This window comes from Zalophus californianus, chromosome 9 (assembly GCF_009762305.2).
Source record: "Zalophus californianus isolate mZalCal1 chromosome 9, mZalCal1.pri.v2, whole genome shotgun sequence".
Lineage (NCBI taxonomy): Eukaryota > Metazoa > Chordata > Mammalia > Carnivora > Otariidae > Zalophus > Zalophus californianus.
Window position 1 is genome coordinate 2,630,532 of NC_045603.1, and position 72,089 is coordinate 2,702,620.

A 72,089-nucleotide genomic window follows, 5' to 3' on the forward strand; every position below is an offset into this window, starting at 1 on the left:
TGGCTCTCCATGGCCTGCTGAATACAGGTACCACTCCACTGCCCAGCGTTTCGAGCTCTCTGCAGATTTCACCTGCCTCTTCATTTATTCATGCATTTACACAGCCATCCAAGAGATCTCTGAACGCTGATCTTACAGGAGACCCTGGACAGGGTATGGGGTGGGGGGAAGGGGCAGCAGGGTGGAAGGCAGCTCTCAGGATGCTGACAGAACCAGACAGAGCATAACACAGACTGCACACTCAGCACCATGGGCTGTGCCCAGCAGAGGACCAGAACGCCCAGAAACTGGATAGTAGAGACAGGAATGGACAAATTCTACTCACATTTGCATAGGATGTTCACAGAGGACCTGAAGTTTGAGATGGACCCTCACAAAGGAGCAGGCGTTGACCCTGACCGCAAGGGTGACGACATTCCTGGCCGAGGGAGCAGCTTGCACAAAGGTTTGGAGACGAGGGAGGGTGTCCATCTGGCCTGATGCCATCTCCTGACTCCATATGCTCACCTCAGGGTCTGGCTCTGTGCAGGGCTCACAACCCTTCCTGCGCTTCACGTGCTTCTGGAGGATATTCGTGCTCTCGGCGGCAACTCTGGACTTAGATTCACCCCCAGCTGCATGACTCTGGCCAAGTCTCCACCCGTCAAGGAGGCTCTGTGCCCTCCCTTGTTAAATGAGCAGATTGTAGAGTAAAACTAATGCATATAAAGGACCTAGCAGGGGATATGGTGTGTAGCACACTGGATTAACCAGGGGTGTTTGAGAAACACTCCTTCCACACACCCAGGATAAGAAGAAAACAACTAAGGTGTAGAAAATCTTCAGAAAGCTTAGAGAGAGGGCGCCTGGGTGGCTCAGTCGTTAAGCGTCTGCCTTCGGCTCAGGTCATGATCCCAGGGTCCTGGGGTGGAGCCCCGCATCGGGCTCCCTGCTCCGCGGGGAAGCCTGCTTCTCCCTCTGCCACTCCCCCTGCTTCTGTTTCCTCTCTCACTGTTTCTCTCTCTCTGTTGAAAAATAAATAAAATCTAAAAAAAAAAAAAGCTTAGCGAGGCACATAAATACAAATCCATAGTGCTAGTATTATTACTACCATCATCATCATCCTCACCACCCAATATCAGCTCATACATAACAATAACATTACCGTTAGTACATTATCTTTAGTAGAACCAGAAGGGAATTATAGCAGAATTCCTACGGACAGATTAAGTTTTCTTTCCAGAACACTGTGTTTAACTCAGAAGTCCTTATGCATCTACTGGTGGAAGCATTCTTTAACTATAAGCCAGTAAATATATGTGATGTTCTCCATGACTATTAATAGCCAAACTCTGTTTATTAAAGAAAAAAAATGAGGCAGAAAAGAAAGAAAGGAGGAATCAAAACTAGCAGAGGGACGGTGCGCTCAGGCGAAAGCTTGTTTGAATTCGGCGAGTCCCCCAGACTCAGTCTCCCAGAGGGCAGAGGCAGGTCCGCTCGCCCCTGTCCCCAGGCGGGACGGGCAGTGGCAGCCCCTCAGTGACTCTTAGTTGAGCAGACGAGTGAAAACCTCAGCGGAAGATGATGCCCTGCTCTTCGTCTCCTCCTGCAGTGCCCAGCACAGGGACTGGCTGCAAGACAGCTTTTAATGAGTGTGTTGGGGAAGTGTCACCCAGCCCCACCCTGCCTCTGGCTGAAACAGACTCCTAAGCCAACTGCACAGACTCACAGGGATAACCTGGGGACTCCTGGTGGGGGAAGGGCCAGGGAGGGGCTGTCTCAAGGGGTGAGTTTTCTTTCCCAAACAACAGATCGATGGTGTTCCAGATGCACTGCGCCTAGGATCTGTTTCTTAGAACGCCAGGATACTTCTGACAACACATGTGTGGGGCTTCCCCACACCAACACACTCTCCAGCTCTCCGATGCTCCCTGGGCATCCTACATTCCAATTCAGTTCTGGCACTAACTCTCAGAGTCATTGCGGACCCCACAGGGTACAGGCTCGGTCCCACAAGAACGTCCTCATCAATGACACCAGCCACAAGACACAGGTTGTCACCCGTACTTTTGACCAACTGGCTATAAAATTGGAGTTTCCCACGACCCCCTCCTCAGGTTTGATCATTTGCTAGGGTGCCTTACAGAACCCAGGAAACCAGCTAGCTTACTATTCCTGGTTTATTATAAAGGGTACAACTCAGGAGCAGCCTAAAGGCAGAGATGCAGAGCTTCTGCGTCCCCCCCAGGCTCACCACCCTCCCAGCACACCTGATGTGTCCACCAACCCCCCAGTTCTCCAAACCCCATTGTTCCGGTGTTTATGGAGGTTTCATTACGTGGGCACAGTTGACTAAATCATTGGCCATCCGTGATCGACTCCATCTCCATCTCCTCTCCCCTCTGCGGGGGTCAGAGGCTGTGGCTGAGAGTTCTCCCCCTCCAACCCCCTGGTTGCTCCAACCTGCGTCCTGAGGCTACCTGAGGGCCCACCTGGAGTCGCCTCATTAGCATAAACTCAGGTATGGCTGAAGGGAGCTCATCACGAATACCAGGGACACCCCTTCTCACCCCATCACTTGGGAAATTCCACAGTTGTTAGAAGCCCTTATCACAGACACCTTCCCCTCAGAGTTAATGGGAAAGAAGGTGAGCCTTCCAGGCATCTCCACACCGCCTTCCTCTTGGACTGGTGCCTGCCTTCCCCCCGTCCTGCTGTAACCAAGCACAAGTAGGACCTCCACACCAGGCACTCTTACCCACATTTCTGGAACATTCCAGTATTCGGACTTGGGGGCACCAAGGCAAAGTAGAGGGAGCCTGGGCTGAGGGACAACTGAGCTCTAGTTCTAGGACATGCAACCCAGCTGAACCCCAATGCCTGTTTCTCAGCGTGCTCTATGCACCAAAGGTGACATTGCAGGACACAAGCATAAGGGTCCCCCACCAATGCTGTGCTTTCTTTGTTCCCAACACCCCTCTGAGTCTCCCAAACCACAGAAGCAGGGAGCAGAACTGGATGACTCGGGCAGCAAGAGCAACCCTCCCTGCTCGGTCAGACAGAATTCTCATCCTGCCAAGGCGGCCATCAGCAATTGAGTGGTGCTGGGGGAGCACTGGAAATGTGTCTTTATTGATCCGCCAGCCCTGAGACGTGCCCAGTGGCTGGGCAATGGGATGCACCTACAGGCAGGACGGCAGGTCTCGCCTGGGGCCACAGCAATTACATTAGTGGCTGCAGGCTCCTGGCTCTTTCTGCTCGTGGCCAGTGATGATGAGCCATGGACCTCTCCACAGCAGCCCGGGTGAGACCCTTCACCAGATGCTTCATGGAAACAGCCCCAGGGAGGGATGGGCAAGAGGCATATGGTGCTTTGTGTCTCCCAACCTCTCCATACTCCTGGGAGTGGGAAGGCGGGAGAGTCCTATTGCTGTTATGTGGATGAGAACATAGCCAACACAGTCAGGGTCACCCAGCTGCTGGGGTTTGGACCCCAGTCTGTAGATGTCCCCCATGAATGACATGCACCATGTGCAGGGTCCGGTGAGGCCAAGCAGAGGCTTCAGGAGCAAAGGGAGCTCAGAGCTCACTGAATCACCCAGGCTGTTCCAAAGGCTCTTCCTTGCCAGTGCCACCGGTCAGGCTCACCGATGGCCTGGCTTAGGCTCAGTTTCTAGGCAATTAGAAGTTAACTCTCAGCTTTGTCTAATCTGCCCAAGCAATCGTGAAAGAGTGTCCTGTCTCAGCTCATCAATTCAGCGAGAAAAAAAAATCAGAGAAACTCTTTGTTTGGCGTTGAGGAGATTAAAGCTGTAAACAATTCACAGACTCAGCCTCCGATCAGCCTGTCCCCCAACTCCAGGACGATTAATCACAGCCAGCCAATCAGTCACGCCCTGCTTCCAATCTGGTGAGTAGCAAGACACACCGTGCTTCCAGAGCCCCTGGCCTTTAGTCAGTGCAGCCACCTCTCCTCCCTGCTCACACATGAGGCCTGGTTTACCCCAAGCTCCAGAGATGTCACAAGTCCACATTTTGCTGAGGTTCCTGACACAGGCAGCCTGTGCTTACACACTCAGGTTGTGTTAGTACATCTGTTCATCACTTTGAATAGCCTTGTTTCTGTTAGACGGATAAAGATGATGATGGTGCTGATGGTGGTGCAAGAGGTGATGGAGATGGTGGAAGTGGTGGAGGTGGTGGAGGTGATGGAGGTGATGGTGATGGTGGAGGTGATGGTGATGGTGGAGGTGGTGGAGGTGATGGAGATGGTGGTGGTGGTAGTGGAGGTGATAGAGGTGATGGTGGTGATGGAGGTGGTGACGATGATGGTGGAGGTGATGGAGGTGATGGTGGTGGTGGACGTGATGAGAACCACCATTTGTTGTTTTCACTGTGTACCAGGGAATCTGCTCAGAACTTTACTTACAGTATCTTATTTAAGTATACTAATCTGAGTTTCATTTCCAAGGGTTTAAAGGATTTTCATTTAAGGTTTTCTGCAAAAACATTATACTGAGAAAATAAATACACTTTATGACAATTTAAAATAATCTTTGAAAAGCAGAAATCACCCAAGACTCATCACAGATTTGCCCCAATTACCTGTATATTTTGAACAAATGAGTCAGAATATTACAGGTAGAATTTTCATTTCACTAGGGGTGTGTTTGTGTGTGTGTGTGTGTGTGTGTGCACGCATGCACAAGCACATGTGTGGTGTATGCATGCACACAGTTTCTCTGGTTTGTGTGTCCAGCTGCACTCTGTCTAGGTATGTGTGTGTGCGTGTGTGTGTGTGTGTGTGTGTGTATGCACATGCACATGTGTGGTATATGCACGCACACAGGTTCTCTGGTTTGTGTGTCCAGCTGCACTCTGTCTAGGTATGTGTGTGTGTATGCACATGCACATGTGTGGTGTATGCACGCACACAGGTTCTCTGGTTTGAGCACCCAGCTGCACACCTGCACTCAGATCCATGCAGGTGTGTGGCTCAGAGTCAAGGTTTACCTGAATGCCTCTCCTTCATCCCTTTTCTCTGCCTCTGCCTACTTGGGAAGAAGGAATGGCAGGCACTGTTTGTTCCAGGAGAGACAATTTGAAGTAACACTGGCAGAACAAAGCCCCAGCCTAATACCTTTCCAAAGAGCATATTGCTTTTTGTAGCTGCAGCAGCTGAGAGTCCAACAGCTATTCCCCAGACAGCCCAGCACAGAGCATGGCTATTTTTAGACTGTATCACACCTAAGAGTCTGTGCAGAAAAGACACTGTGCGCCAAGCAGACGTGCTATTCCTTCCTCCAACAACCACTTAGCTCGATGCAAGAGCAGCAGTCTGCCTGCATTTGTTCTTAATGTATCAGATTCCAGCAACAATATGCCATTCTCTTTGAATTCTTTTCAAGTGTCTGCTACACATTCATACCTCTTGATAGCTATTATTACAGTGCCCAAGTCAGTCCCATGCCAAATGACAAAATGAAAACTGGAAAAAATAACCATCACATATACTTGTACTTTGTGGGCAGGATATCACTGCATCTGGATGTCTGAGTACGTTCCGATGTTTGACTGCATTTTCAGTTTTCGCTGAGATGTTTGGCATCAAGTGGAATATTCACACCCAAAATAACATTAACATGGGTAAGTGCAAAACACTCTTTATATTATAAAGTAAGAAGTACTGGCACTTTTAAATGTTAGGACTGATGTACAATTTTCCTGGGGACAGGATGTACTTGCTGACTAATGTTCATTCTCATTAACTTCATCACCTTTATCACCATCATCACCATCTTTATTATCACCATCACCACCACCATCATCATCACTATCACCAGTACTACCATCATTACCATCAATACCATCACCACCATCACCACCATCACCATCATTGCCATCACTACCATCACCATTACCACCATCACTATCACATCACCATCATCACCACCATCACCATCACCATCATCACCGTCACTGCCATCACTACCATCACCACCATCACCATCATTACCGTCACTACCATCACCATTACCACCATCACTATCACATCACCATCATCACCATCACCATCATCACCACCATCATCTCTATCACCACCATCACCACCATCACCATCACCATTACCACCATCATCACCATCACTATCATCACCATCACCACCATCATCACCATCACTATCACCATCACCACCATCATCACTATCACCACCATCACTACCGTCATCATCATCACCATCACTATCACCATCACCACCATCACTGCCATCATCATCATCACCACCATCACCACCACTATCATCACCATCACCACCATCACCACCACTATCATCATCACTATCACCATTACCACCATCACCATCACTATCATCACCATCACCACCATCACTATCACATCACCACGACCAACAACATCACCACCATCACCATCACCACCATCATCATCACCACCATCATCACCACCACCATCATCATCACTATCACTATCACCACCATCATCATCACCATCACTACCATCACCATTACCATCACCACCATCATCATCACCACCATCACTACCACATCACTACCATCACCACCATCAGCACCCTCACCACCACCAGCACCATCACCAGCACCAGCACCATCACCATCTTCATCATCACCACCATCATCATCACCATCATCACCACCACCATCAGCAGCACTACCATCATCACCAACAGCACCATCATCACCACTACCATCATCATCATCATCACCATCACCACCACCATCATCATCACTATCACCATCATCACTGTCATTATAATGCCATCATTGTTATCCATAATCATTTGTTAATCACTTACTGAATGCCCAGTTCTATGGTCAGTATGTTTCACACATTATCTTTAATCCTCACAGCAACCTTATATCACAAGCACTAGATTTTTTTCATATAAAGCTTAGCAAAGTTAAAGTGACTTTTTCAAGACCAAATAGCTATAAATTGTAGAATTTAACACAGATCCGTGAAACTCCCTAACCTTTTCCATTACACCAGCTCATTCCTTAATGTGCTAAATAGACTCAAAATCATGGATCACTACAATGACAGGGGACCTCAACAGCCAGCTTGCTGCCCTCTTGGGTGGCTGAAGAAATTGCTTTTACACTGAGTTCTTCAGCCTTGTCTGTGTTTCTCTCCACAATGTAGCCTCTAGTGAATAAACTTGCAAGGCCACACCTTCTTTGGGACTTCTCTTCTTAGCTGGTCACTCTGTGGGCAGCCTTGGGCTGAGGTTTCCCACCTCACTTGGTGGCACCTGGATCCTTGTAGGCACTGGGGAAATGTTTATTGGCATGAGCACCGTGTTGGCCTACTCTCAGTGAGAAAGGTGCTTTGTATGAGGGAACTGCGCACCTGCTTCTGAGTTAGGAAGAGCCACATCTCGGATCATACTCCTCCACTAACTGGCAGGGCAGCCTCAGACAGGCCTGAGAGCCCTGATGTTCTGGGAATCTGTCTTGACCCCTCATTTACCTTCATGCCTCCTGCTCAATACCTTACCATACCTACTGGTTTTACTTTCAAAGTATTCCTCCAACCCTTCCTCATCTCTCTCCAAATCTCCTCAACATCCCTTTCCCAGATGTTGTGCCTCACTTAGTCTTCCCCATCTATGGAAATGGTACTGCTCCGTACCCAATTCCATGGGAAACCAACAAACATGTAAAACGTTGGAACTATCCTTGGCTTTTCCTCTTTTTCCTCAAGCCCTGGACCCAAAAGTCAGCAGATCTCATCAGCTGCAGCTTCACTGTACAACCTAACTGACCACTCTCATGCCTCCATGCCATCTCTGCAGTCCAGGTGCCTTCCTGCCATTTGGGCCACTGCAGTAGACTCCTCGCTGCCCTCCTGTCCTACATCCTCATGTCTCTGCCCTCTGTCACGCCCCTGGCATGTAACTATCATAGTGAAAGCCTGCAGTGGATTCCCAGATCCAAAACGGCACCTACAGCCTCCAAGTTCCTCTGTGGTCTAGCTCATTCCGTCTTCTTCATTAAGGCCACTCTGCCTTCCCTCAGCAAACACTATGTACGCAACTCCAGCACCCAACAATTCTTTCCCCCTTAGGGCTCCACCGATAAAGCCATGCGGCTTGGGAGTCCCCCCGACCCTGCTTTGGGTATCCCTCTGCCCCCCCAGGTCTCAGGTTGAAAGTCACTTTTCTATGCAGGGCACCCCTACCCACCGAGTTGAAATGAGGTCTCTCTCTTGTCAGTGTCTACAAACATAGATCCACCTACTGATTGGCTTGCCTCCCCCACCTCTAACTGGAATGGACACTCCTGGGGCACAGACCTTGCTTTGCTCTCCACTGTGTTCCTGGCACCTGTGGCAGCACCCGGCGCACAGTAGGATTCAGCACATATGTGCCAGGTGGATGAATCAATGAAATCAGATAATTGTCCTGCCCTACCATCTCCCCAGGCTGCTCTGGGGCTCATGAAAGGGCTGTCTGCAGCATCAGGTACACCATGAGGTCCTAAGTCAGCAATGCATCAAGCAGCTGAGTGAGCCATCCATGTGAGGACAGATCTGCCTGACTGGTTAAAAAGAAAGGGACCAACAAGATGCCAGACACCATAAATCAGCACTTTAATGTTTTCAACAGCATCTGAAATGGCATTTATTTTTACAGAAGGGACACTGAGGCTAAGGTGACAATTTGCCCAAAATGACATCCAGCAGAAAATGAAGAACAGGATTTGTAGCAAGTTTAGCCTAAGTCCATCCCACACTCTTCCCACAGCCCCAGGCAGCCACAATGTCTCCTTTCTAAACTGTCCACATCAACACACAGACAGGGACAGGGCACAACCCACCCCAGGCCACTCTACTCCCTGAAAGCTCTCTGCCAAACCATGGGTGGAAGCCCTGGGCAGTCTCTCTCAGACATCCACTGTGGTCTTGCAGCTATCTGTCAAACTGTGTGGCATGCACACTGGGCCTCTCTGCACGGGTGGAGATCCCAGGTTCTCCCTGAGAAGCTTCCAGCCACCTCCACCATGCCCCACCATGATCCTGCTGATGCCCTGCCTGGAAGGAGTAGTGCACACACCGCCACCCTGGGCTCTGGACACTGCTGTGTTGGACAGTTTGCAGCTGGCTCCCTTGGAAAGACTGGTGAGACAAGTGGTCCCAGAGAGGACCTGCAGGGTGGGTGATGGACAGGGCCTGTCAGTCCTGTATTCCCCTGCTCCACAATCAGCTGTTCTGCGTGCAGAGCAGGACTGTGTCAGAAGAGGAGCTCAGGGGAGTTTGGGGGGCCTTGTCATTTGCCCAGAATTGCAAATGGAGGATTCTACATACATACATAGAACCAACGCTTTCTGGAGGCTTTATATCAAGCACTTATATCAAGCTCAGCAACCTTGGGTGCAGAGCTGATTTCATCTTAACCACGATGCATTTTAGAGAACAAGAGAGCAAATATTTATAAGCATCCATTGGTGTCAGCATTACGTGCACGCCATCACAAGCAACCACACCAGCCCTGAATTCTAAGAGTGCAGGCTCAGTGCAGGACTGGGACCAGGATCCAGCAACGCAGCCTGGACAAAGGTTACAACAGAGATGGTGATGATGGTAATGACAACGGTGATAGTGATGATGATGATAATGACAACGATGACAATGATGGTGATGGTGATGACAATGACAATGGTGATGACGAGGATGATGATCGTGATGATGATGATGATGACAATGATGGTGATGGTGATGACAATGACAATGGTGATGATGAAGATGGTGATCACGATGATCATGATGATGACAATGATGGTGATGGTGATGACAATGACAATGGTGATGATGAAGATGGTGATCACGATGATGATGATGATGACAATGATGGTGATGGTGATGACAATGACAATGATGATGATGAGGATGGTGATGATGACGATGCCGATGGTGGTGACAATGGTGATGGTGATGACAACAGTGATGATGGTGATGACAATGACAGTGGTGATGGATGATGGTGATGACAGTGCCTCTGGGCTCCCCATCTGCACTGTGAAGCAGCTATGGTGTCCATGCCTGTGTCCCAGGGTGGTTGTAGAGACCGCATGAATAATTCATAGAAGATGCCTGAAAGAGCACTTACACAGAGCCTGGACGTGGAACACATCACCAGGGGCTGTCTCTGCTTGACAAGGAAGACTTTGGGATGCAGACAGGATTCCAATACACCCAGAGCCACAGGGTACACCCAACAAGCGGCAGGGTGAGGCTGTGAGCTCTTATCCAGCAGGGCCACTCCCCACCTTTCTTTGACTCTCCTGACCATAGACCCCATCAACAATGTTATAAAAGCATTCACAAAGAATGGCCTCATCAGAGTCTAAGAAATTTAAATACAGTAATATGAGAATATAATGGGGTAGGGAAAGCAATAAAAATCCCTTTACAAAAGTCAGTCCCTAGTATGGAAGGGGGTCCATACACATTGGCCAGGGACATGGAGGGGAGACACGCAGAGGAGGGGAGTGGATGAAGAGGTCGTGCTTCATGGGGATTTTGGTCCTCCAAGACGGGAAGACTTCTGGAGGCATGAGCACAACAATGTGACCTAAGCTCTGGGCTCTGTCTTGGCCATCCCCAGTTGGTTCTGGTATCCAGGATCGAGTCTCTGTTGCTCTGAGACAATCAGGGTTGCCCTGAGAGATCTCAAGATGCTCCCCACTCAAGGTGTGTAGACTTCCCTCTGGTTTACACAGACTGGCCCCAAGGCCCCTCCTGCCAGCCCAGGCAGCAATGTGCTCCCACGTGACCAAGGAGAAGCAGCCACATACAGAGAGCCTCTTGACCATGCCTTCTGCCCCGAAGCACCAGCCCGCCCCCCTGCCTGCACAGTGGAGGAAAGCATACCCTTAATTATTCTCCACTCCAGCTGTTCCACCATCCATGGGCCAAAAGGATGGGCTTTGCATCACATCTGCCTTCTACCTGAATGCCAGGTCCAGGTGTGCATTTATCGCTCCAGCTAAGGGTCACAGTCTCCACCAGTCTTACAGTGTTCTTCCCTGATGTGGGGACCACAGCCATCCCTGTCAGAAATAGGAGCACACGTGTGATGCACATGCCTGCTCCCTGAAGGGGGACGTACTCACTCGCCAGGATGTCCCACTGGGCCCTGACACCTTGCATTTCCAAGCCAATGTCCCCTGGCTAGAAGGAGACATAGTTTCTCTTTTAAGTCTTCCTGGTCTCTCCTCGACTCAAGCCATTCTTACATTTAGGTAGACAAGTAGATAGATGATAGATAGATGATAGATAGATAGATAGATGATAGATAAACAGATAGATAGATAGATGATAGATAGATAGATAGATAGATAGATAGATAGATAGATAGATAGATAGATAGATGATAGATAGATAGATGATAGATAGATGATAGATAGATAGATAGATAGATAATAGATAGATGATAGTAGATAGATAGATAGATAGATAGATAGATAGATAGATAGATAGATGATAGATAGATGATAGATAGATGATAGATAGACAGGATAGATAAATAAGACAGAATGATATGTACATACACACATCCATCAGCAGGCGAGCCAGCCGCTCCCAGGCCTATCCTCTTGGCGCCTCTGGCCTCTGAGCCTGCCCTGACTGATCTACCCCTCCCGTGGTACCTTTCCCCAGTTCACACCGGCTCCTGCCTTATCACTGCACCGAATTCACCATCACGAAGATTCCCCTGGCCTGTCAATTTCCAATCCTAGATTCCTCTCAGGTATTTGGCTGCCTGGCCTCTGGGTGGTCAGTCTATGCAGGTGACCCTCTTGCTGGCACGCCCGTCCTGGGCTGCAGGGAGCCCTCCCCCCTCCCCAGCCACCTGTCTCTCCCCCCCGCCCCTCTGCCACAGCCTTCCTGTTCTGTGCTGGACTTCAGTGGGCTCCTGCTTCAAATGATCAATATGTCTTTCCAGCTTCCTATTAAAAGTTGTACAAAGATAAAAATGTGAAAACCTGTATCACCACCAAAAAGTAAAAGTGACAGTCTGGTGTAGACAAAGTCCCGGTACAAAAGCAATTATGAGGTGTTTGCAGACACAGAAGCAACCCGCCTGCCATAAGGAGGGTTGCTACCCAGCAGGTGTTGACCACATTGCGTGCCCCACCAAGAACTCACCAGCACAGCCCCGTTACTGCTCCCTGCAACCCAACATCCAAGTGCTCCTGTCATCTCTACCATGCAGCGAGGAAGCTGAAGCTCAGAGAGGTTACGTATGTTGCCCGGCATCACACAGCAAGCTTGAGGAGGAGCAGATTTGCTTCTAGAGCCTGTCTGCCCCCCTGCAGATGCCTGCTGATTAGGAATTGTAACCCCTTGGGAGTGCATCTTCACCTGGATCTAACTCAACGCCAAGCCCCTCTGCTCTGCTCAGGAGCCTCTTCTGGGGTGGACAGAACACAGACCTCCTTCCCTCCCACATGTGAGCACATTTCCTTGTGGAGCCAGGTTGGGGCTCCCAGAAGGGAGGCACGGGGAAAGCTGGGAGCACCCTGAGAGGCTGGGACCTGGGAGCAAAGGCAGGGACGGGGAGGGGGTGCAGAATCTCTCCACGGGCAACACAGGGCCCCTCACCTTGCCCTTCCTTTCCTTTTCTCCTCTAGTCTTTCCTAAAGCAAACATGCAATAAATGCTGTGTGTATTTTATCTGCAAATAAATTAGTCTGCATCTCTAAAAGGAAGGTCTTTTTAAAGCATATCCACAACAGCCCACCTAATATCCAATCTCGTGTGGATGTGTGTGTGTTTGTGTGTGTGCGTGCGCACGTGCACGCAAAGCCCCTGCAGCCCTTTGTAGTGTGTTCAAGAAAAAAGCAGCTGCTTTTCCCAGAGGGCTCCGTACCCATCATCGGAGTGTGGGTTCTGATGATAAACGGGTTTCGCTGGCCCCACGGCTCCCGGAAGTCAGGAGTTAGATTTTGCAGCGTGATCAGATCCCGTTGGGATTTCGCCGCTGGGCCAGGCTTCCATCAGGGACGCCCGATGGCTGCCGGGCTCTCATGTGTGGATGTGGCTGTTGTCGGTGCTCATGGTGGGTACACTGACATGCGGAGGGTTGAAGCTTCAGCATTCGAAGCCCAGCGCAGATTTTTTATCAAGCACCTTCGATACAATATGCATATAAAAAGAAGCTTCCCATTTCAATGATCTCTTTACCCAGAAGTAAAGCAGGGACAGATACTCATTTCTTTCCCCTTATTTATCAGCTTTCAAAATGAAGAGTAGGTGCCCTGACCTACTCCAGCAGTGACCAGGTTTGACATTTAGTACAAACTCAGGGCTTCAGGCTTGTTCCGCACTGGTGTCCTCAGCAGTCAGGAGTTTAATGATGCTAAAACGCCCCGTGTTTGGTTAGGAGAACTTCTTCATTGCCTCTGAGTCCCTTGTGGTTTCACTTTTCCTTTTCTTTTTCTTTCTCCAAGACTTCTTCAATGGTGGTCAAGTCCGCACGACGTCCGGTTGAGTCTTATAATCATTTTGCAGCGTGCGGTTCAGGGCAGGAAGCACGCTGCCCGGGTTTTGTAGCCACCCCCACGATGTAGTCCCAGAGCCTGTCGCCATCCCAAACAAGATGCGTGTAAGAACGCTCACGGCATATCCATCACGCCAGCCGAGAGGTAGAGACAGCTCGAAGGTCCTCCGGTGGGCTGTGGGCCAAGCACACAATGGAATAGGGTTCAAGCGGAAGAAAGGCCGGAGGTCTGGCGCGGGCCACACCGTGCGTGGGTGAGCCTTGACAGAATGCCTCGTGAAAACAGCCGGTCACGCAGGTGGCGGGTTGCCTCGGTGCCGGGGACCCCACCCTGGTCACGGGCGTGCTTCCTGGCTCTGTTCCCATTTGGGGACATTTGGGGCTCACACCCAGATCTAACCATGTCACGGGGAAGCCCTGCTCACTTTCAGTCTGAAGATGGGGCGTTCAGCGCTACGAAACTGTCATCCGTTTCCACGCCTTTCAAGAAAGGATGTTCCCTTTTTCTTACATCCCACCCATTATCCCGGTTCCTATGACCAACGCACACTTCACCCCATGACACCCACACAGCTGTCTCAGCAGCCCTGTCAACACCACCCCCGATTCGACGCCTGAAAACAGCTTGAGACACTCGAGCAGTTCCTTATTTCTGTCCTTCTGAGACGCACCCTGGAGATGCACAGCCGAATCGGTGCCCCCCACCCCCATTTGGTGTACAATTAAGTTCTTGGGTTTTGTTTTGCTTTTGGATCTAGGGATTGCCTTTCACATTTATTTTTGTGCATGGTTTCAAAGTCAAATCTATTACCTTCGACTCCACCCTGTCCCTTCCCTTGCACTCCGGGTAACTTTATGTATTTGTATGTTTATTTGTTTTAGTTTGTGGTTTATCATTCTGTTATTTTTAACATATGCATATACATATATAAGACACACAAATAGGTATTTATATGTAATATATTTAGACGTCTGTACATGTACATGTCCTCTACTTCATTGGAAATGTGGCCAGTGTCATACACACTCCTCTCATTGTGCTTTTTCCCTTGTGACACACCTGGCTGGCCCCATGGCGGGTGGAGGTAAGCCTGTGCCATACTGGGGTTCGGGTTTTGCGGGACCGAAAATTTATTCAGTGAGAGGTATCTCCTTAAAGAAAAAAAAAAAAAACACAAAATATTTTTCTTTTGTAAACTTAAATACAAAGAGCTTGTGCACACCCTGGCAGGGTCCTGGGCTTGGAGCCTCAGCCCCATCAGCCCCACAGCGAGTCTGCCTGCGTTGGTATCACCATCTCACCATATGTCACTGGCTCTTTGGGGGTATCCCCAAAGTGGGAGCAGTGTATATACAACTCTGCTGGACACTGCTAACTGCCTCTCATCAGGGGTGGAAACGTTCTCAATCACGATGCCTACCTAACTGTCCGTTTCTCTGTGGTTTCTCCACCTCCATGTGTTGTCACACTTTCGGGTCTTGCTCCTGATGGATGACATGGTATCTCCATGTCACTGTAATTTGGCATTTCTCCTTCATGAGTGAGACTAAGTGCCTTTTCATGGGTGTAAGGCCCGTTTCAATTTCTGTTTCATTGAATTATTCATTTATATATTTGCCCCTTGTAGGACATGATGCTAAGTGAAATCAACCAAAGAGACAAGAGCTGTGTGATTGCCCTTATACGAGGTCCCTGGGGTAGCCAAATCCATAGACGGAAAGAAGATTGGTGGGTGCCAGGGACAGGAGTGGGGGGCTGGGGAGGTCGTGCTTCATGGGGACTGGGTTTCAGTCTTACAAGATGGGAAGGCTTCTGGAGACATGTGCACAACAACGTGAGCATAAACATACTTAACACCACAGAGCTGTATGCTTGTAAAGGGTTAAGATGGTAAGTTTTATGTTGTATGTACTCTACCAGAATTAAAAATAAAATCAGGTAGACCAATTCCTCTCACTTTGTACTTTTTCAAAATGGTTTTAGCAGTTTCAGTGCTGTTGCCTTTCCATAATCATTTTATCATAATCCCATCTATACCTATCTACAAAAAGAAATCTTGCTGAGACCGATGGGCATGGCATTAAACCTGTATATTAATTTGGGTAAAATTGACATCTTATCTACATTCTATTTTTTTTTTTTAATTTCTGCTCTTAGCTTTATGATTCCCTCTTTCTGCTTACCATGCATTCACCTTGCGCTTTCAGATTTAGGTTCTTGAGGTGGAAGCTTAGACCAGTTACTTGAGATTCTTTTCCAGCATGTGCATTAGTGTTGTAAATTTCCCTCTCATCACTTCAATAGCTGCGCCCCAAAATTATATTTTCAATGCCATTCAGTTCAAAGTTGTTGTTGTTGTTATTTTTAATTTCCTTTGAGATTTCCTCTTTGACCCATGGATTATTTAGGAGTTTGTTGTTTCAGTTCCAAGGGTCTGGACACTTTCCTTTTTTTGTTCTGTTATTCGTTTCTAGTACGGCTCTGTTGTGCTGAAGAACATACAGCCTGCCTTCCATTCTTTTCAAATCTGTGAGTTTCACTTCATGGCCAAGGATGCATTCTACCTACCTTGATATATTTCTGTGGGTACTTGAACAGAAGGTGCATTCTGCTTTTGTTGGATGGAGCACTCTGTAAGTGTCGGATAGATCCTGTTGGTTGATGGTATTCCTGGGGTTTTTTCTACCTTGCTGGTTTTCTGTCTATCGTTCTATCACTTTTCAAGACAGTGGTACAAGGTGCCCGATCTCTTTGCCCACTTCCCTTTTCAGTTCTATGGCGTTCTGTGTCACCTATTTTGGCACATACAAATTTAGGATTTCTGTGTCCTCTCAGCAGATTGACCTTCATGTCATTATGTAACGTCCCTCTCTGTCTCTGCTAATTTTCTTTGCTTCAAAGCCTACTTTACCTGATATTAATTTAGCCACTCCTGCTTTCCTGTGATTAATATTTACACGGCACATCTTTCTCCATCCTTTTACTTTGGATCTGCCTGTATGGTCATAGTTGAGGTGAGTTTCTTGTAGACACCATACAGTTGGGTCATGCTTTGTAACCCATCCTGCCACCGTCTGTGTCTTAATTAGTGTATGTAGATCGTTTATAGTCATGTGATAGCTGATGGGTTTGGGCTTATGTTTGCCATCTTAATTCCAGTTTTCTGTTTGTTATCTCTGGGGTTTTTTGTTTGTTTACTTTCTCTTGTTTTCCTGTGGGTTATTTGAACATTTCTTAGAATTCCATTTTGATTCATCTGTAGTGTTTTTAAGTGTATCTGTTTACATAGCATTTTTAGTGGCTGCTCTGGGTACTGCAATGTGTATATGTAACTTACCACAACCTACGGGGGTCAGCATTTGCTAATTGGATTGAAGTATAGAAACCTCACTTCTTTTTATAATCTTTTACCTCCACAGTTTATAATAAAATCTCCTTAAATATTTCCTTTGCATGTATTTAGAACCACATCGGACAGTGTTCCAATTTCTGCTTCAACCATCAAATGTAATTTGTAAGACTTGAGAGGAAAATCTACTACATTTATCCATATTTTTGTGAACCATGTTCTTCCTTCTTGATGCTATAGGGCTCCCTCTGTTATCCTTTCTATTCTGGGTGGAGAACTCCTTTTTGCCCTTATTTCAAAACAGGACAGCTGGTAACAGATTCTCTTAGTTTCCCTTCACCTGAGAATACCTGGATTTCCCTCTGGTCTTGAAGGATATTTTCACTGAGTATGGGAAAGATATTTTACAGAGTCCAGAAAGAATTTGGGGTTGACAGTCCTTTTCTTTGCACACCTGAAACATATTGTGCTGTTTTCTTCTGGACTCTAAGGTTTCTGATCAGAAACCCACTGTCAAATTTTTTTTTCTTCCAGGTAAGGTGCTATTTCTCTCTGACTGCTTTCATTTTTTTTCTTTGCTTTTACCTTTCATAAGTTTAATTACGATGTACTGCGGCATGGATTTCTTTAGGTTTATTCCCTTTGAGGTGCTATCAACTTCTTGAGTCTGTAGATTTATGTATCTCACCAATCTGGGTAGTTTTCAGCCTCTCCCTGTTTCTCCTCTCCTTCAGGGACAAAGTGACACGAAGTTTAGATGTCTGTTGTAATCCCACGGGCCCCCGAGGTTCTGTCTGTTTCTCTTTAGGGACTTTCTATCTGTGTTCTTTTTTTTTTTTTAAGATTTTATTTATTCATTTGAGAGAGAGTGAGAGAGAGAGAGCGAGCACTAGCAGGGGGAGTGGCAGAGGGAGAAGCAGACTCTCCACTGAGCAGGGAGCCCTATGCGGGACTCGATCCCAGGACCTTGGGATCATGAGCTGAGCCGAAAGCAGACGTTTAACCAACTAAGCCACGCAGGCGTCCCTTTCTGTCTGTGTTCTGATGGGGCTGTTCCTGTTCTGTCATGTAGTTTCCTGTCCCCATCCCCTTGTTTTCTGTTGTGATGGTGGACCCGTCCCAGCCACAGGGCTTTCTACTTCAGTGGTATCTTTCAGTTCTCAGCTCCGATTTGTCCTCTCTGCATGCATGTTTCTGGGCTGACACTTTCTACTTCTCTGCTTCCTACTTTTGCACAGAAGTGTGCTCAGAACCGCTCATGGAAGCACTGCTGTCAGGTGCTCTGCAGTCTTTGTGAGACTAACAACTCAATGTTGTGGTGATTGTCTTCTGCATCCGGGTTGAGAGCTTCCCAACTCCCAGGCTGACGAGTGGGACCTGACGCGACTGTTTTTGTTTTTGTTTTTGTTTTTTTAGCTTTTTTAAAAATTTTTTTTATTATTATGTTATGTTAGTCACCATACATTACATCATTAGTTTTTGATGTAGTGTTCCATGATTCATTGTTTGTGCATAACACCCAGTGCTCCACGCAGAACGTGCCCTCTTTAATACCCGTCACCAGGCTAACCCATCCCCCACCCCCCTCCCCTCTAGAACCCTCAGTTTGTTTCTCAGAGTCCATCCTCTCTCATGATTCCTCTCCCCCTCTGATATCCCCCCTTCATTCTTCCCCTCCTGCTATCTTCTTCTTCTTCTTCTTCTTCTTCTTCTTCTTCTTCTTCTTCTTCTTCTTCTTCTTCTTTTTTAACATATAAACGTCTGTTTTATCCTGTGACAGGGTCTCATTTAGGCCTGTGTTAGCTGCAGAGCAGGTCTGCTCTGTTTCTCATCAGGCTCACAGCCTCTAGAAGGCAGGGAAGGGCACCAGCCCAGCCCAAGCTGAGCGTGTCTCCTCCTAACGTGTCGGAACGGCTTTTGCTGATGTCAGTGGGGCTGAGACCATGGACTTTTCTGCAGCAGGAGAAAAGTTGTCTCTCCTGCATGACTGCTTTCCCTTTGCTTGGACTTTGGCTAGAAAGAACAGGCTCTTGGGGTTGTTTCTGGTTTTATTTGCACCCAATGACATCTCCAGCTTGCCTCAGCTCCACATCTACAATATAGGAGGCAAAAAATAAAATATCCAAAAATTAATCCATATTGCCAGAAACACAAGTCCTTGCTGATTTTTAAATGTTGCTTTTATAATATGCGGCTTTCGTGAATTCTCTTTTTCTTTTCTGCAATGGTCTTCCTTTGATTTGGGGTATTTTCAAGACACATAGTTGTATCATCTCCAAGCAGAACTGGGTTTATATTTTCCCCTTCTTTTCCAGGTCCTGGGCCTCCAATTCCTCCACCTTGCCTAATACTTTCAGTGGAGTTCTAAGTGGTCAGAGAGATGCGGGCACCCCCGTTTTCTTCCCATCTCTTTGTGTGCCCAGTGAGTACTGCACTAAATTTTCCATATGTCAATTGTGGATTTATTGGGTGTTTTTAACATGGATGGGGTTAATTATATAAAAAAAAACTCTCCTGTTTCTGGAAGGATCAGGTAATATACAGTTCTACTTATTTAATGGATTACATTAACATAGTTCCCAACATTGAAACACTTCCTGCTCCCGATAAGACAACTGCTTGGCCAGGGTGTGCTATTCTGTAGCACGCTTCTGCTCAGTCATGCTTTACCAAAGATTTTCGTGCATCCATGGTCATAAGGGAGATGTTCAGTATTTTGGTTTTTTTTTAATAAAATCTCTATCAGGTTATGGGGGTTTTACTTGCCTTATAGAAGGCACTTGGAAGTTTTCCATCTTTCCCTGTGCTCTGAAATGATTTAAGTAGCATTGCTATTATTGATCTCATTAAGCCTTGGTCTGCTTCCCGTGGCGGGGGGGAGGGGTGGATGGTGTTTGGCGGGCGTTAGTGTTCTTTAACTACCCCTCTGTCTCCACAGTGGTACCTGGCCTATTTAGGTTCTTTCTCTTGAATGGGGTCAATTTTGGTCCTTTGCATGCTGTTAGAAAATTATTTCGTCTCGGCATTTAACTTTATTTGTGTATGATCTTACAAAGTAATCTTATCATTTAAAAAATGAATTCTTCTGGATTCAATGGCTATTTACCCTGTGTTATTTCTAATTCTGCATATGTATGCCTCCTCTCTCTCACCCCCTCCCCAGCCCAGAACTTTTCATTCCATCCCTTCATAGTTCATCCATGCCCCGGATTTGGGGTGCATTTACTGGTTCTACTGCATTTGTTTTAACTCTTTAGTACTTTCTGCTTTCTCTGGATTGTTGTTGCTGTTTTAGCTTTTTGTGTTGGATACTCATTTATGTTTCTGTTTTCATTTTTATTGATGTTCATTTTTATTTAAGGCTGAAGTTATTGTTTTATACCTGCTTAGTGGTATTCTATAGATTCTTACATTTTTGGTTTTCATTGTTATTAACTATGAAATTCTGTAATTTTATTCTCTATTTTGTTTTTCTCCCAACAGTCCTTTAATTCCATGTTGGTGGGGAGGCTTTTTTGTTTGGTTGATGCCATAATTAACTTCTAATTTTACTACTTGTGGTAAGAGGATGTTGGGTATATTATTTCTATGCCTTAGAATTTAATGAATTTCTCTTTAAAGATGTGGTCAGCATGGGGGGTGTTTCATATACTTTTAAGGAGACATATTCTCCATCACCAGAATTCAGAGTTTAATGTATATATCGGTAGAGTCTGCCTCTTTGGTCACGACACACAAGTCTTGCATCTCCTCCCTAAGAGTGTCCTCTTGGTCTGTCTTGGATGGAGTGGTGTTGTGGATTTTTCTGTTACAAGTGTATTTCTGTCAATTTCTCCTTGTATCTTCTATGATTTCCACTCTTTCAAAGTTGCTTCTGCATTATCAGGTACATATGTATTAGTAACTGTGATAACTTCCTTGTGAATTATAGCCTAAGCATCACAAAAAGGCCCCACTTTGAATGCCTTCCAGGACTTTATGGTCTAGTTAGATAGCACGGTTGTTAGACCTGCTTTCTATTTACATTTTTTCCTGTAATATCTTATTTGTACTTTCTTTCTGATCTTTTTAAATCTCTTTATTTTAAGCAGGTTTCATTTATATAGCACAGTACTGGATTGCACTTTGTTAGCCAATCTGAAAATCATTTCTTTTATTTGAAATAAAATAATGCGCTTAAGCCCATTTCTATGCAGTATTTACCAATATAATCAATATCATCATTCTGCCATAGTTATATGATGAACAAAGACACATATATGACTTCTAGACACGCACATGTCCACACAGATATTCACCCATTGCATACTATGGTCAGTTTCTTCTTATTTGTTTTTCTGTTCTTTCCTGGCAATATCCTTAGGTATCCAGAAAGGCTTTTGTTCTAATGGATACTTTTGCACTAATACCTTTGGATCCCCATCCCATCTCTTCTCTTAGACACTGGTGACCTGTACCCCCATCTACTCATCTTCTCCCAAAAGGCAGCCCATTTAAAGTAACGTATTTTTCTTTCTCGGTGCATACCTATCATCAGCCAGATTATTCTGCATTCTACTCTTCCACATCCCCCAATCTTGCCAATTACCCAGATTCCACATTGTCAGAACATGTGGCCTGTATACACTGTCAACTCCTCTTCATCACCACTCCCTGCAGGGAGTCCTGCAGGGGCACCTGCTGCACCACCCTCCGGCTGCCTCGCCCACGTCCCTGATGTGTGACGCTCTTTCTCAGCTAGACATTTTGGGAAGGTCCATGTCAGCGATATTTTCCAAATCCTTACATGTATGTGTGTGCGAAAGTCAGTCTGGCTGGTTTGCTCCTGTCTTTCCTCCAGTGTCTCACATATGCTTCTCCATTTTCCTCCAGTGTAAACACTTCTTTGCCAAAACATCTGATGTCAGTCTGACTTTCTTTCCTTTGTGATTCCTGATTTTTTTTTTTTTTTGCATGAATGTCCTAGGAATTATCTTTTAATCTAAAGCCCCGTAGTTTTACTAGAATATGTTTTGTGTTGACCTCTCTGGGTAGACTTTTTCACAGAGTGTGCCCTTTTTCAATCCTCGATGTTAAGTTTTCTCTTATTTTAAAAAGTGCTTTTTAAATATTGGATTTGGTATTCATTCTGTCCCATGCTTTGGTTTTCTGCCTCAACATCTCCAGTTATACATGTGTTGAGTCTTCTTTTCCAGTCTTCCATATTTATTACTTGTAAGTATTTTCAATGTCTTTCCTGCTTCTCTTTTCCAAATGCTCCCTCCTTTATGTTTTTCTTAGGTCATTCTCTGTGACAGATATATACTCTTGTCTTCCTTCTAACTTTACCTCATTTACTGAAGTAATTTTTTTCTTCTATTTCTAATTATTTACTAAGTTCTATGAGCCTCTATCTTTCTTCCATTCAATCCTTTGATTTATGTGCCATCTTAGTTCTATCATGTTCTGTTTTTTCACTAATTTTGTTGTCTGTATTAAAAAATTTGGATTGTGGGCACCTGGGTGGCTCAGTTGGTTAAGCGACTGCCTTCGGCTCAGGTCATGATCCTGGAGTCCCGGGATCAAGTCCCGCATCGGGCTCCCTGCTCGGCGGGGAGTCTGCTTCTCCCTCTGACCCTCCCCCCTCTCATGTGCTCTCTCTCTCTCTCTCTCATTCTCTCTCTCAAATAAATAAAATCTTTTAAAAAAATAAAAAATTTGGATTGTTTTTAAATATTTATTTAAAAGTTTTTTTTTCTGTTATGTCTTATTATCTGTAAGGATGTTATTATGCTAATTGTTCCTTTGTTGTGGTGGTTATTCTAACTTTGCATGAATTCAACGACTGTCCCTTTTGCTGATAATGTCTAAGCAAGGAGTTTTCTCAGGATTCATGGAAGGAAAGAGTGCCCCTCTGTAACTTTTGTAGCCTACAGCTTCCTTTTCTGATATTGTCACCTGGTGTTCAAAAAGATTGCTGTGCTTTTCTGGAGACCTGCCTTTTCTTCTTCTTCCCCCCACTTTATCTGGACACTCTCCTCTCTTTTCGCTAGAGCCCTTCTTTGGGATTTCGGGCTGCTATCACAAGATACTATACACTTAATGCAAGGAATTCATTCCTCAATGTTCTAGAGGCTGGAAATCTGAGATCAGAATGCCAGTGCTTCCTGGTTTGCAGACTTCCGTCTTCTCACCTTCTCTCTGTATCTTCACGTGTAGCAGGGAGAGCACCGGTCTCTTCAGCCCCTTATAAGGGCACCATTCCTGCCATGGGGGTCCCATACTCATGACCTCATCGAACCCTAATTACCTTCCAGTTGTTTTTACATTGGGGGTTAGGGCTTCAACAGATGAATTTTGAAGAAGACACAAACATTGAGTAGATGAAACCCTCCCAGCTGTTGCTCCATAGCAGAGCCATTCTTAGATCTGGGCAAGAGGGGTCTATGCCCTTGGCATGTCCACCCTTCCTTGCTGCTATCCCTTTCCCTGGAGCAAGCAGCCTATAGGACAAAGAATTGTGCCACCCAGAACCATTGTTTCTCTTCCAGACCTGTTTCTCTTCCAAGCTTACCTGGGATGCTTAATTGACTTCCCAAATACCTTAGTTCCCTACTCTCCTACCTGGAAACACAATCAGATTTTGCTCCCAGGGTTGTTGAGAGGATTAAACTCAATGACCACTTTGAAAATTGCATAAAGTGCTGCTCTGTCTGGTCACTTACTGCTGGTGCCCAGACACAGCTTTGATTTCAATTTTGACTCTTGAGCCCACTGTAAATTGAGTTTTGCCTAAGATCTGCTACGGGAGGATTGTCCCTCAGGGCAACCTTCACTTAAACATATGGTGGAGAAGAACTATGCCATGCAATCTCCTGACCCTTCGTCCATCCATTCACACATCCATTCACAAGCACCCTCTGAGCACTCAACATGCATCAGCCTGAACCTGCCACCACAGCAGGCAGGAAAGAGAAAAAGGAAATTTTATAATACAACTGTAAATATTAACCAAGTATAGTACAGAAGTGTCTCTCTATATATGATAAAAAACCTCCAAGGTGGAGAAGGTGCTTTAAACAGCATGCAAGCAGAGTGTTACAGGATCCAGCAGTAATCATATGAGCCCTTCGCCCTGAGCACTGACCATGCACTAGACTCTGTGCTATACACTTTCCATCATTATCTAATTGAATCCTGAACCCCATCCAGCATGATAGATGATGTTACACTCACTCCGCATGTGGAAAACAAGACACGGAGAGGTTGAAAGAGTTGGGATTTGAACCCCAATCTGACTGATCCCTGAACTCAGAGTCTGAAGCACTTTGACTCCCTGAGGTAGAGCTAGAGATAAAGCTACCACTCTCATAATTACTTTTCATAAATAATTCACTTATTTGCATTAATTTCAGTGGAAATTGAATTGAACACCTACTATGAGACAGGCTTAGGTCCTCACATTTCTCTCGGAGAAACATAAAAGCTATTTAGCAAGTAAATACATGGCATGGGAGAGAGTGGTGAATTCTTTACGTTAAAGGCCATGGAGCAGAAGCTGAGGGCAGGGCTGCCTCCAGTGAGAGTTGGCTAAGCAATTGAGGTAGTAGATTTGAAGGGCATCGAAGGCAGAGGGCACAGTAAGAATTGCTTCATGGTATTTTGTTTTCCCTTCCTGGTCTGGTGTCCTATAGCCTTGAGCGAGTTACATAAAATGTCATTCCTTCAAGCTCTCTCACGGCAAAAATTTGAAATTGGCACCAGGAAATTTTTTATTCATATTCATAGATATGAGTTTGTTGTATGTTAATCCAAACCCATTACTGGTGGGAAAATGCATGCATTCAAGATGCTGTGCAGCATTTGTATTAGTCACAGGGTTCTCCCGAGGAATGGAACCAATAAGCTATATCTATACTGATACACATAGAGAGAGAGAGAGAGGAGAGAGAGATTTATTTTAAAAACTGGTTCATGCGATTGTGGGGGCTGGCAAGTCTGAAGTCTGCGGGGCTGGCGGTAGGCTGAAAATTCCGGTAGGAGGTGATGCTGGGGTCTTGAGTCCGAAGGCTGTCTGGAGGCAGAATTCCCTTCAGAGGACCTCAGTTTTCTTCTCTTAAGGCTTTCAACAGATTGGATGAAGTCCATGCACAATATGGAGTGTAATCTGCTTTACTCAAAGTCTAAATGTAAATCACATCTAAAAAATATCTTCACAACAACATCTAGACAGGTGTCTAACCAAACAACTGGGCACCATAGCCCAGCCAAGCTGACACCAGAAATGAAGCATCACAGCATCAAAAAGTGAATGCAATCTGTGACATCAGTGGCCCTCTGAAGCCTGGACGAATATGAAGTAGGAGCAACTCACCTATTTAATGTATCCCAGAGTCATCTTACCCCCGCCCCACTGCAATGCAAGGTCATTTCTGTAGTGACAAAGCTGACATTTGAAGACGCCACTAATTTCATCTCTAACTGACTGTCCCTACATCACCCAGCATGGGCTGGGTTGGCTGCCACCCAAGCTCTGCAGCAAGCGTGGGGGGCCTATTCAGAGAGGCGGAGGTGCGGGGGCAGGCGATCCTCATCTCAAATGTCACAGTGATTTATAGACTATATTTCCTGGGAAAAGTGCAAAGATTTATTTCCAGGAGACAGGCTGTTTGTAAACACACGGCTCACAGGTGTGGCCATGTGGGTGGGTGAGCCCTCAAGGGCTTATGCCTGCCGCCAAGAAGAAGAATAACAGCAGGCTTGGAGGCGGGAGCAAGGGCTTAGCCCCGAAAACTTGGGGCTCTCTGCCCACCAATGGACTCGTGTAATAACGGCTCCTTTCCTTTATCTCCTTAATGGAGCTGGGGCCAACTTTAAAAATAAAATAGCCAGTTATTTCACTAGCAAACTGAGTTTATTTGGGGATAACAGAGGAATTGAAAATGTCGGATAAGCAAGCTACAGTGAACCACAAGCAAGTCAAGACAAAGGAAGGGTCAGCTTTTACTAGGTTTTAGGAAGAAATTGGGGAGGGTTGTATTGAACACACATTCACTGGAGAAGAACAAGAGCTGGAGGTGTGGTGCTTTCTCACTGGAGGCAAGCAGTGCCTGGTGCATTGTTGTTGGGGCCGGAAGGATCTTCCTTCTTTTTTCTTAAAATCAGGAGATGGAATTCCTGTGTGAAAGACATCTTCCCTTGTCAAGATAATTCTTATCTTCCTTCTTCCTGCAGGTTGTGCGGTGCTGTGAGTGGTACATGCATGAGCGCCCCACTCAGGGTTTCCCGACTCCCGTGAGGGTTCCTTTATTTATTTTCACACTAGAATTAGACTACTCACTTTGCCTACCTGGATGAAAAGTGAAAAGATGAATGCAGTGTTTTACCAAGGAGATATAAAAATTATAAATTTGTATGCACAAAGTAATTTAGTTTAAAAAATACATAAAACAATTACTGAAATAAGAAGAAACGAAAGAAATCTATAATCAATCTAGGACATGACAACGTACCTCTCCTGGTCATCAATAGCTTGACTGGAAATCACCTGCAGGAGACACCAGGGTGCAGGAGAGGTTATGGGCTCCTAGAGGGGCATTTGGTGGAGGAGAGAAATCTACCTGCGAATTCAAGTCCCCGTCATGTCCTCAAACAGACCTTTCCCCATATTTCCACAATAGAGATCAAACCAACGGGACACACAACCATAGAAACAAACGAGCCACCCGGATGGAGCAAAGCTCAGCAAGAGACCAAAGAAGGAGAAAAGAGCAGATTCAGATCTCAGAGACTTTGACCACCATGCACAGAGTATCAAATAAAGCAAAAGTAAAGAAGAGAAGAGAGAGAATCAGAAGCAGAAGTGAGGATCAAAAGACTCTCTCCTACAACAAATAGAATCAAAAAAGAATGAACTGGAACTTCAGTAAATGAAGATGATCAGTGATCTCTCCGATTGGTCCTACTGATTTATCTGTAGATAGCTTGGATTCTGTGTCATCTCACCACCTTGCACACAAAGTCCTGTGAAGAGCTCATGTGTCAGTAGAGCCATCCTGCCTGTCTGGGATCTGGGGAGACTTTCTTCAAGCCCTATTTCCCTGGCTGTCTCCGCATATTCACGCTCCTGGGCATGATGTGAGGTCCATGCCCCCAGCTACACCAGACCCACTACAGCCAGGCTGGCTGGAATTTATACCATCACAGACTCCAGGGAGCACAGGAGGGGTGGCCCTGGGGAGCATGGAGCCTTCTGCCCCTCCAGCTCCAGCCTCCCATCTCCCTCCAGACCGACGGGCAAGCTCCTTCCCCATAGCTCACACAACGGTCAGCTGAATATGTGCTCACACGCAGCGTTTTGGGTTCCCACATTCTGCCCCTCACAGGCTTGTCAAAAAATTTCCTCTGAACAGAAATAGCATCACCCCATCTCACCCCCATTGAAAAGATTTAGGGGATGGTGCAGAAGAAGTGTTCCTCCCTCATTGTCTCAATGCCCAGCAAACCCAGGTGCTTTTACACTTAGAGGGCTTGTGTCTTTGATGTTTGCGTGTCTCTCTCCCCATGGACGGAGGGATCTTAAGGGCCAGCCCTGTGCCATGCTCACTGCCCCCTCCGCAGGATGACATGGCCTGAAGCAGTTATGGTAAGCGTGGGTGCGGGAGGTCTGAGGCGTGCCTGCCAGCAGCTGCAGGGTCTTGCCTCCTGAGGACTCCGTCCCAGGTGGTGCACAGTGCTAGTCTCACCCTCTCCCTTTGCTGCCGCCGGTTCTGCCCTGCCGCCGAGGAGCTGTGGTTAGTGGTAAAGCTCTCGCCTGGCGCCATAAGGCTCCGCGAGCAGCAGGTGATGTGTGTGCAAAGCAGTTAAAATCTTTTATATGCCTATCATATTAAAAGCAATCCTTTGGAAATTACCAAGACATGATGCGCAACTGCCTGCAATTTTTATAGCTTCTTTTTCCCCCTAGTGAAGAACGTAAAATTCCTGAAACTAAACTTGGTTGCTTCTCTTTCAAAATGGGTCCTGTGGCTTCTTTCCTCTTGCTGGCTAGTCTCACGAGGGAGGCCCACTCTCACATTTCCAGGACGGCTTCCTCAGTTAGGGTCCTTGCTGTTGACCCCCGGGGCTCAGCGCTCCTGTCCTGCCCCTTGCCCCCAACCTGTTCTGTCTCTCCCTGGCATTGCCACCAGAAACGTCTTCCTAAAATTAAAACCTACTGTGTCATTCCTTGGCTTAAACTCCTACTATGTTATTGGTGCCCCCTGGCCCCAGACCCTGCCCACATGCTCTATGTAAGCAAACAAGTAACCACGGCCCCCCGCTTCTCCTTGGAGGTCCGTGCCATCTGGTGACACCATGAGCTCAAGCCCCACCCCTCACCTCCAGAATTCCTGCTTCGCTGGAGAACCTTGACAGTTGGCTGGCAGCCTCGTTCTACACCTTCAAATTGCTCTCATCCCCATGGACGGGAGAGGGTCACTGGGCTTCACACTCATTAAACACACACACACGCACACACACTCACCTCACCTTCAGCTGAGGCTGCACCTCCCACTTCAGAGAGAGAGTGGAGGTCATCTACCACCACCGTCTGCACCTACCGGGTCCCTTCCAACCAGAGGCCTCCGGTCAAGGGCTCTGACCCATCCTCCCCATCAGTTTTCATTTCTGTGTTTTTCTGAATGCTCACATTTCCCCATCAGCATCAAGGGTTGTTCTCAACCATCTGCAAAACAGAACCTTCCAGCCTTCCAACAGAACTTGCCAAAGCGATTCGCTCACATGCTGCCCAGCTCCCTCTTGCTAACGAAGCACTTGGCCCTGGTTTCCTATCCTGCATCCCCAAAGTTGTCCCTGCTGGGCCCCAACCCCAGTGTCCCTAAATCCAGCGGGCCACTCTGCTCTCCTGGGATAGGCAACAGCTTGGCAGCTCATCCTAAGACACCCCTCTTTCTTGGCTTCCCATGTTCCCCACCCTCCTGGGTCCTTCCTCTCGCTCAGGCCTGCCCTTTGCTGACACAACTTCTCCTCTGCAGCCTCTACGTGGTCCCACTGACTTGATGGAGCCACCCTGGGCATCCCGGAAATTGCCAATGCCACGCGCCGTCAGTTAGGCTAGATGAGGCAGCAATGCTGGGCTTATGTCAGAGACAGTCTGGGGCTCGGCCGTCTGAGGCTGGCTTGGCAGCTCACCCATCTCTCTCTTCTGACATCTCCATCCCCTAAGTCCCCTGCTGGTAACAAGCCACGTGGGCCACATTCCCGATCCAAGCAGCAAGAGGAAGGAAGGGTAAAAGCACCAGGCAGGAAGCTCAGTTAGCTCCCCCGACCCATGACTGCCCATTCCAGAAGGAGGCTGGGAAATGAAGTGTTTGATGGATACAAGGATGAGGTGTTGACTTCCCACTGCCTCGGTTGCTAAGGAAGAGGGGAGCATGGATCTGGGGCGCGCAGCTGACAGTCTCCATGGCAAGGCCCCAAAGTGAACTCCTGACTCCATGTCCACCTGCTTCTCCTCCAATCGTCCCACCCCTGTGTAGCTGGCTGCAGGGTCCCCAAGCCCCAGAGCCAGCGTCTCTCCCTCTACTTCTGCTTCCTCTCATCCCCAGCCTGCCTCCTTGTCCCCCCAGAGGTGGAGTCAGCTGTTGATGGGGGACAGGCTCAGTATCTCAGTGGTCCTGAACTGGTGATGGTGTGTGGGGCATGGGACGGTGTGGAGCCCCATGATGCTGCAGGAAATGAGGTGAGGGCCTGCGGGTTTGTCCAAGAGGCAGCATGAAATATTGGGTCAGCTACAACTGCAGGACCTCAGGCCACCTTCCGGTCACTGCCAGGGAACAGCATGGGCAGAATCAGGAGGCTCTAGATTGCAGCAGAAGGTGCCGGGGAAATCTGCATGTGATCCACAATAGGAAGGCACTCCACAAATGAGTTTAATCCTCCAAAAGTGTCCCAGGGAGAGACTTGCCCAGGGTCACCTTATTCAGAGTGACAACTCCCTCCCCACCCCCATCCCAGAGACTATCAAGACCCTACCCTTCAAAACAACATTGCCTCCTTGAGGATGTAAAATCCAGGTCTGTCTCCAAGCATAGCTGGACATTGCAGCAAATACCATTCTGTGCTACCCGCTGAAGACATGGGAAGCTCCAGACCCTGCCACCAAGGAGATGGCAAACGGGCACAGAGGGTCAGCTACGCAAATGAAGGTCCCTTACAGCTTGGTGAATCCGAAGCACCATGCCTGGGGATCCAGAGAGGCCCGCTGGCCTTGGAGAGGGAACTCCATGAAGAAGGGGCATTTTGCATGGGCCGTGCAGGCTTCCACCAGGTCTGCAGGGAGAGGACATATAGGCTGGACACAAAGATGTGGGTGGGAAGGCCCAGCAGGGCAGGGGTAGCAGTCTGCCTGCGACTCTGGAACACAGCTGGGATCTGAAGACGGGAACACGGGACCCTTCTGGCCGTTGGCTCAGTGCTGCCTTGAATTGTCAAGGAGCAGGCCTGGAGACACCTGGGAAGAGGGGTGGCCTGGACTTCACAGGACGAGGCCGTCCCTGGAGGTGCCCTGGACTGCCAGGCAAAGCCCAGAACCCAGGCTGTGTGCAGAAGCCCACCCTGCAGCAAGCACCCTCTCCAGAGGCGGGTCAGTGCGTAGGGGTTCCGTCTGACACCAACACACGCATGCTCACGTGCACATGCCCTGGGATGCACACGTGTGACACCTACAGGTGAGTCTGCCCATGTAAAAACACACAGCACACATGCCTGTGTGAGGCTCCACGTGCTTGCACAGGCTTCCACACAGGTGCTGTACCCCTTGCAAGGGGAGGCAGACACACCCGTCTTTAAGTGCGTGTGTCAGTCTGATGGGCTGCCAGGGTCTGACCTGACTTTCCCCAATTACGCTCCTCTCCTCAGAGAACATTTTATTAAAGACAATTTGTCAGGCCCATCTCCGTTTTCATAGGAATAACAAGCTCCATCTTTATCACTTCCCAAGCTTCTCCGACAGAAAGAAATATGTTTCCTCCCTCCCCGACCCCCGAAGCCAACAGATCATCAGCACCCCCACCCCCACCCTCGAGAAGCAAGGATTTCATCTCTTTAATTTATGGGTCGTGTAGCCTGGCACCCGAACTTGCCTAAAAGTTGGGAAATGTGATGACTCACCATATTTGGCAGCTCATACGTACATATATTTTCCAGAACATTCATGCTCATGCCCATTATAATTGGGAGCTGTATAATCAGTGCATTCAGCTGCCAAAATAAAGTGCACGATTCACATCAACCTCTGGGACCAAAAAGAAAGGCCTGGCTGGCGTTCCTCCAGCACAGGAAAATGCTGGAACAGAAAGGGGCCTTGGAGAGGGGCCCACCCCACTGGCAGCAGTGCTCCCTGAGACATGCAGGGGGGGAGACCAGTCAGAGCTGATGCAAGAACGCAGGGTCCCAAGGTCAGCCCTGGGCTCCAGGGTCTGCCCCTTGGTCTTGCACTGGCCATTTTCTGGAACTGTTGCTCTGCCTGGCAGGTGCTCCCGGAGGGCATAGAGATGCAGGCATTTTTCCCTCCCAGCCTGTAAGTCTTTGGTGTAGGCAATGCACCAATGTTGCTCAGACAGGGGCAAGTGAGAATAACCCAGCTGAGAACTAGCTGAGCCCCAGGGGAACGTGTTGGTCCACAGGAAGGAAAACTCCAGCCACAGAGCAGGCTTCAGGTATGGCTTGAGCAAGGGGTTCTCAGCTCTGGTGCCCTGGGTGGGCTTTGCCCTTTACTGACAAGATGGCAGCCAACACCCCCTCAAGGGTAAGTCCAGGGTGAAAGCCAGGATCCCGGGACATCTCACTGAGTCCCCTTGGGGCACCTGGCTCTCATGCTCTTCCCTCTGTGGCTCCAGGTTTGTGGCACCGGACCTGCAAGTCTAAGTCACTTGTGCCTCTTCTTTGTAGGGAGTGGTGCCTTCCCAGACCCTCAGAGCCGCAGTGGGGGTGTGGAGGCCGTGGAGGGAAAGTGTGGGTGGGCTCCTCCCTGTAGGGGCTGAGAAAGAGAGAAGCCAGCAGAACAGCGTTGTCAAGGAGGTGGCCCGAGAACATTCCTCTGCAATGCGGCAGCTGGTCATGGCTGGAAAACGCTCTCCCTGCACCGTGCGTCTGATTTCCCTTCCAAACCCAAAATCCAATTTCTTCAGGTCTCAGCCCAATCTCGCCTCGCCCATTTTTACTTCCTGCGTGGAGCAGGTAGGAAGTCCGGGCATCAACGGGTGAGAAATCACTGGGCCTCCAAGGCCTATTTTTCACTGTAACAAGTCATTACCTTTGTGCCTGGAGCCATTTCTCAGGATCTTAATACATTCGTTTATCAACCAATAGTTAATTGATGTCTATAAAGCATGCTGTAAATCGGAGGCGAGAGCGGCTCTTCCGAGTACCAGCTCCGCGGCTGGAGTGACCGCGGGCGTTGGTGCAGGAGCCGCGTCCCGGGGTCCCCCGTGGCCAGACGCGCTGGGTCCTCGCGGCCTCTCCACCGGCAAATGGAAGCCGGGCACCGTGGAGAGCGGCTGGCTCACACCCGCGTGGTCCAGGGGCGCCAGGCGTCGCGGCAGAAATGCACAGACATGTTTGTCACCCAGCCAGGTCCCCTACCCACGTCTGTTCCCTATTTATGACCACGCCCGGCAACTTCATCCACAGCTCTGAGCCTCGATTTTCCGACCTATGCAATGGGACCCCTGAGAGTACCTCTTTCAAAAGGGCTGAATGGTGTGAGAGACGCACACGCGAAGTGCTCGGTGGCAGTGACCACGGCAAGGGTTCCACGGTGTGGCTGTTATTCTAATGCTTCCAGATCCCGTCCTGCGGCTGCACGGCTGTACCATCTCCAACGTGCCGCTCAGCAGAGGCGGGGGACCGACAGTCGTGTGCTGTGCAGTCTGGTGGCTGGACCCGGAAGGAGTCTGGATTTGAATCCCAAAGTTGCCGCGTGACGCAGCTGTGACTCCGCGTGAGTGAGCGCAGTGCTGGGTGCTACCTCCCTGCACACAAAGCTGCAGACTTGGTGGGAGCACCCACGGAGAGAAAGGGGCATGCCCGGTGGTCTCCTTAAGGCCACCCTCCTGCTCACCCCGCCGCCCCCCGCCCCGGCCGCCCCCACCTCTCCCCACTGGGCCTACCCGCCGCCCCCGCCTCCCCCGACTGGGGCTCCCCCCCTCCCCCCCGCCGGCCCAGCGATGCTGTCGGCCCAGCTGGGGCACGCCCGGGTGGGGGCAGCCGTCTGCTCTGGAACGACAGGCACGTCTGGGCAGCCGGAACAGAGGCCAGCAAGGCCTCCCCGCCAGGGAGGCGGCTGGCCAGAGGGCCCGAGAGCCACGGGCTGGAGCGCGCATGCCGGCTCTCGGCTCTCCGGACTGCAGACTTCCAGGACGTCGTTTGTCTCCTGGACTCGCTGCTCTCAGCCCGGCTGTCCCAGGAGCTCGGGGCGGCCCCGGGCCCTTCAGAGAGCCGTGTCCATGGCTGAGCCATGGGGATGAGGCTTCTGTCCCTGCCGTCGTGGGAGCCAGAATGTTGATTGAATGGCCATCTCACTCTCTCCAGCAAGCAAGTAACAGTGTAAACTGGGGTCTAATTTATCAAACACGGGGACTGTATTCTGCCCGGGCTGTGTTCTCCGCTGAAATATGGCTCCTGCCCAACACTGGGCCCACGTGTGTACGATTTTATGATATTTCAGTTTTATGGAGGACATCTCACTGATGAATGTCTCTTAGTGAACGATCATTCTGAAATCTATTTTGCCTTCAAAGAGGCTTCTGCTGGAATGGACTGGGAGGGGGCGGCCACCTTGTTATACATAAATCCACCGCCACCAGCCCCGGAGCAGGGCTGGGTGGGGGGGAGGAGGCCAGCGGGAGACAGGAACAAAGCCTGTGAGCCTGAAGCCAAACCCCTCCTGTCACCGACCAAGGCCGTCGGTGGGGGCGGAAAGGGGGCCTTGGTGCCCAGCATCCCAGAACGCCAGCCCCGCCACTGCCAGGGGGCGACCTCATGCCGCACTCTCCCCTGGGAGAGGGGATTCGGCATCACAGTTTTTGCAGCGGGCCCCGTCCTGTGTGTGACCATGTTCGCCCACAGGCAGGCTCGGGAGCCAAGGCTGCTGGGGACCCCAGAGACAGGAGAGCCTTCCCTCGGCTTAGGCTTGCCTTCTGCCTCGAGCGCGGCCCAAGACAGCCCGGGCTGTGGGGTCCTCAGAACTCAGAGCCCCTGTTTTCTCTCCCCGGGATATCCTGAGCTTCATTCTCTTGTGCTCGTGGCCCCAGCAAGGTCTCTGGATTCAAAGAATCCTGGCCCTGGCCCTGAGGGCCCCTGGTGTTGACTGTCCTCAGGTCCCGCCCAGGCGCCCCCGCTCTCTGGACTTGGTGTCCGTGTCTGCCGATGGGGCTGGAGGAGATCCTCTGGGGCTGGAGGGAACGGGTGTCCTGGCCCATACTGTGCAGGGGTGGACCCTGACATCCCACCCCAGCCAGAGAGATGGCTCCCAAGCCCTCTCCTCCCCTGCAAGCGGGGGCATGGCTCCATTCTTGCTTCCTTTCCCCTCAGGCCTTGGTTCTCAAAGCGGGGTCTCCAGGCCAGCAGCAGTGGCATCGTGACCCGGGAGCTCGTTAGATGTGCAGATTCCCAAGTCCCTCCCCAAGACGCTGCGGTGGGGCCAGCCGTGTGTGTTTTAACAAGCTGTGTTTGTTTTCCATTGCTGCTGGAACAAATTAGGAGCAGTGCAGGTTTATTACATCACGGCTCTGTGGGCCGGAAGTCAGATGGGGTCACACGGGGCTAAAATCACAGTGCCACCAAGCTGTATCCTTTCTGAGGCTCTAGGGGCAAATCTCTTCTTTGCTCTTCCAACTTCTAGATGCTCCCTGCATTCCTGGGCTCATGGCCCTTCCTCCGTCTTCAAAGCCAGCAATGTGCCTCTTTCTGAGCATCCTCCCATAGTCACATTGCCCTCAGATCCGCAGAAGGACCCAGGAGGTCAGGGTGGGCCCACAGGATTGTCTCCCCGTCTCAGGGCCCTCATCCACTCTGCAAAGTTCCCTTTGCCCATGGGAGTCCCACATTCCCAGGCTTGGGGTTTAGGATGCAGACGTTTCTGGAAGCCCATGGTTCTGCCGACCACACGTGCCCCCGACCCCCAAGCTCCAGCCCTGGGGTTCTGATGCAGCCTGACCTCTGAGGTACATGCGCTCTAACAGATTTTTTTTTTTTTTAATTCAATTAGCCAACATAGAGTGTATCCTTAGTCTCAGATGTAGAGGTCAGTGATTCATCAGTTGCGTAGAACACCCAGTGCTCATCACATCACGTGCTCTCCTTCATGCCCATCACCCGGGTACCCCATTCCCCCACCCACCTCCCCTCCAGCAACCCTCAGTTTGTTTCCCAGAGTCCAGAGACTCTCATGGTTTGTCTCCCTCTCTGATTTCATCTTATTTTATTTCTTCCCTCCCTTTCCCCTACGATCCTCTGTGCTGTTTCTTATGTTCCACATATAAGCGAAACCATATGATAATTGTCTTTCTCTGATTGACTTATTTCACTTGTCATAATCCCCTCCAGTTCCCTCCACGTTGATGCAAATGGTAAGATTTCATCCTTCCTGATGGCTGAGTAACGTTCCATTGTATATGTGGACCACATCTTCTTGATCCATTCATCTGTGGAAGGGCATCTCAGCTCTTTCCACAGTTTGGCTACTGTGGACATTGCTGCTATGAACATTGGGGTGCATATGGCCCTTCTTTTCACTACAGCTGTGTCTTTGGGGTAAATACCCAGTAGTGCAATTGCTAGGTCGTAGGGTAGCTCTATTTTTAACTTATGAGGAGCCTCCATACTGTTTTGCAGAGGGGCTGCACCAGCTTGCATTCCCTCCAACAGTGTAGGAGGGTTCCCCTTTCTCCACAACCTCTCCAACATTTGTTGTTTCTTGTCTTGTCAAAGTTTGACATTCTAACTGGTGTAAGGTGGTATCTCAATGTGGTTTTAATTTCAATTTCCCTGATGGCTAATGATGTTGAACATTTTTTTCATGTGTCTGTTAGCCATTTGTATGTCTTCTTTGGAGAAATGTCTGTTCATGTCTCCTGGCCATTTCCTGATTGGATTATTTGTTTTTTGGGTGTTGAGTTTGATAAATTCTTTATAGATCTTGGATACCAGCACTTCGTCTGTTATGTCATTTGCAAATATCTTCTCCCATTCCGTGGGTTGCTTTTTAGTTTTGTTGACTGTTTCTCTTGCTGTGCAGAAGTTTTTTATCTTGATGAAGTCCCAAAAGTTCAGTTTTGCTTTTGTTTCCCTTGACTTTGGAGACGTGTCTTGCAAGAAGTTGCTGTGGCCAGGGTCGAAGAGGTACTGCCTATGTTCTCCTCTAGGATTTTGATGGATTCCTGACTCACATTTAAGTCTTTCTTTATACGCTTGATCCAAGCTCATCAGGGAGGGGCCCTGTTTTTTCACACAGAGTCCCCAACATCTATGAAATGACAGAACTTTAGTAAATGAAAGAGCTAATTTGGGAATGAATGCATGAATGAGATCCCACCCTCACCCAGCTTTCCATTTCAGGGAGCTTGCAAGAAAAAGAGCTCAGAGTTAGGTCCAGGGAACTGAGTGTGGCTGCCACATACAACACAGGATGCCGAGTTAAATCCAAATCTCAGATAAACAACCAGTAATGTTTTGGAATAAGTATGTCTCTTGCAATATTTGGGACATATTTATACTAAAAAGTATTTGTTGCTTATTTGAAATTCAAAAATAACTGGGCATCCTGTATTTTTATTAGCCAAATATGGCACCCCCCCCACATGAGTCCTCGCCACTGCACAGAGGGTGGCTCTGGGGAATTCACGGCTCTCTCGAGACTCCGTTTCCTGCCTGACATTTTAGGAAACATCCCCTTCTCTTGTCTGACACCATCCATCTGACCCTAACCTCTTCTTGTCCTCCATCATTTGATGTTCCCCTCCCCCCCGGATTTTGGGAGAGCCTCCCTTGAAGAAAACAAGCAGGTGCAGTGGTGGGCATAGGCTTGCCCTGCTGATCCCACACTTTGAAGGACTTGAGGTCAACGCCACCATGGTGGGGTTGCTCATAATGCCAGGACCAGCCTTGCCCGTGGCCGTGTCCTCTGGAAGTCACTGAGGCATCGCAACCTCTGGGAACAAAACCAAGAAATCAGTTGTTCTTATGGGTTCCAGGAACTTGCAGGGAAAAAAAAAAAAAAAAACAGTATTAATGACAATTCTTGATTTTATCTTTGGAGACATAAAGGGAAGTGAAGCTACATAAAAGAAAACCCACTTAAGCATGTGATCCACCCCTAAGAGGAACCACCATGCACACTCGTGCACGTTGACCCACAGAGCTCAGGAGCCCCCAGCCCCTCCCGCCTTCTTTCCTTGGATCCTGATTATCCTTTGATCTTCTGAATAATGTGTTCCTTTCCCGGTAATACGTTTTCATCATCCTCGCGGCCTATTGATTGGAGCTCTTTTCCAGGGTTTTGAGATCCTGGCTAAAATAAGAGACAGACTAATTCAGCATTGGGATGATGTTTCAGAGGAGTTGCTTGTGGTGCCTTCTGACCGGAAGGAAGGAGCTGCGGCCTCTTGCTGTGCTGCTCAGCCATTCATCCTCACCTGTTTTGTTTTTGGCTCAGTGAACAGTGCGAGAACGGGGGGCTGCCCACCATGATCCCCTGAGTAGACCTGGAGGCAGGCTGAAGGTCGGAGGAGGCTAGCCTCATGCATGTCTCCTGGCTGAGGTCAGGGTGTGGTGGCTTATTTGTGGAACCCTAAATCCAGGGACTTGTGCACAGAATCTCTGCATTTAAGGCAAAATCTCTGCATTTAGGGTAAGGGCAGTGATCCATCACATGCCAACGAAGTGACAGCTCTGAGTCTGGCCTCAGTGTGAGCCTGGGCTCACTCATCCCTCGCCGAGGGGCCTCTCTTCCTCCTCTCCAGGAACTACCACACCACTCTTCCTATAAACACACAAATTCGTGGTTTTATAGCTAAGGACTCAAGAAATAAGAGGGAAACGAAACATCCCTCCATGGAAGCCAGCCAAGATTCGCCCTGTAACCCCAAGGATTCAGAACCAATCTGTCAAGTTACCATTTTGCTTTGGATTTGACTCCTGAGAGGACAAAATGTGTGTGTGTGTGTGTGTGTGTGTGTGTGTGTGTGTGTGTGTGTTTTAATTTCTGTCTCAAAATATTTGGTGAGACAGGAAACCAAGCCCTTCCAAGCGAGTGCAAGGACGTGGTCTTTCTGGAGGCTCCCTGCTGCATGCGGGGCCCCATCCATCACTTTCAGGAGCTCGATGGAACTGTTGCAAATGCGATCAATCATCTTTTTATTGAATTAAGACAAATGGGTGGTTATTAATAGGCTAAGACTTAATGAGGAAAATGGATAACATGGCACAGTGAGAAGGAAAGAAGTATGTTCTGAGCTCTTCTTGGAAAGATCTGGAAGCGTCTTGAGCAAGGAAGGCCTTGGCTGCCAGGTCCCCTTTGACTCATGCTAAGAACCAAGGCGCGTGAACTTAAGAATGAGAAACCACCAGCTGGAACCTTTCCCCACCGCCTTCCAGCTGTGTGATCTTCAGTCAGTGACTTGACCTCTCTGAGCTGCCATCGCCTCTTTGCTGAGGGCGTGTGGAAGATGCTTGGCTATTATGGTGCGTGACCAGAGAGGGACTGGGTGGCGCAGGGAACACAATTGAAGCCTCCAACCACTGTGTCCGTTACGAGGGGCTGCAGCAGCTATGGGGACAAGGCGCTGGGAGGGGGGGCGAGGGGGTGCACAGCCAGGCCGGGTCACCCCGTGGGCCTGTCTGCAAGCCGGGTTTCCAGGAATGCTTGGAAAGGAGCACAGGAGTGGAGCAGCATTCCAAGCGTGTGGTGTTGGTTTGGGATGCCTGGCATCTGTTTACGGCAGTGCTTCTGGGGAAACAGATTGTGTTTATGTCAGAGAGAAAAGACCATGTTTCAGGGCAATCACTGCAGCTTGTTAGGTCAAGTCCACGCCCCCAGCCCCATATGCCCAGGCAGGGCGCCTCAGCCCCCCTCCGTGCCAGCAGCCGGGGCCTCACCACGGGGTGGCCGCGCCACGGGGGAGCCCCGCTGGGGCACGGGATGGTCAACCTGCATTCTCCGCAGGGTGGCAGCCAGGCAGCTCCGGCCCGTTCCCCTGTCGCTGGGGCAGCGTCGGCCTGCACCTGCTCCGGCCAGGCCCTCTGCTGGGTGGTCTGTGGGCCGGGAGGATCTGCAGAGGGGTCGGAGGGCTCAGCGAAGGAAACTCTGCGGCTGGCGGGGAGAGACTCAGGCCAGCCCCCCGTCGTCCTTGGGAGGATATGCTGGAGGGAAAAGCAAAGGGAAAGGACCCCCCTGTGCTGAAAATGTGCTCTGTACCATATCCAGGGTGTGGGCGGGCAGCAAGCAGGAGCCGGAGCCTGGCCTCCTGCTAAGAGACCCCAGGCCTCCTGGATGACCACGCCGGTGAGCCTCTTGCCAGCCCATCGTGCTTCCCCTCCCGGCTGTGCCACTCGCCAGGAAGCCCCTTCCCTCAGACTCCGTTGCTTCCTCTGGGCCCCCTCTCATGTCCATGGCTGCTTCCTGCGGCTACCTTTAGCTAGCACCTCCTCCTCGGCCAGACCCTTCAGCAGCGGGGGTCCTCTGGTGTGGCCTAATTAAACCGCTGTTTGGTCTTTCTCCCGGGTTCCTGGGGTTCCCTGAGGACCATCTTCTGCCGTTCCTCAACAGTCCCTTTGATCACACCTGGTTTATGCTAGCGAGCTGACTCCGGTGGGCCCCCGGGGGGGGCGGGGGGGCTGCAGGGTGGGGCTGGTCTGCAGGAAGACCAAGCCCAGGAACAGAGAGTGGAATTTCAGCCTCACCCACCAAACTCCAGGGAGGGGCGGGGGGCTGGAGATGGAGCCTCCAGAAACTCTTGAACAAAGGGCTTTGGGGAGCTTGGGGTTGGTGGGCACATGGTGGTGCTGGGAGGGAGGCGTGCCCGGGGAGGGCAGGGAAGCTCCACGCAGCCCCCATGCCTACCCTGGACCTCATTTCCACGTGGCTGTTCCCGAATTGGAGCCTTTCTGGTAAACTGGTGAACGTATGTCAAGTGTTTTCCTGAGTTCCGTGAGGCTTTCTAGCAAATTACGGAACCTGAGGAAGGGGTCACAGGAAGCCCCAAATTTATAGCAGTTTGGTCAGAAGTACAGGTGGTTCCTGAGACTTGCAAGCAGCATCTGAGATGAAGGTGGTCTTGTGGGCCAAGCGCGTACCCCGCGGGATCTGCCCTGACTCTGGGAGTTAGATCCAGGCTGAACTGCAGAAGGGCGGGCTTGCCCCAGAGAGCTGGAGAGCCAGAACCGACTGGGGTGGGAGAAAGCTGCAGGGCTGGGGCTCATGCTTAGCCCTCTTCCTGATCCTCCCACTCGGCCTGCACACATCATTTATTTAATCTTGCTGGCCTCCGTGCTCGGGATGCACGCTGGAAGGGGCCCTACTCTCAGGGAGGTTATGCCCTAACAGAGAGACTCAGCCACAGTCCACAGGTGTCAGTTGCTCTCACTCCACGTGGTTGGCACCAGGTCCAGACCTCACACCCAGCTCTCACACTGCCGGTGGACCTCCTACCCCCCAGGACACCCCAACTCTAACACATTCTGCAGCCCAAAGCCTCACTTCGGCAGAGTCTCCCTCCTCACCTGCCGTCCCTTTTGGCTGCCAAAGAATCAACAAAGCTGGGTTTGTGGGTCCTCCGTGATCATTAAGGCTGCAGCCAACTGTTGCATTATGTTATGCCAACGCATCTTTAGCCATGGATTTAATCAGGACCATAATTGCACGATTCCTAAACCCACTGGGAAACACAGATCTGAAGGACCAGAGGTTTCATGTCAGCAGCAAAGCAAACCCATGGTTTTCTCCCTTGACCTTGAGTAATGATTTAACCTGAAAGACAGGTTAGCACTCGTGGTCAAATGATAATCGCCTCCTCCTTGGAAATATAATTTGATGTAGGAAAGATGTTAGGGTTTGAAGCTGATGGCCAAGAAAGAATTCTTGAGACGTCTTTGGCACAAAACAGTGGTTTTATTAAAGCCCAGGGACAGGACCTGTGGGCGGAAAGAACCGCACCGGGGTGACAAGGAGCGGCCCATTGTACACATTCAAGTTGGGAGGGGGTCAGGGAGAGCATAAGTCTCTAAGGAATTTTGGAAGCAAGGTTTCCAGGACCTTGAGGGGACTAGCTATTGCTGGGAAATGTCATTTGTTACTGTCTAGTAAAACCTGAGTCAGGAGACCCTTTGGATATTTATCGGTGGGTCATATGCTTGGGGGATGATTGCTAACATGTATCTTGGGGTAGAGATAAAGGAAGTTTCCAAAGGAATTTTTCTATGTTAAAGTAGACTTATATGGATTAAGATTGCCCTTTGCCCTTAGCAAAGAGTCGACATGGAGGCAGTTGAGTCCCCAGAGGAAGGTCACTCTGCCTGTTTCAAGGACTTGTCAATGGGCTGCAGGTGGTAAGGAAATTTAATCATGTCTATTCTGCCTTTGTTTTCCACATCAGCATTTATCTCGAGTTGTGCATTTGTGTCTTGTCATATCTCGCCAGAAACCAGATTTGCTAAGGGGAGTTGTAAAGGGCCCCCTCTCTGGGCACCGGGGTCTAGTCACAGGTCTGAAGGGGGAAGTTCTGGGGAGGAAAGCATGTGGGGCAAGGGCCTGAGTCCGCATTCCAGAGCGAGACACGGTGGCCTCCCACAACCGAACAGCCTCAAGGCGGGGATGCAGGTGTTTGCAGGAGCGTGAGAGAGACAGGTCATTCTTTTTTTTAAGATTGATTTATTTATTTGAGAGAGAGAGAGAGAGAGAGAGTGCGCACGCACACGAGCAGGAGGAGCAACAGGGGGAGAGGGACAAGCAGACTCTGCCGACCGTGGAGCCAATGTGGGGCTCCATCCCAGGACCCTGGGATCATGACCTGAGCTGAAATCAAGGGTTGGACGCTCAACTGACTGAGCCACCCAGGTGCCCTGAGACAGGTCATTCTTTAACCAGGGTGATGGCAGAGGCATTGTCTTGGATATCAACTGGACAATCATTCCAGTCACATTGCAGGTGTAAGACCCAGACCACTCACACAGGCTGCAGGCCTCTTGGACACCTGTCCAGACTCTCTGCTCTCCCTTCCACGCTGCCTCTCAGCATTTATGATCTGAAGTGCTTGTGCCCCATGGTTGTATCCCTGCTCACGACACTGCTCTCCTGCCCTGTAATCTGCCTAGGAAAAGCCTGCCCCTTCTGAGGCCTTAGCTTGGACCACCTTATCCAGGGCAGGCATCTGGTCTCCTGCCTATCCTGTGCCCTCCCTCCCTCCAGGATAAACCAGCGTCTCCTCCTGGGACAGGAACCTGCTTCTGCCCATCTGTGGCCCCAGCACCGAACCCCACCCTGGGGACAGCTGATGACCAGGGAAAGTGACTCAGTGTCCTGCTGTGGGCTTTTACCCTGGGCAAGAAGGACCGACTCCTCCTCTCTAGTGACAGACAGGGTGGTGTGAGGTCCATGCGCAAAAAACTAAAACACTCTGATGAGTGAAGTCAAAGAAGAATTAAATAAATGGAGAGGAACCCCATGTTCATGGACAAGAAGACTCAATATTCTCAAGGTATCCGTTCTTCCCAACCTGATCCATAGAGTCAACGAGATCTTGGTAAGAATTCCAGAAACTTATTGTGTGGATATCAACAGACTGATTCTAAAGTTTACATGGAGAGACGAGAGACCCCAGAATAGCCAGCACAATACTCAGGAAAAGGGCAAAGTAGGAAGCCTAACAATACCCACCTTCAAGACTTACAGCAAAGCTACAGTGGTCAAGACAGGGTGGTGTTGGCGAAAGGACAAAGAGATCACAGAGCAGAATGGAGAGCTCAGAAATAGACCCACATAAATATAGTTGCTGATCTTGACAAAGGAGCAGAGACATGTGATGGAGCCAGGACAGGCTCTGGAACAAGAGGCGCTGGGACACCAGGGCATCACATGCAAAACAATGAACCTAGACACAGACTTTATGGTCTTCATGAAAATTAACTCAAAATGGATCATAGACCTACACGTAAAATATAAAACTTTATATAAAACTCCTAGAAGATCAAGGAGGAGAAAATCTAGTTGACCTTGTGTTTGGTGAGGACATTTCATTTTATTTTACTTAAAGATTTATTTATTAATTTGAGAGAGAGAGAGAGAGAGAATGCAGGGGGAGGGGCAGAAGGCGAGAATGTCAAGCAGACTCCCCACTGACCATGGAGCCTGATGCGGGGCTCAATCCCAGGACCCTGAGATCATGAACTGAGCTGAAATCAAGAGTCAGTCGCTTAACCGACTGAGCCACCCAGGCACCCCTGGTGATGACATTTTAGACACAATGCCAAAGGCACAGTCTGTGAGGGAAATAATTGATAAGCTGCCTGCATTATAATTAGAAATTTCCGCTCTGTGGAAAACACTGTCAAGAGTATTAGAAGGTAAACGACAGACTGAGAGAAAATGTTTACAAAAGGCACATCCCATCTGATAAAGGACTGTTATCTAAAATATACAACAAACACTTAAAGATCAGCAATAAGAAAACAAACAATTAAAGAAAAGAAAAGAAAACAATTAAAAAGTGGGACCAAAAACCTTAACAGATACCAAAGAAGATGCGCAGGTGGCAAATCAGCACATGAAAAGATTCTCCAGCCCACACGCGGTCAGAGAAGTGCAGATTCAAACAGTGATACCACTACATCCCTATGAGAATGGCTAAACTCGGGATCACCGACAGCATCTAGTGCTCACACGGATGTGGAGCAACAGGAACGCTCATCCATGGCCCGTGGGGACACAGAAGGGTGCAGCCACCATGGAGGACAGCTTGGTGGCTTCTTACAAAACTAAACATTCTTCTGCTCAATCCAGAAATCAAATCCTTGATGTCTACCTAAGGGAGTTGGAAATATATCTGTACAAAAAACTGCACGCAGATGTTTCTAGCAGGTTTATTCATAATTACCAACACGTGGAAGCAACCAAGGTGTTCCTCAGCAGGGGAATAGACAAATAGACTGCGGTCCATCTGGACAATGGAGTATTACTCAGCACTAAAGAGAAATGAGCTATTGAGCTCTGAAGAGACAGGGAGGAACCTTAAATATGCCTCACTAAGTGAATGAAGTCCATGAAAAAAGATTACATACTGTATGACTCCACCTCTATAACATTCTGAACAAAGCAAGCCATGGAGAGAGGACCCGTGGTGGCAGGGGTGAGGGGGAGGGAAGGATGAGTAGGGGGAGCCCAGAGGGTGCTCAGGGCAGTGAAACTTGTCCGTCTGATATTACAACAATGGACACATATCATTGTCTGTTTGCCCAAACACAAAGAACATGCAAGTCCCGGGGTGAGCCCTGACGTAGAGTATGGGTTTTGGGTGATGATGGTGTATTAACACAGGTTCGTCGATTGTAACAGATGTCCCGCTCTGGTCAGGATGCTGATGGTGGGGGAGGTTGTGCTGGGGGGTGGGGGGGCGAAGGTGAGGGATGTGGGAACTCTGCACCTTCTTCTCAATTTTGTCACAAACCTGAAACTGCTCTTTAAAAAGTCTTAAAAAAACATAAGTGATAGAACCGGTTTTTTGGGTTTTTTTAAACCAAGCACCTGCCGTGTGGAAGACATGATGCCATGTATTGGGAGGTCCATGGCAAACCAGACAGACAGCATCTCTGGCCTCATACTGTGATGGGAAGGTGTGTCTGAGACCGTGTCTGCCTGTTTCCTACCTCCCCCCTCCCCCGAGTGCCCCCACCCGGCACAGCTGAAAGCCTGACCAAGCCAGGGGCGGGTCCTTCCGGTCCCTCTTCTTAGGGTGAGGGCGCTGGGTCTCCGCCTGCTGGTGACGCTGGTCCCTTCATCCTGGCACCGCCACCACCATGGGGAGCCCGATGGCGAGCTTGCTGAGTGGCCTCTCTTCAGGAAGGTGCTGGGTTGGATGTCCCATCTGTCTGTCCGTCCTCTGCGTCATCCCCGTGCAGCCGGCTGGGAGGCAGCATCCCTCGTGGCCTCGTCAGTGGTGACACAGAGACCGGAGAGGGATGAGCGCTTCGCATCCCCACAGCGCGGTTTTCCGGAGTCCTATTACAGCAATATGTTTCCTCTAAACTATTAACTTGTCTCCGGAAATGTAGGCTGGCAATGAGCAGGCCCGTATGTTTGCATTAGTGGGGGCCAAGCCATATTCCATCTGTGTTACGGCCTGATTTATCAAGGCTTCCGCCATAAAAGAGGCTTATTTATGGCATTTCTTTCTGTCCTTGTTGCACACAAGCCCAAACCCTCCATCGCTGTCCATAACACACATAATGGAAGCCGTGGCCAGCCTGGTGGCCCCCTACCCGGCCGCTTTCAGAACCTCGCAGCAGGACCCGGAGCTGCTATTCTTCCTGAGGTCGCCCAGTTGAGGCAGAAACCGCTGGAAGCCCCGAGCAAGCTATTTAAAAGCCTGCTAACAAGGAGTCTTTGGCTGTATGGAGAAACTAACAGAATGGTGCTCTCGTGGGCAACTTATTCATTTTAGTACCACTCAGAGAGGTCTAAAAAGAGCTGATAAATACTTAAAATCAGAATAATACTGAGAGCGTTCTACCACACAACTGGTGTTTAATTAACCCCCAATCCATGCTACAAAGGCAGGAGAAAGACACCGTTAAATCATTTAGAGACCCAGATGGCTCTTCCCCCTCCAGCACACCTACCACCAAATCTCCTACCCTGTTTCTTAGTGGGGATAAAACAAATAATTGTGTGAGCGGCAGTAAAGTAGGATTGGGGACGTGAAATGCGACTGCGTCCAAGGGTGACTGTGGAACATCCTCCCTGGTGAGCGGGGCCCGGAGCCAGGGCAGCTGGACTGGTCTTTAGGAGTCAGCCCTGCTCTGGGCCATGCCGGGTGGCTGGGGGACCTGTTGGGGCCATATGGGGCACAGGGAGGTGCAGGGTGCTGGCGGCACTCTCACTGGGCCCGTAATGCAAGCAGGACGGTGACCTGCCCATCGAGGGCTCCTCACCACCTCCGGGTGTTCGTTCTCACCTCCTATGCTGAGATGCACCTGCATATAACACGGCCCAGAACTCCATGGCTTTCTGCCCTCTGTGGGCTGGTTGCCAGCCCAGCACACGCTCTCTCCTCTCCTGGGCGTGACGTATGCAGTGCCAAGAAAGGACCCCAGATTGCCGGGGGGTGAGGGGGCCGGGCAATCCTCTGTGCAGACGTGATGTCACAGAACTGCATGCAAAATACAACACAGGGCATGGGAGCCGACCCCACACACCAGGATCCATCTGCACACCGCCACTCGGAACCGCATCCCTCTGCAACAGACCCGCGGGGGTTTATCGAGGGTGTTCGGTGAGCCCAGCACTGCTGCACGTGCTGATGGTATAGCAGAAAGTGGGGACGAGCGCCCCTGCCTGCATGCAGCTTACGGTCTGAGAAGGAAGACAAGGGACAGAGTCTAGGAGGGTGAGTTACCCCGTGCATCAGGCAGGCGACCGGGTCCGCCAGTCTGCTGTCAGAGCACCACGGACTGGGCAGCTTAGCAAGGGCAGAGGTTTATTTCCAGCCCTCCCTTCCTCCTCCCTCCAGCCCTCCCCCGCCCCTGGCACAATCGTCACTGACAGCTTACCACGGGCCGACATGTCCTGGGTACCTGGGATACATCAGTGAACAGAACAGTGAACGCCCTCCCTGCATGGAGCTCTTATCCTCACGAGTGTGAGACCCGCAGTAACAGGCGTGTGGTAAATTCTCGAATTATCTAAGGCAGCCAGAGAGCACGAGGCTCTGACCCCAGGAGGCTGAGCCGCACATCTGTGCCTCCCTGAGCCCCTTCCCGAGGCCTCGCCTCCCGTCTGCCACGCTCCACTGGAGAGGAGAGTTCCATAATAGCCTTTAACTCCCGACCGGTCGTGGCGGTAACTGGCTGGTGCACACTCCGGCTCTTCCATAAGGACCGGTCCCCCGCCCGCCCCAGCCTGGTTCAGTCCATCAGCCGGCCCTGCGGGAGGTGAGGGCCTTCAGAGCTGCCCCTTTGGCGGCACCCGCTCCAGAGGGCACGTCCTCCCCAGGGCTGTGGCTTCAGTCACCCAGACCCTTCATCGCTGTCCTCACGCCCCGGGGAACCAGAAAATCTAAGCTCCTGGCAACAAGGGAGCAGGGGGCCCACGCCCATGACATCACAGACAGGACACGGGAGTTCGGAGGGCTCCTGAGGCCACACAACCACGGCAAGGGGCCAGCACACCAGCAAAGGATGCCTTGGTCCCCCACACTGGAGATGCACCTCTGCAGGCAGGCGTGGCAAGCGCAGGAGGCTCCTGGTTTGACGGGGCCAAGCAGGCTGATCCTCGGACCCTCCCCCGGTCCCCCCTCATTTTTCCCCGGAGACAGAGACGGCCATTTCTGTAACAACCCCAGCCCCTCCCCAATCCGGGCTCCTTCCTTCCCAGAAACTTATTTCTTGAAAGCCTGACTTGAGTGGTTGTTAAGGGTGATGCTGGGAAGGGAAATCCTGTCACCGGACCTTCTCAGCCGGTGGCAGCCGGCAGAGAGTATTTGCAGAGAGGCCGCCTCCTCACAGGCCCGGCGGGGGACAGAAATCCCCCCGTTGCCCCGCAGGATCGCTGCCGGCTGTGCGTGGGCTTCATCAGCTCGTCGTGGTGCCCTCCAAAATACGTGGACTCCCTTTGGTCAATTTCCAGGAAGAAAAGATAACACGTTGTTTGAGTAAATTCTGATCGGAGCACCCAGCACAGAGAGGCCAGCGCTGTGGCCGGACGGGAGCCCAGGCTGGGTCACGCGGGCTCGGCCACCGCCTCCCTCTCTCATGTCCTGCTTCTTCCATTGTCCAGTCTCCAGGATTTCAGCCCCAAAACAGAGGGGTGAGGAGGCACCACGTCCTTCATTTTGCTGGAGGACGCGGCCAGCACGGTGGGGACCCGGCGGGTTGTGCTTCTCACCTTTGCCCAGAAGCCGTTCTGCCCGCCGAACGTCAGCGTTGGGGCGTTAGGGCAGGAGGGGGGATCCCTGGACACCCGCGTCGTCCCCTGTGTACCAGCCCCCACCCCGTCCTCCCTGCTCCCCTCCGCGCGGCCGTCCGTGCAGAAGCTTCCGGCAGCTCAGGCGGACATGAGCATCCCCAGGGGTGAGGTCAGTGGGGCCCGTGGTCAGCATCCAGGTTGTTCTCAAGAACACAAGTCCCAAGAGCACACAGTGGGCGGTGCCGCACCTGGGCCCCCAGACCCACAGGCAGGACACCTCCACCTGAGACCAGAGAGGCAGATCAATCGGGGCCATATTCCTACGTAGGTGTTGGCACATTGTGAGTGCCACCAGGAGGGCCCTTGAACTTGGGGGTGGGGGAGGCCGTCTGGAGGGGTGGAAAGTGCTCTATGGGCAGTGCGTGCCTGGGAGCGACTCTAGGAGAAGGAGCTGAGTGGGAAGGGAAAGGGCGGAGACCCCCGAGAGGGGCCGGGGTGGGCAAGGGAGCCGGCCTTCCAGGAGGCTGAGGGGAGCTCAGAGCCACAACCACAGGCCACAAGGTCACCAGGCTATCAGCACGTTGTCCTTCCCAATAGCAATGGGAGATGTCAGGGGACTCGTCACCAGACTGACCTGCTCTTCGGTCTGTGGAAAGAGCACTGTGGCGGCCTCGAGGAGACCAGCTGTGGGAAAGCAAGGGAGGCAGAGTCTTTGTGGGGGCCCAGCGGCCCTCTGGGAAGGGAGGGGAGCCCATGGAGGACCCAGCGCCCCCCTGGGAGGGGAGGGGAGCCCATGAGGGGCCCCATCGTCCCGCTGGGAGGGGAAGGGGGGAATTCATAACCGGTGAGAACAATCATCTTGCCACAGAGGTTCTGTAGCTGTGGTTGTATTTTCTCCTTTTTGCGCACCTGTAAGTACCGAGTGTCAGTCGGGTTCTGTGTCTGCTTCACCTGAGGACCCCACAGGCTGAGGAGCAGCAGGAAGGAGGAGGAGATGCTGGGGTGGGGGCACAGCCAGAGGCCCCCCAGGCCTGAGCTGCCCCAGGGGGAGGGGATGTCTGGATGTTGAATGGGGTTTGGCGTTTGAGCCTTCACACTAGGGGCAGAGATCCACCTCCAGGCGGTTGTTGGGGTGACCAGAAGTCCCGAGGAAGATCTCTATCTGCTCACAGAGCAGCGGGGGTGTCAAGGACATCACAACCTGAGAGACTGCCCCAGGGTGGGAAAGGCCATTCCAGGACCAGGGAGAGGACAGCAGCTTCCTCCCCATGCTCTCCCTTCTCCTGGGGGGGGGCCAGAGTGGGGTGCTATCAGCCCCGCCTGCCTGGGCCCCCTCTGCCCCACTCTGCACCTTGTCGGCCAGCACACCCCCACCTCCCCCTGAGGGACTGTCCACACTGCACTCACCCGTGAGCCCACACACCTGCTCTCCTTATGCCCGGGATGGGCAGGGTGGGGGGGTGGGAATCCCTCTTCCTCCTCCAGCTTGTTGCTCATGTAGCAGCTCCCTCTGTCCTGCAGGGTCCTTCCCAGAGCGGCCTGCCCTGCTGCTTTGTTCAGACGCCCCGACGGAGGGCTGCTGAGCACGGTAAGGGACCTCGGCACAGGGACAGCGCTCCACGCCCCGGACCCCGTGGCCAAGCTGCTGGGTTTCCCTGCGCTCCTAGAACTGGCACGTGGCTGGGCCCACAAGGTGCTCAGTAAACCTCTGGGTCACAAATCAGTGAAATGAAGTGTCCAGGTGTCCAAAGGCTTTGCGTTTTCATCTGTGAGAGAAGGCCCCTCCTGCCGCCCAAGGACCCACCCTGAGAGTGGGGCTCCGCCACCCCGAGCCTGTTTGCTCCCCATCATCTAATTAGAGCACATTGGCCAACGCCGGGCTGTGCGGCCGAGCCATTCATTCCTCCAGGTGCCTTTGCTTTTTCCCCTGTGACCCACCCCCTGCAGCCCAGGCCGATGCCGATTCCCTCCCCAGAAAGTTCCGGTCGTAAGGGCAGATGGCATGGTCCACGGGCCACACGGTGAGTATTTATCCCTCAGGCAAATGCCTTCATCACCTTGGTCTAATTTCGGGAGTGCAGCCTGGACTGCAGAACTGGTCCACAAGTAAGTTGGGAGATGACCGATTAGATGGAACCAACTTCCTCACGCTCCGAAACCCGGATCCTCCCCGCCCTGGCCAGCCAGGCGCTTTCTCCCCCCACATCCCGGCTTTTTTGAGAACCCACTGCGGGAGGGGAGCCTGGGCCCAGCCTGCCACCTCCCCCTGCTTTCTGCGCAGAAAGTGTAGAAGAATTGCTAGTCCAAAGATAGGCCTTTAAAACATATTTATCAATTTCTCCCTGATGTATATTTATTTTGAAACATTCTAGAGCCACGAGGGACACAGAATTAAACTCTCCTGTGACCTCCACCCGGAAGTCGTCACCAGGAACATTTTGGTATAGTCTCATCCGGCCGTTTTTCTACATTTCTGCCTCAAAACCAACCCCAGATCCAATTTGTTTCTGTGGCTCCCACACCTAGCAGACACACTTCCCCTCCCTGATCGCCTAAAACACTAGGTGTTCAAACCACGGAGGCCCGAAACGCCATGTGTCACATGAGGGCCTGAGCGGCTGCTGGACCCTCCCCATCTGTCCAGCCCCCGGTCCCCTACCCTTCCTTCCATCGGCCTCTGACCACACGTGTCTGCGCGCCCAGTTCCCTCTGGGAGGGTCTACACTGCAAGGCGCTCCTTCCCAGAGCCTCACCTCCAGGCTGCCCTCCCAGAGCAGCCCTGCCTGACCTCCGACCTCCAGCCAGGCCGGGTCCCCGGGGCTGACTCTCGGGGACACTGATGGCCACTGGTCTGCATGCCGATGTCCCGGTTTCTTGGTTCCGATGCTCAGCTGCCGCTCCAGGAGGGCAAGCCCACCCCTGATTTACTCACGCCCGGCCCAAGGCCCTGGCAGGATGCCCGGCACAGAGCAAAGGTGTTCAGTCAGTGTCGGAAGGAAGCAGGAACGGGAGAGTGAGACCCCGACGGTGTGTGCCGGATGGAGGTCGGCAGGACAGGGAGATGGGCGTCTGCAGCCCCAGGGGGAGAAGCGAGGGCTCAGCCCCCTGGGGACACGGAGGTGCAATCAGATGGGAACGATGGTTCAGCAGCAACCTGCCTCTCCCCGGCCCCCTGAGCGCCCAGCACACTGCGGCTCGCGGGCCGTTTTTAAATTTCCACAAGCACTCCTACAGGAGACTTCTAATAAACCCCCGTATTGGCAATGGGGTTACTCTAGGCTCGTTTCTCTGTACCTGAAATCGCAGCCTGTCCTTCCTGCATGACGGCCAAGCATCCGGCCATCTGGGACACTGGAACCATTATGAATCTGTGTGTCCCCCCAGATCCGTCCATCGAAGCTCTAGCACCTAATGTGATGGTGTATGGAGGTGGGGCCCCTGGGAGGTGATAGGTGTGGGATGAGTTGACGAGAGTGGGGCCCGTGACGGGGGTCGTGCCCGTGGAGGAGATGCCAGAGAGCTCGCCCTGTCGCTCTCCCTCTCCCCGCCCGCGAGGACACAGCCAGAAGGTGGCCGTCTGCACCCAGGAAGAGAGAGCTCACCCAGGAACTGAACCGGCCAGCACCCTGGCCGTGGACGTCCACGCTCCAGAGCTGTGAGACACAAATGTCTGTCGGTTAAACCCCCAGCCTGTGGTGTTCTGTGGGCTAGCAGCCTGAACTTAGTTGGTGAGGTGTTTCTGCTCAGCTAGAGCACCACCACCACCAACAACAACAAAAACAGAGACTGAACGAGAGGGGGCTTCTTTTTCTCACCTAATGGGGTGTTCACAGCTAGGTCATAGCTGGTGTTTGCTCAGCATCTCAGGGATGTCGGGGCTCTTCCGTCCATGCCCCAAGGTGGCGACTGCTGTTCCAGCCATCCCAACTGGACTCCAGCAGGAACAGGGGAGAAAAGGCACAAGGCAGAGAGATTTCCTGGAAGAGCCTGGTGATGTCCTCTCAGGGACCACCGCCATCTGCAGGGGAATCAGGAAGGACAGCTCCTCCAGCGGGCTCACTATTGCCCCAATACCAGGCTCTTTCAGTAAAGAAAGCACAGGAAGATGGGTACTGGGTAGGCAAGTAACAGTTTCTCCCAAATTAGTGGCACACATTCAGTTAGATTCTAAATACTGTTCGTTGGTGGAAAGAAGAGAAATGTATCTATGTACACCTTTTCTCCTTGTTAGGGTTGATTGTGTATAGCCTTAAGTATCTGTTCCCAAGCAATGAGTTTTACAGCTTTTTAAAACTTTTTAATGAGAGGCTCCTTAAGAAAATAAATTCTTTATCTCCCTCCTCGGTCTTTGTATTAAATTGCGTGACCACAGAATTTTTTTTTCAATGTATAAATGGTTTCTTGACCATGAGAAATACCCTTAACTTGTCTGGGTTATAAAGCACCTGCCGTACTCCAGGATTTCAAGATTCCAAATACTCTTGTCCAATCACATTGTTTGTTAACAGACAAAAGTGCAGAATTAAGGGCAGGGAGATACAATCGGGGAATGACCTTGCATATTGTAGCCACAAAATTCCCACAAAACCGGACAGTCAAGGCAAAGATTCAGACCCCTCAGATGGAAACACCAACACACAGCATTTTGAATTGTCTGCTTAGGAGAGCAGATTCTCCAAGCCGCTCACCTGCTCACCTGAGTAAGTCGCGCTCGAGGACAGGGATGCCCTGGGAGAGGAGGCGGGAGACTGTGAAGAAGGGAGCCAAGGGGCAAAACTACTGAGGCTGAGGACACCAGGCTCTAGTGGGAGGGTTCAGTTCTGTTGGTTTGGGGGTTTGGGCGAGGAGGCTGGGGAGGAGGGGGCGCTGCAATACAGCCCTGTTAGGACCTAGGGCGTTTCTGGGAGAGCGGTGAGTAAGCCTGAGCAGTGAGCAGGGCCGGGAGCATCCCTGGGGGGAGCTGAGGCTTCCCACACACCCTCAAGGGAGCTTACGTACCTCAGCCCGGGGGGGGGGGGGGCACCAGGAAGGTGGAGGGCCACACCACTCGAGTGAGGGAGAGCCCCTAGGGAGACATGCGTGGCCCCAAAGAGAGGTCCGAGGCCCTCCATTAAAGCAGGGGAGGCACAGAGACTCCAGAGCTAGCTGAAGGTCGAGTCAGCAGAAACGAGCACCTGCCAGCGCTATTCCTGAGCATAACGGAGGCATCCAAGATGGTCTCCAAGTGCTCCACCCCAGACAGGACTGGAGACGGGGAGAGATAGCCAGCGGGAAATCTACTGCATGAATCACCATGGAGGGAGCTTGGGATAAAGATGTAGTTTAGGGGTCAGCAGGGGACAGGAAGTGGCTGAGGCTGAGGGGAGGTGGGCTCCCCAGGAGAGAGGGCAGGGCAAAAGGTGCAGGGCTCAACCAGGCCAGGAAAAGAGAGTCCACAGGGGGTGTGAGGGGCATGCAGAGCAGGTGTGAGGGGCAGGAGGGTGCACAGAGCCAGTGGGGCCAGCAGATGGTCCCTTATCAGAGCTGGGTGCCATCCCGGCCATAAATCACCCTGACCTCCCCTCCACCGGTTCTGTGGAGCGGAGTTTCCTCCTCTGTACTGTCACTTTCAGAAACAGTTTCCAGTTAACATGAAAGACAAAACTGCACTCCATCTAGTTTCAATTGTTGGGGAAAGTTGCACTCTCTAGAATGCAGGCTCTGCTGGAAGAGAATAAGTACTGACTTATAATAATCCAAGATATGAAAAGCATGGACTCAAAGGGAGAAGGAAAACCCTGAGTGGCCCTCCACTGCACGGAGAGCCTGGGAGGCGAAGAGGCTCCGCCCCTCGTCCTCGGTCTCCGCCCCCAGGTCTCCCTGCGCCTGCGGGGTGTCCTCTGGAGCCGTAACCGTCGAGAGCGGGGCTGACCCAAGTCCGTCTTCATGGACTAGCACATGCACTAGCTCTGTGCTGGGCAGAGGGCCCTGTCCCCACCCCCCACCCCCACCCCAAAGCAGCTCAGACCTACAATAAAAATGGTCCTTAAACCAGTGATTGTGAGCTTGTGGAGGGTACAGGAGGGGCTGTGGGGGAATTTTACCCCATCCAGAACGCAGAACAACCTGTCCGGGGACTCATGGTGAAGCCAGCCTGGAAACCTGAGCAGACCCTCAGGGGCTGCTCCCCTGACTCTCGGGGCCGGACCCAGCCAATCCGTCCCCTCTTGACCCTGCAGCCTGGTTCGCTCCGGCGAGTGGATTTCGTAAGTGCCTGGCGGGCGTGGGCGAGCACCCCCGGACGGCCTGTGTGTACCTACCACGTGAAATGGATGCAGAGGGTTAAAGGAAAGTGAAAACAACAGATTTAAGGAGCAGATGGCTTGAACTGTTTGGATTCTGTCATTCGTTGGCCTGATGTGACATGAAAACACCCCAAATAGCAGGGTTTAATTAGCAAATTAATAGCGAGTCAGCAGCTGGTGGTGTCGCAAGGAGGCACAGTGCTTTGGAGCTGCTCAGGGCTGGCCATGGTCCCTCACGGCCCTCCGAGCGGTGCGACCTCAGGAGGTCACTTCACCTGGGGGGACACAGACTCCTCCCCTGTGAGGGGATGGCGGTACCCCGTATCTCTGCGGGAATCACATGAAGACGCGAAGCTCGCAGGCGTGGGCCTGGCGCAAGGCGACCGTGGTTGATGTCAACGTTATCAGTTTCCAGTTACCGTAATGATTCCCAAAGAGGGGGCATGCAGGAGACCCCCGTGCCCCCGACGGCGGCCAGCTCCATGTGACTGCATGGAGTGCGCGGCTGGATGCTAGCGCCTGATTTCCGGAAGTTGTTGGGTGGACTTTAAGTAGGCGAATATTCTAGAGTTTGATGAAGTCTGAAAAGGAAGAGGAGAAAAATCCAGAGGACAGAGTCTCTGCGGCGAGGAAGCCCAGGACTCCCCAAGGACGACAGGCCTCCGCCCAGCACAGCACTTTGGGATCAGAAGGTCAGACTCAGGCGATCGCGCGGCTTGGAGTCACGCCGCGTGGGGAGGGCATGCAGCACGGGGCCATCCTGAAGGAGGGCTCGCAGAAGACTCGTCCCCACAGTGCCAGGAGCTGGGGCCGGGAGAGGGCGGGAGCAGTGGGGGCGCCACCTGCTCACGGAATCCAGGAGCCAGCCTGTCCATTGCCCGTCGGAGTGCACCCACAAGGAGCATTTGACCCTGTGGGGTCCCTGAGTGGTCACCACGATCCTGGGAGGTGCCACATTAGTGTCCTTGGACTGCCTTGACAAAGTAACCCAGACACGGCAGCTCAAACAACATGGATGTTCTCATAACTCCAGGGCCTCTAAATCTGAGGTCAAGGTATCACCAGGGTTGGGTTTTGTTTTTCTAAGAATTTTTATTTGTTTAAGAGCTAGAGAGAGAGCTGGAGCAGGGGGAAGAGCAGAGGGGGAAGGGCAGAGGGAGAGAATCTCCAGCAGACTCCCCGCTGAGCATGGAGCCTGATGCAGGGCTGGATCTCATGACCCCGAGATCGTTGGCCTGAGCTGAAACCAGGCATCGGTCACGGGACCGATGGAGCCACCCAGCGCCCCGCCAGGGGCCAGGATTGGTTTTATCTGAGGCTCTCTCCAGGGCTCCTAGACGGCCGTCCACCCCATGCCCCCACGTGGTCATTTCTCTGTGTATGTCTATGTCCTGTTCTCCTCTTCTTATAAGGGCCCAGTCTGGTTGGACCGCGGCCACCCTATATGACTTCATTTTATCTTACTCTCCAGATGTGAGTCACATCTGAGGTCAGGGGTTTAGGACTGCATGCTATGGATTTGGGGGGGGATACAGTTCACCCTGTAACAGGCGGGTTATGACCACAAAGCTACAGGTAAGCACCCTCAAGGACAAGTCAGTTCACCTAGGTCTGCCTCCGTGTCCTTGGCGGCAAACACCAGTCCTCTAACATATGCTGTACTGGGCCCTCGACGGGCCGGGGCGGCGCGCTCCCTGACCTCCTGGAGCTTGCATCCTCATGCGTCAGTCATGCATCCTCCGCAGGCATAGCCGAGTTCACATGCCCAGGGCCGCCCTGTGGACCGCCTTGAGCGCTGGTCTGCTGAACCTCCCACACCGGCCTTCCAGACAGACACCTGGTTGCTTCTCCCCGTGGAGCTCCGTCTCCTGGGGGCGGGGGGAACCCCTCTTTTCATGTGCTACCAAGTTAGGGCTGAAGGCAAAGCCCTGTAAAGTTTCCGACTCCTTCCTGAAACGTCACAAGCAAAAGGCCCACAGACCGTGAGGGCCCAGAGAAGAGGGACCACGAGGGGCCACTGGCTGCCATAATTAAAGAGGATGGGCCTGCCCCAGCACGCTCCAGCACCCCTGCAGAGGTAGGAACGGGAGCCTGGTGCCACAAGACTCCGGGGGCTCCCGGGTGGTAGGGACACAGCAGAAGGGTCCGCGGGAGGCCCCCAGAGCCCAGGCCTGTCGACATGAAGCTCAAAGACGCAGGGCTTTCGGAGCAGGAGGAAGGTGGCCAGGCCACGGCACAGGTCACTCACGTGAGCTGCCGAGGCATGGCCTGTCCTTGGCCCTCTCCCCCTTGCCGCTCGCCAAGCCAGAGCAGTTAAATGAGTGGGGGAAGGGACGGAGGTGGACGCGCCCCGGCCCAGCGGTGATTCCCGGGCCCCACCTGCCGCCGAGGTCCGTTTCTGGACAGCTCCTTCTCCGGAAGCACTGAGCAATGCACCTCAGGGCCTCCTGGTCCACGTGGTGCCAGCAGGGCCCCAGTTTCCTCCAGGAGACGTCTCTGCCATCACCTCTGTGGGTTCAGCGGTTCACGATGCACGTTCAGCCCACAGCCGTGAGGGGCAAGTGTCCTGATTGCGTCGCTCTCGGTCGGGCGTGAATCAGGACCCGGTGCCTCTGAACGGGGGAGGCTTCTAGAAGACAGGCATGGCTCCGCCTGGCGTTGGGGTCTGACTACTCCTTCGCATTTCCCTTTAGATTAATCTGAAATTTTGATTTTGACAGAAGATCCCATCAGAGGATGAGTCCTGTTCAGTTCAAATTAGCTGGATGGGTCACCACAAACAATGCAAAACTAGCAAACACCCCCACTTGTCCTGCACACCAGCCAAAGGAGAGCAGGCAATCCGAGCTGAGTGCACAGCACACTGGTGTTCGTGTCATCCACCGCTCCACCTTCGGTGGCCCCCGCACACCAGGCCTGCCGGAGAGTGGTCCCGGACGAGTGCAGAGCCAAGTGTGGGGACACCGTGGACCCACGCCCCCAGATGTGCAACGGGAGCTCTGCATTTCAGCAGTAGGGGAGGCAGACAAGGAGCAACTGGGGAGTGGGGAAGAGGGCCAAGGAGGTGGTCAGGGAAGGCAGAGGGGGCACCTGCAGGGGGTCGCAGGAGAACTTAGGGTGACATCTCCCTTCGAATGTCAAATGCCTTCAGGAGCTCAGGGCCTCAACTGCTTGGTGGTGTTGGATTTGTCCCTTTGTGTCCCCACTTTTTATGGGGCATTTAAAGCCTCATCAATTGACTCTTAACTTCCTTGAGGCCAAGGACAGAGAATTAGTCCGGAGGTCCAGGCTGGGAGCCCCAGGTCTTCCTGGCATCTGGTGACCTTAGGTGTCACCCTCTCGGCCACCTACGCCGCTCATGGGCAGACCGAGCATGAAGCTCGCCTCCCGGGTTGTCCAAGAATTCACAACCTCACGGGCGGCCACTGTCTTTTGCAAACGTGAGCTGCCACGGTTCTGTTTCTTCCCTTGGTGCTTAGAAGAGCCGTGTAGAGCCCACATGAAATGCTGAAAGAGATTCCGTGTCCAAATGCAACTGAATTTCCCAACTCTCCCCCAGCTGTTTCCAGTGAATGGAACAATGGGTCCCTTTTGAGTCTCTGTTATTTTGGTAACACTGTAACAACAGTAACTTTAGTTTTATGTAGGCATCCTCGAGATGAAACCTTCCCACCCGCATCATTTTGACTGGTCTTAACTCTGAGTTCTGAGTGCTTGGTCCAGGACCACCCAGCGGCTGGGGTAGGGGTCTTTCCGGTGAGTCCCCTGGAGGGCAAGATGTGGGGCTGGCCTGAGAAGCTAGGTCAGGAGGATAGAGGACCTCCCGGCAACCCTGCGCCTTCTGTCCTGGTGGCCACGGCCATTGTTCCAGAGGGTGGTGGGCTCGTCTGCTGAGATCCAACGGGGTGACCAGTTTCCTCAGCCCCTGGGACACTCCAGACCCAACATGGACGTTGGTGTGCAGTGGGTTAAGAAGGGGCTGCCATCCGGGAATGTTCTCTGGGATGCTTACCGCTTCGGACGGTGGTCCCGGCATGCAACAGCCTCGTGGACTAAAGTCCTGACATTTCAGGGTTGGCGGGGACCTCGAGAGGCCTGCCGGCTCTAAGCTGCTGCTCAGTAACAAAAATTCAACCGAGTATATTTTAAAGCTCTAACTGGCCTTATTAGTTGATTCTCTAAGTAAAGGGAAGCTCCCAGGAGCAGCAGGAATGAAGAGGTTTTGAAAGGTATAGAGGGAGCGGAAAAACGGAACCCTTTAGCAGAGAACCCACTGTTTCAGGCAAGGTCACCCTCCAAAGGGAAGCACCAGGGGTCTCCGGTAAACTTCCCAGCACTGACCAGGACCCCCCAACGCTGGCTGGTTGAAGTTGGCATTTCTGGGGGCGGGGTTGAAACTGCTGTCAGGCTGAGGATTACATCTGGGTGTACTGACTTGGGTCCCTAACCTAAGTGACACCATTTTGGGCCCCTGGTTTTGTTTTTAACTCTGCACCACCCCTGTGTCGGGGGGGCCTGGATTTCCCCAGCGAGGGGAGCTGGGGGCTCCAGGACAGCCATCAGGACAGAAGCAGAGGACCCGGGGTCTGCGTGTCCCGGCAGGGCCCCCCCTTCAGGGCCCCAAAGCCGCATTCACAGTCTGTCCAAGAGAAAAGAAATGACAACACAGGGCTTGAAGAAGGGGTGGTGGGTGTACCCCCACTCCAGCCGCTCAGGCCTCGTGGAGCTCCCACGGCTTTCCCACCTGCACAACTAGAAGCAAAAGCCCCAGGCACTTCCAGCCACACAGTGGGCTCTCCCCGGGCTGTGCTGCGGCAGCCTGATTAGAATTTAAGCAGACAACCCAGAGAAAGACTCAGGCGAAAAGCAGGCTGCGATTGCCCGCAACAAGGCCTTTTGGAGCAATTTTGCCGACAGAGCAAAATAATCAGGAGACCAACTGAGGGTGGGTCCTTGAGAATTAAAAAAAAAAAAAAAAAATCGCTTGGGCAAATGGTTTGCGCCCTCTCAATGTGACTTATTTTCTTTTCAATAACCCCCGATGGCCATTCTTCACGCGTGGAGGAGGAGAGAGTTGGCGAGGGCCCAGAGATCTCACCAAGCATTTTCACTATTGATTTTTGGGGACTCATTGACTAATGCAGCCATTTGGCACCAGGATCATGGGGGATGGGAGGATGTCTCAGGTCTGGTGTTGATTCAGGAGCTGGAGTGTGTATTCCTGGAAGGGGGATGGGGAGGACACGTCCACATGCATCTTCTCCTCTGTGTAGGTAAGCCTCTCAATCGAGGTAGGGCACCTCATCTTGCCACCAGTGCAGAATTCACGGTAACATTTTAGAAATGTTGTATTAAAAAATCTGTTTGGTCTTTGTCCCGGGTTCCTGGGGTTCCCTGAGGACCATCTTCTGCCGTTCCTCAGCAGTCCCCTTGATCACACCTGGTTTATGCTAGCGAGCTGACTCCGGTGGGCCCCCGGGGGGGCGGGGGGGCTGCAGGGTGGGGCTGGTCTGCAGGAAGACCAAGCCCAGGAACAGAGAGTGGAATTTCAGCCTCACCCACCAAGCTCCAGGGAGGGGCGGGGGGCTGGAGATGGAGCCCTCCAGAAACTCTTGAACAAAGGGCTTTGGGGAGCTTGGGGTTGGTGGGCACATGGTGGTGCTGGGAGGGAGGCGTGCCCGGGGAGGACAGGGAAGCTCCACGCAGCCCCCATGCCTACCCTGGACCTCATTTCCACGTGGCTGTTCCCGAATTGGAGCCTTTCTGGTAAACTGGTGAACGTATGTCAAGTGTTTTCCTGAGTTCCGTGAGTCGTTCTAGCAAATTACGGAACCTGAGGAGGGGGTCACGGGAAGCCCCAAAGTGTGGTTGGTCAGGAGAAGCGTGGGCAGGCGCTGATGTCGGAGGTGGGGCCGTCCCATGACCTCTGAAGGAGGAAGGGGGCATGGGGGAGGAAGGCGGGCCGTGGCTTGAGGGGGTCACGGCATTTTGGGGCCACAGATCTCAAGTCAGCACCGGGGGACCTACCTCAGTGGGAGCTGCCCCCCGTGAGCCCCGCTGCACGGAGAAAGGACAAGTTCTTTTTCCGGGAAATGTTTTCTCGAATGTGGGAAAGAACAGAGCAACCGCAGTTGCGGGGGGGAGGGTGGTCTGTGAAGGGTGCACAGTGACCCTGCAGAAGCCGCACCCTTTTATTCAGGGACCGCACGACTCAGCCCAGCCATCCGTCAGGGGCCGCTGTCTTCGCCTGTCCCTGCAGCCTTTCCAGGTCCAAGTTCTGCACGGCCGACCCCACCCCCGCACCCCCAGGGCTGGGGAGGAGGGAGGTGCTCCAGGGACGCACACTGCATCCTCAGACAAACTTGCAGCCCCATCAGCCACCAACATCCTGAAGAGCATCTTTGCAATGAATCTGCACCAAATTTGGCTTGTTAATTTATGTGATCTCATCTCTTTGAGGAATCATGGAGGTTTAGGACACATCGATGAGCTGCAGGTAATAAGGCCATATTCACATGGATCTTCCCCAGCTGCCAGCCCTGTAACGTCTGGGGTTTACTCTCTGTCACGCTTCCAGCCCATACCTGCAGCCCAGCCCTGTGCTGCGGGGACAGGTTCACACGTGGCAGAACCCACCGTGGATGCCGTGAACAGAGCTGTACCTAGAGGGGAAGGGACACCAGTGGTCTGGGGGCCCCAGGGGCACAAGAGCTTTCCCCAGACCATGGGAAATTCTTCCAATAACAGGAGCCCCTCCCTCCCGGGGACCCCTGGTGGCTCGGCACCTTAGCCCATGTGGCCGCTACAAACTCTTTGCAAAAAATTCTCTATAACGAGCACTTTCTTCGGGCTGTTCTCAACTAACTGGCAATCTGGTGCATTTATGAGAGCCTCTGATTACAGGCTCGGGAGAGTGGGGTCCTCGGAGGGGGTCTTAGGCTCTCTGCTGTGAAGCATCGAAGGTCGTTCAACTCTTTCTTCGTCTCCTGTCTCGAGCACCCTCATCCCACCACGCCGCTCGGTAAAAACATGTCCCTGTGCACACAGACACCCCTCCACACACACACACACACACACACACACACACACACACACACACACGTACCCCGCACTTACGAACACGTATGTGTGCTCACACATGTGCACACACCTGCACACACACGAGGCACTTGAAAAGCAACTACCTCCCCAGCCAACAGCAGTCAAAATTTCCCGGGATGCTCAAAATGCCCCAAATATGGAGGACAAAAGTGGTGTATGCGACCCTTTTCTCTTCGCTGGATGCAGGACCTGAGCGCCCCAGGGCATGGGCAAACTTCAGAGGAGCTCGGTTTTTGGTCCAAAGTTTCCTTTCCAAACTCGGAATTAGAAAATTGAAGTTGGCCCAAAATGTCTCTTCCCTGCAGGAAATAGGCAAAACTATTCTAAATGTAAAAACATAAGCTGAGAACACACACAACATAACACATTCTGGGAATTAAATAAAGATAAGTATGGAAAAGAGAGCCAGGAACGAAGACTGCTTCACAGGCTCGTATTTATGCGAGACGTCACAGGAGGTCCCTGCGGGCGGGCGGAAGGAAGGGTGGGCGGGTGCAGAGCTCCCCGGAGAGGGGTCAGGACGCGGGGCTGTTGCAGGGGGACGCAGATGGAGCAGCCTGGAAACGGGTTAGTCTGACCCACTTTTAAAGAAAAATGAAGAACAAGTCCAGCAAAGAAAGACATTTCCATTTGCGACGATTGGGGGAATATGCCTCAATTAATTAGAAGCGCGACCTACAATTCCCCGCATTCTGAAAATCACTGCTGAGTTTTGGAAAAAGATATTCTTGACCTGCCGTTCTCGAACTTAAAAAATGTTAAGAAAAGAGGAAAGAGAAAAAAAGATCGTATGTGTAGCTGGAAGCCAATATCCTTCTGGGGGTGAGGCTGCCTGGAGCTGGGAAGTGAGATGGTTGTCCCAGGAGGCAGCTTCTCTTGCCCACCTGCCATCCGGCGCCCTCCTCTGTTGGCAGCCTGCCAGGGGCCCTGGCATCCCAAGGAGATAAGCACCCTCTGGATGCGCTCCAGAACGAGAATGCCTGAAGGGACTCTCCATCCTTTGGGTTGCTTGCCGACCAGGGCTTGAGAAAACGTTCCACGTCTCTCCTGCACCCCGGTGACCCATCACGCCTTTGCCAGAATCTCGCCTCGAGGTTTCCTTTTGGGATGGGACCAAAATGTGAGACCCCGTTGCTGTAGTCCCGAAGCGCTTGAGAATGTCAGAGCATAGGAAGTGAGAAGAATAAATTCTCAGTTCATTAAAGTTTTAATCAAACGATTTACATGATCAGGGGTTCCCAAGCATATGGGGAACTCGATGGCAAGCTCGCCGTGCAGGCTGGTGTGAAGATCTGGTGAGCAGTTTGTGTTGGCCACGCGAGGACAGGAGAAGAACATATTGCGGTCCAAATAGACGATGATTTTCTCGTAAAACAATTAGGGGGATGGACCGGAATCAGAAGAGTGAAGTGGACCTTTGGTCCCATCGGACCCTGCTCGCTGCGGGTGGCTGGGGGACCGGAGCAGCAGGCTGCTGTGGTGGACGAAGGAGGAGCCCTGCCTCTGGTCATCCCCCCCCCCATCCTCTGCACAGGCTGTGCTCCGGCCAGGCACCGGTGGGCGCTCTGCGGACTGTGGTCCAAGAAGGAGGATCTGTTTTTGCCCCTCTGCCTCTTCAAAGGAGCAAGTGGCCAGGGGGCTTTGCGGAGTGTGACCCCGTACTGTGCCAACCAGCCCCTGCAGCGGGACGCCCACTGCCCCCTGTGGGCCGGCAGCAGCCGTCCTGGAGACCAGCGCTGGGAGCTGTCTGTCCTCCTCCCTGGGCAGGAGCGGGCTCAGTCCTAACAGTGCCCTCTCCCCACGGGCCCGAGGGAAGTCCTGGGTTCTAGTGTTAACAGAGGAAGTGAGCCAGACCCAGAAAAAGTAGGAAAGGAAGACAGAGCTATTTTGTGACCAGTAGGAGGGAGACGTGGGTGCAAATTCTAACACCTGCTCTGAGCCGGGGTTTCTGGTTCCTCCTGACAACCTCCCTGTGAGGACGGATCTGTCTCGTGAGTCGCATTTCACCGTGAAGACACCCGGGTTCCCAGAGGCTGCATGACTCCTTGTAGCCATGAAGCTGGAACACAATGGGCCTTGAGTTGGGACTCCCCTCAGCTGGTTCTCAATGCCACATTCTTTAGACCACCCTCAGCTCCCAGAGGGGAAACTGAGCTCTGGGTTCACGCAGGCCAGCAGAGAGGAGGTCTGGACAGGGAGCCGTGGGTGAGGGAGGCCAGCCCAGGATGCACTGTGCTCACACAGCAGAGCTGTGTCTGCCACAAAAAGGAAGCTTTCTCTCTCTCTTTTTTAAAGATTTTACTTAATTATCTGAGAGAGAGAATGAGTGAGAGAGACAGAGCATGAGGAGGGGGCGCCGCAGAGGGAGAGGGAGAGGCAGACTCCCCGCTGAGCCGGGAGCCCGATGTGGGACTCGATCCCGGGACCCCGGGATCGTGAGCTGAGCTGAAGGCAGACGCTCAACAGACTGAGCCCCTCAGGCGCCCCGAAAAGGAAGCTTTCACATGGTTTCTGCCACATCAAGAGAACAGCCAAGTTCCCAAGACACGTGCGGTCCTGCATTTGAAGGCGGAGGCAGGGACAGCAGAGGGCGGACCCAGAGGCAGGTCCTGGTGGCAAAGAGGGGAGACCGGGGCTGGAGCCCTCACTCCACCCACTGCTAGCGGCACCTCCTGGGGCAAAGGACGGATCTCCCCTGAGCTTGTTTCCTCTGCTGGAAAACAGGAGTGAACACAAGGCCCGTGTGAAAACCAAACATGCTTGGAGAAGTTTCAGTGGCTGGCAGAGTGCTGCCCAAATTGCGTGTGCAGCCGTCAGAGGCGGAGGATGCTCCTGAGGACCAGCACAGCCGCTGGAGAAGCACCTAGGGAGGAACAAGACCGGGTGACTCCCAGAGGCCAGGCTGGAACGGGGGCCAGCCTGGGGGGCGGGCAGCCAGGCTGACCGCAGATCCGGGTGTCTCCCTAGGGCTGAGCACAGGGAAGGGTGAGCCTCCGGATTCTTGGCGGGCTGGTTTGCCAGGCCGGGGACGGTGGGAGAGCAGAGAGGGGGAGGTGAGGACCGCGGGGCGACCAGGCAGCCAGACCTTACCCGGTGGGCTCAGGCCAGGCGGGTCTTGCCCTGCGCACGCTCTGAGCCCTTCCCCACTGACGCCCCCGGCCCCCGTCGAAGCGAGCCTGACACAGGAGGGCCCAAGCCGCACTGAGCCTTCCGCCCGGGCTTTCTGAAATCTTCCCACTCTGAGCCAGCTTCCCGCCTGGCCTCCGAGCCTCGGGTCTCTCGGGAAGCCGTCTGTCGGGGGCTCCGTAGTGTCAGACAGCTGTTGTGTGTCCATCCTGGGGCGAATGGCACTTTGGGGTGAGCAGAGCGATTTCTTGATGTGGCTTCTGTCACGTTATTTATTTTTATGACGAACTCTGGATGGAAGCATCCTCCCCATTGACATTATTGATGGTCCTGTGAATTTGCATCCACGATATTCATGATCTGCAAAAGCATCACCTGTGTTGGCCCAGGCCTGCTGGGTCCCTGCCACAGCCTGCGCGGTCAAAGCAGCGGAAAACCCGATGCCTCTCCATCGAATGCCAGAACGCACACGGGCGCCCGTGAGTTTGGGGGCTCGCAGCCCTGGGGATGGGGCCGGGGGTGAAGGGCCCAGCGTAGGGAAGCAGAAGGTACGCGATAACTCTGATCAGGGCTTGGGAACGGCTCTGTGGAGGATGAATGCCTGAGTCAGGCCTACAGGACAAATGAATGGAATATTCCTAAGTCCTGGACGAGGGTACAGAGCTGAGAATACGTGTCCCTCCTGTCTGTCTGTCCCTGAGCCTCGCACTGCGACGTCTGCTCCCCGCCCCACAGGGGCGTCTCCACCTCACTCGGAATCCACCTGCGGGAGGAGACTTGATCCTCATCTTGGCCTCTGTGATGAAGGAGACCCTGCTGACCACTGGGGCCTCCCGGAAGCTTCTCCTTCCGTGGTGTAGTGGACACAGCTACTGCTGTCTCCTGTCCTGTGTCATTCCGTCTTCTGGGAACGCCACCCTGATTTCCTCGGGGGACGCCCTCTCAATCCTGAGCTCTGTGGTTCATGGGCTGACGGCCTCGTACACACCTGTGCCTGGAGGACTGGCCAGTCAGCAGATACACACCCCACCGTCTCCAGGGCGGTCAGCCAGTGTGGACGTCAGGCCCGGAAGGAGTCCATCCAAAGCTACCCTGGGGCCTGGCTGGAGCGGGGACCGAGGGGTCTTTTGGACGGGGTTCGATCTGTGGGCTCCTCGGGGGAGGGTAGTGGAGCACGGAGTCACCACCTGGGGAACGCTGGCCTGGGAATAAATTTAATTTAAGTCAAAAGCAGGGGCTTGTAACAATGACATTATCAGCACACTTGGATTTTAGGACACAGCTGTCTCTAGGTTCTTGTGTTTGTCAGGATAGAAATTGACTGTTACACCTGAAAGACCCAAATATAAAAGTAACATAAATAAGATAAACATCTCATCTATTCTTATGGTAAAGCCTGGGTTGGTGGTTCAAGGCTGGATAACCAATCCACAATCATCAGAGGCAGAATCCTTCTGTCTTGTAGAGTCGGACATCCTCAACGTGTGGCTTTGAACACAAGACCTAAGATGGCTGCCACAGCTCCAGCGAAAACATCTGCCTTCCAACCACCAGGACTCAGAACATGGGAGATGGAGAGTACTCTCTGAAATGTGTACATAAAATTCCTCACTCGCTTTTTCCCCAAACTTGATCTTGCAGTAACACCTAGCTGCAAGCAAGTCTTGTAAGTAGAGTCTGTCTCTACTCTGTGGGATGCCATGTGCCCGACTGAAAGTGTTACTAACCGTAGAGTGCTCTTCTCCTCTCCCGTAAGCATGGATGCTCCCTGTGGTGTCATCTTTGGCTCATGCTTTGGCTCACTCCATATAGATTTCAAGGAAAATGAAACCATTGCTTGAGATTTGAACTCTCCCCTTGCTGAGGATGGCGCCTGAACCTCCACGTCCATCCTTGGAGTCTCCCCTGAGCTTAGGGCTCACCTAGTTAACCACCAGACAGCTTTACTGGACCATCCCAACCTCATTTCAGACTCCACACATCCCACAAACCTGCTCCTCTCCCCCATCCCCGTCTCCTGCCCGCCCTTCGTCCACGACAGAAGCCTGACTTGCCTGGACTTAGTCTTGCCTACTCTCAGCATGCAAACACCAAACCCGGCTAACCCAGCTTCTCCGCACCCCATGACACTGCCCCCCACACACTCACCTTCCCTAAAATCAACTCACTGAAGCCTCCCGGTCCTTCCCCCCCCATCACTCTGCACCCCCACATCAGAGTGGTCTTTCTAAAATGTCTAGCGTGAGAGTTATAATCAAGGGCCAGACTTTCTGGCTCTGCCCTGACAAGCTACATGATTCAGGCAAGTTCCTTAACCTCTTGGAACATCAGTTTGCTCATCTGTGAAATGGACACTGATAAGATCTCTGGCATAGGCGTTTTGGGGATTAAGTCAGTGAATACCCTTAAAACTACTCAGAACAACAACTGGCATAGGACACAACGAAGAAACATCAGGCTTAAAAATAACAATCGTTGTTAGTAATAATTGCCATTGTTATGAAGCCCTTGGGTAGCTCCCACCGCCTGTCAAGTCCACGTTCTTTCTGACGGTTCTGTCCATCCATGAATCTCCAGTTGCACATCCTGCTCCCTTTGAACTTTGTTCTCTCCCAATATCTAAGTGTGAGCACTTCCATGAGCTTAGCGTGCTGTCAGCTAACTCTTCCCTGTGACTTAACACTCAGGTCACCCTGACCGTAGGAATCGCATCTACAGAAAAGCTCACGCATGGGGGCCAACATGCACACGTACGCACACATGGATGTTCACGTGGTAGGCAAGTCTTTGGAAGCCACGGAAGCGCCCACTGAGAGAGGAGTAGATAGATGAACCCTGCTCTGGGGTGTCATGAACACCGCACAGCTGCCGGAGGAATGAGATCCAGCCGGTGATGTGCTGGTGAATACTTAACAACTGGCGCTCCTCAGATGGTGGGGGACGACTTGGAGCGCCGGATGATTTCCATCATGTAAATACTTCCAACGTGACAGACTTCACGCTACCAGCATGGCTTCAATCAGCTCACAGAATTCCTGAAAATGTAATAATGTGTTCCCACGAGCCAGTATGGGCCAGCTCCGGGGCACCACCGGACGCATCAGAAGACATGGAGACATCTCAAAGACAGAGTAACTGCAAGAAGCAAGTCCTGGAGCTTTCATTCAATATGGTCCCATTTCTGTGGAAACCAGGAACATGGCGCTTCTGCGTGGATGAGTGTGGTTTCCATCGTCACATGTACACCTGGTCACTAGTGAACACAGCCCAGCCACATTAGTGCAGACCTTCATTTACCGTAAGTTATGCTTATCTTCCTTCGGATAGCTCTGAAGTCTTCTAAGAGCCAGTACAGGGTCGGGGTTAGTTGTGATCTTTCTTATAGAATTCCCAAGACCTACACCTGGGCATGGCTCTGGGTGGTGGGGGGGGGGCCTCCAATATGATGCTGATGAGCTGACCACCACATTTATTCATCAGCTACCCATCCATTGCAGACTCGGTGATATCTCATGTGTGGAAAACCAACATCATCTCACCCAACATCCACCCAGAGCCAAGTACAACTCTGCACTCGACTTGCTGGAGTCACACGCTATGTTCACAGCCTCCCTATCTCCTGGAGGAAGCCCCGCAGGGACCACCATCGACAGCCTGGCCCGTTGGATAGCTGGTAGGAGACCTGCCCTGCCTGTCCCACAGACTGGTGCCCAGCCAGTGACAACGCCCCTCAAGGCCCACAGAAGTCTCTCTGAGAGTGGCCAGTCCACAGAGACTTGGCCTGTCTCTTTGCTGGCTACAGCCTGAGAGGGTATTGGATGGACAGGGACAGAGGAGGGCCCATCAGAAACACTGCCTCTCAGCTCTTTGTTGACCTCTCCTATGTGGTCACATCCTTTGCGAGCATTCCGTCTAGGAAGTTGTGTGCTTCTAAGACAAGGATTTGGAATTGGTCCACACAGCAGAGCAGAGCAGAGCGAAGTATGCACCAGAGCAAAGCACAAATCCCCACAGCCACAAACCAGGGAAGAACCACGACAGGACTCACTTTCTCGATGGCCAACAGACTGGGATGGTGGCTGACAATATTACCCCCATTTCACAGAGGAGGAAGGAAATGTCAGTGCCTCGGGGTGAGTGAGGATAAAAGCAGCTCTCTCAGACTTCAGATTCCACACTTGTTCCAATAATTTCTATGTCCTTCTAGCGCCCGACACAGGGTTGGATGAAGAGTCATGGCTTTGGAATGCTGGAAGGTTTGAACCTGGTTGGCTGGCTGCAGGTTGAGGTCCTTGCACAGCGATCAAGCTAATTTGCGTGGATATCCACTCTTGTATCTTGACCCACCATCGCGCACAGTGCTCTGCAATCCTTGTCTCCACGTGCAATGCCCAACTTGGGTGGCCTGTGTTGGGCTGTTGGTTCCGTGTTCTCCGGGCAAGGGCATCCTAATCACAGCCAAGCAGCGTGACCCTTCACTCCCGCACCTCCCCAAGGATGGGAGGGTGTGTGTCTGAGCACGTGCACATGCTCACACCCATCACAGAATTAACTTTCTTCTCTCTCCCAGCAACTGCCTCTCATCCATCAGAGGTACCCCAGAGGCCAGTTACAGCTGTTCCCCGCAAACATCCATCCTTCCTTCTAAGAACTGTTTTAGCATTATCCTATGTCATGATTATTTTGACAGGATAATTTGAAAGATAACTTATTGAATACTTAGTCATATTTGCCAAACAAACAATTGAAAACAGTCTGTTTCCTCTCAGTCACTGTGCACGCCCGCCTGCAGCCTTCAGAATTCATGGCAGACAGCACGGTTTCGTGGCTTTCTCCCCGTAAAAGCAACAACTGTGGGCAAAGACAGAAACTGGAGTTGGCCTCAGGCAAAATTTTGATGAAGAGATGTTTGTCTTCCAAATATGTTGTCCACCATCCTGGAGCCCCTTCTCCCAGACAAACTGAGCATTTCTGGAGAGTTGAACCGTTCACGTGTTCTCCGGCATCATTATTCAGTTCAGGCCCTGGACAGCTCCTGGTTCCCACGGGATGGCAGACTGACGGCCTCATGTATCGCTCGTGTGCGCAGGTCTGCACGTCCACCCCACACGCGCCGCCTCTCCCGCCCTCCAAGTGAGGAACTTGGGCCGGCCCTGCAGTCTGGGGCGTCTACTTGCCAGTTCTCCCCTCCCACACCAATGCTGGGCAGCCCCACGCTTGGCCTGGCCTCGTCTCTGTCCACACTTGCTGCCTCGCTGTGTTCAACCACGTATTGACCACGTCTGGCTGTCCCTCCCCTGAACGTGAGACTCATGCATCCAACTCCCTACTTTACCCCCACAGGGATGCCCAACGGGCATCTACAGACACATGCCTGAAACCTGACCCTGGATCTGTTCCCACTGCACTCATGCCCCCCGCTCTCTTCACTGTCTTGGGAAACAGTAACCCCATCGTTCCTGTTGTCTGGCCCCAAGTCCTCCATCTGCAGTCCGTCTGCACTCTGCGGAGCCCACCTTCAAAACAGGTGAAGAGTCTGAGCCCGTGGCCTTTCACTCGCTCTCCGCTAAGCTTTGCACGGGTCTCCCTCACTCAGCCCAGACCTCCTGCAGCCCATTCTCAGCACCGATGCCAGAGCCGATCCTTCCGAAATGCAGGTTGGATCAGCCCTCTCCTCTGCTCAGAGTCCCCTGAGGAGACAGCTGGCTTCCCTCTCTGCCCCACAGACTCTTGCAGCCTGGCCCCTCTCTGCTGCCCAGGCCTGCTCCCTTCCTTTCTGGCCCTCACCTGTTCTTATCCAGAACGTCTCCTGAACGCTCTCCAGATGTGCCGGACCCACCCCCAACTTGGAGGTCTCTCTGGCTGTTGGTCTCCCTGCCAGGAGCCCCGTCCCCTGATGCCCCCATGGCTCCCTCTCCCCGGTCCCCTCCTCCATGTCTGTGCTCAGTGCCAACTCCTCAGTGGGGTCTTCCGTGACCACCCTCTCTAAAACTGCCACCCCCACACTCCAGAGCACCCCACTCCTGTATGTTTTCTTTTTCTCCATAGAATCCATTGTTCAATAAAACACTTTATAATCTACTCATTCTTCATACCCATTATTTGCCCTCCACCGTCAGCAGCAGAATGCAAGCCACCTGCAGGCAGAATGCCTTTTCTGTGTGCCCCGTGCGGGTCTGTGAATCAAACAGCATACTCAGGGAAGCCCAAGCGGCTGGCACGCTTTCAGGGAAAGTGATGGGAAATGACAGGAGATGTGTGAGGTTGGCAAAGGGCTGGTGCCCGGGAGGGTTGAGCTCCACCCTCAGACTGCAGGGGAACCTCCCTTCACCTGCACCGGAGGGAAAGCTGTGGTCGTGTTCGTGCCACGGGGCCCTCCGTGTGCAGCACGGAAACTTGACCCACCCCCTGGGAGTCAAGGGAGTAACAGAATGGGAAGAGGCCCTCGGAGCAGAGGGGAGGGGATGGCTGACCCGCGGCTGAGTGACTCATCCGATCCCAGCTGTGGCCTCCACCCGCTCCTCCGGCTCCTCCTGCTTTGCATCCTCCACATCAGCTCCTCTCACCCCCCACCCCCCAACCTTGGCCACGTCCACCCGAACTCCTCGTGAAAACAGCTCTGCTCGCCCGGGTTCTCATGTCTGCTCCCAGCCAAAATGGAGGACCCGTTTCCCTCGCCCGGGAGATGAAGGTGCCGCTGAACCAGTCCCTCTGGTGTTCCCTTACCCTGGATGTCCACAACACTTTGGACCAACCTCTGCTACAGCACTCAGGGGAAATTGCAATTGATTTTTCTTAACCTTCATGGTTGTGAGCTCCCCGGAGGGTGGAGACGGTACCCCATTCATCACCATTCCGCCTGCCTCCACTGGCCCCCGCACCCAGCAGGGACTCCATGAGCGAGCGCTGGGACAAAGACACGAGCGAGGGAAAGAGGGACTGGTGGTTTGGGCAAGACTCTAGTTTGAACAGCTGCTCTGTGTCTGCAATTCCTGGACAACTAGTCGTACGGGAAGCCACAGATGGCCTGGCCTTCCCTGGCTTCATGGAGGAGACTCTACAGTGATGCATTCCCCAGGAAAGGGGAACATGGATTACCCTGGAAATTAATGAAACATATACAAAAAATTAATGATATGAAAAATGGCTTATGAAAGCAGCAAATAGCTTCTATTGACCATATGCTATGCAATTCTCTGCCTCCTAAATCATAATAAAGCATGGCCTGAAACATCACATGCTCTTTGTAGGGACCGATCCTATACGCCTGCTTGCTCAGCTTCATCCCTGCCCTGTTCTGCCTTCAGCCGGCAGCATGGCACTCCTCGGGGCTGGGGCTCCTCACCCACACTCTGCAGACCGTAGCTCCCCTTGCCGCTCTCAAGGGTCATTCTGAGGATGAGACAAGCAGCACCTTCCGTATGTTAAACTGCTGCAGAGATGCAAATTGCCAGTTTTAGACACTACTAATCCAATATTTAAGCTAATTCAGAGGTAGACCTAAAATTCACTCAGCAGATATTTGACAAGGCTGACTCTAAAGCATATAATCTAAC